Below are 72,089 nucleotides of genomic sequence, written 5' to 3' on the forward strand. Positions count from 1 at the left end.
ATCGATTTGAAGTTTATACTTTACTCAAATTTCCAACGCGACTGAGATCTAAGAAAACAACGCTTTTCCTTGAAAAGGGCGATACTAGCAGTGATACCATTCAAAGAAAATCAACAGTGAATATTTCCAGACTTGGTTTTATTTCATATTAAAGAACTTTTGTGCTTTTACATCCTAGATTACATGATTCAGTGATCGAAACCCAAAACTTCATAAAGTATTTGAAAATATTAAATTAAAATTTGTTTTTGCTATTGAAATTGACAAAATGATAGTATCGCCCCTTTGGTGATTGTTTACTTTCTCGGTCCCACCTATCAGCATTGAAGTATCGCCCTTACGGTTTTTTACAATAACTACCGTTCTACACCACCGATTTCGTCCGTGTTTTTTCAATAGCGATCATTGTTACTATTTACAGCTGGTATCAGCTTGATAATCCTAAAAAAATACGAAAAAAACGGTTTCGCCTCTAAACTGCTAGCAAAAAAAGTATTGCCCTGTTTGTTTGCATGGAGCGTGGAGGGCGAAACTTTAAATAAACAAACAAAAATACAGTTTCGCCAGTTGTATTTTTTGCTGTAGTTTAAGAAAGCAATATCGTAGAATCCAAATTTTTAGGTTAATTTGTTGCGTTTCAAAGCCCTTATTCGCATGTATGAAAAAAGCCATATGTTTACATTTGTAAGTATCGCCCTTTTCACAAAAAAGCGTTGAAATGAAATCGCAGCTTCTGATATCACGCTATCTGTGAAGTGCATGCGTGCATAGTTCCAAATTTTACTTCGACATCGACTTTTTCTAAAGGTGACTTCCCAGTAGTATCCTTGATTTGAATTATTATCGCTAATCCTAATGTCAAAGAACAAATAAAAACCTCTCGAAAACGAACCGTTTGGGAATATCATCATCATTACTGGAATTTTCATTTTCACGAAACTTTTCGATAACCTTTCGTCACTTGCGTTAATGCACTGGGTGCACAGTGCTCTGAAAATCTAGCGAAATCGTCTTAGGGCACCAGCGGGTATAATTCAGAGCTGCGCGGCGAATTTAATCTGTAAAGAATACTAAAAATTAATTTCTATTCCATAATTTTCAGTTCAGCAATTCGAGAGATCGTGCTCACCGCAAGCCATGAAAAATAGACTACGTTGTGAAACGATGGTCTCTATTTATTAAAAAATCACGGTTAAATAAAAAATTAAACTATTAAAAAATTTCAAATAGTTTATAATTTTCACAAACTTATAGGAAAAATGTATTAATAAGCTTTCGTAATATTGTGTAGGAAAAAAGCTGAAAATTTCAGTATTTTCTCTATCTGCAACATATAAACCCTCAAGTATACCAATTAATTAGTATACGAATTGGAATAGGTTCGCCAAATTTTGGAAGAAGTCTATAAAATAACCCCTTGAAAGCTACCTAAAAATTGTTGTAGTTCGATGCAATAAAAATCCCCAAAAATGAAATATATCTATTAATGTGAAACACAGTGAATAATACATACAATAAAGACCCATTTTTATCAATCTCATGGTGTATTTTAGGCTGACAAAATGGGGACATTGACTAAATCGGGCAATTTTTTTTCTTTATAATAAACTGAAGCTGTTAAAATATTCTTCCCGTAGCCAGAAATTCGGTTTGGTGGGGGTTTGGTGAAAATCGATCTTACTGTCCAAACGGCGTAATTTTTGAAGTTTTTAAAAATTATGCAGAATTAATTTTTCAGAAAATAGTAACAGAGTTCGTGTCTTTAGCGAATTTGTTGAGACTTTATTGTAGTCATGAATATTAACCTGAGAAAATTAACCATAAATACTTCTTGGACGATATACCGTCAAAATTATTTTATCAAATGATGCGCTGTTTAACGTTTGTAAAACTCATCGAAGATACTAAACCTCCGAAATTGGCGGTTTCAAAATGATTCTATCTTGACCTTAAATTACTGTTTTTAAACATTAGACCTATACGTATAATTGGTCATACAACAAAAATTAAATGCTCATCAAAATCGATCAGGAACTGCTAGAGTCGAATGGAAATCGTCATTTTTCATAAATTTCTCTCTACATTCGGAAAATGTTATCCTCGTTATTAATCATATTACGTTTCGTCTCAACTCGACGCATTCCCAAAATAAAAACGCTTTTAATCCACCTAACAGTGTGATGAGACATTTCTTATAACTCTTATCACTCTCTTCGGATATTATATCGTTTGAGAACATTTAGAACTTGATGCTTCGCGATGTTTTTCATAACACATACTACATGGGATAGTGGCAGGACTCAGAGAATCGCTCAAATCAGCATAGGACAACATCAGTGCTAGAAATCTCAAACCAAATCAATGGGAAAGCGAAAAAATGGCCAATAAAATAGACATACAAACGAATTATTGCTAATGCTCTGTTAATAAAATATCTAAATTCCTCAATAAATGCATTGTGGTGGGAAAACTGAATTTTCCTAAAGGGGTTATGTATATTGTACTGAGCCAAAAAAATCGATTTTTTTTAATCGATTTGAAGTTTATACTTTACTCAAATTTACAACGCGACTGAGAACTAAGAAATCAACGCTTTTTCTTGAAAAAAGCGGTAGTAGCAGTGATACCATTCAAAGAAAATCAACAGTGAATATTTCCAGACTTGGTTTTATTTCCTATTTAAGAACTATTGTGTTTTTTACATCCTAGATTGCATGATTCAGTGATCGAAACCCAAAACTTCATAAAGTATTTGAAATTATTAAATTAAAATTTGTGTTTGCTATTGAAATTGACAAAATGATAGTATATATAGAATATAGTCCCTTTGGCGTTGGTTAATTTTTCGGTCCCACCTATCGCCCTTACGTTTTTTTACAATACCAATTTTACAATTTGTGGGAGTTTGGTGAAAATCGATCTTACTGTCCAAACGGCATAATTCCGAAACCGTAATTTTTGAAGTTTTAAAATTATGCAGAATTAATTTTTCAGACAATAGTAACAGAGTTCGTGTCTTTAGCAAATTTGTTGAGACTTTATTGTAGTCATGAATATTAATCTGAGAAAATTCACCATAAATACTTCTTGGACGATATACCGTCAAAATTACTTTATCAAATGATGCGCTGTTCGTTTGTAAAACTCATCGAAGATACTAAACCTCCGAAATTGGCGGTTTCAAAATGATGCTATCTTGACCTTAAATTATTGTTTTGGAACATTTGACCTATACATATAATGGGTCATACAACAAAAATCAAATTCTCATCAAAATCGACCAGGACCTGCTAGAGTCGAATGGAAATCGTCATTTTTCATAAATTTCTCTCTACATTCGGAAAGTGTTATCCTCGTTATTAATCATATTACGTTTTCGTCTCAACTCGACGCATTCCCAAAATAAAAACCTATTTTGATCCACCTAGTGGTGCAATTGGGCTTTTCTCATTTGTCCAGACTACGATTCCATGGCTGGTTATGTTCAATACGATGGTGGAAATGAATATTACATGTTCAGTACGATTTGCACATACGTACAATCGATCGACAGCCACGATCTTCAGATACTATGTGATACTGAAACATCGCTTGACCGCCGCTGGTTTCAAGCGATGTTTCAGTATCACATAGTAAGATCCGGGAGGTCTGGGTCCTGCCGAAAATTTTCAACTTGTTAAGAAATTTTAAACTAGTTTTAATTTTAAAACAGCAACCCCTCACTGCATACTCCCTCCGGGCCGGTATGATTGACGATTTTTAGAGTGATTGCATAACCTTTCTATATAAGAAAGGCAAAAAAGTCCAAAAAAATCAATTTTTTTCAAACATTATTTTTTCGAGTTCATGCATTATAAAGTCATTTGGCATCAAAAATACAAATTTGATTTTGAAAATTTTTCATTTCAGTTTATATGGGAATTTGCTGTGTGATTGCACTCTTCAACTCCTAACTCCGGAACCGAAAGTCCAATCAATAAAAAAAATCAATTGCAGCCGATGGGAAGGTTGTACCTTTCATTTGAGACTAACTTTGTGCAAATCGATCCAGCCATCTCTGATTAACAGAGGTCAGGTTTTCATTTTCCGATATTTTTCAGATCGATCCGATGGTTATAAGTTAGAAAAATTGCAGTCAGAAGGTTCGTACAAATGAACATTTTTGCACTGATAAGTTATCAAGTTCCTTCCAGACAACTTGGAAGTGTTCGGTGATTATTTCTAGCGGTTGTAGATAGAAAAATTAAATACAAAATTCGTTTTATTGAAATAATGTTTGGCTTATTTCAATGGATTATTACTATATTGAACAATAAATAGGCGACAAAGAGTAATCCACAAACAACAAGCCATAACTTTTAAAGTATTCAAAATAGATATTTGAAGTCTTCAGTAAAGTTATTCGCAAAAGTAAGAGCTACAAATTTGCTGAAGACATCATTTCGATATAATCATTTCCAAGAAAATTTGTGAATATATCTCACTCATAGGGGGATTAATCAGCAAAAGCACAATACCAAAAGAAAGGGAATATTACCTCCATTAAATTCTCCAAAGATACTATTGACCTAAAATAAGCCGTTTTGGCGTTAATAATAGATTACATGTTTTGGTCATATTTCTGGCAATGGGAAATGATAAAAACGCTTTTAATCCACCTAACAGTGTGATGAGACATTTCTTATAACTCCTATCACTCTCTTCGGATATTATACCGTTTGAGAACATTTAGAACTTGATGCTTCGCGATGTTTTTGATAACACATACTACATGGGATAGTGGCAGGACTCAGAGAATCGCTCAAATCAGTATAGGACAACATCAGTGCTAGAAATCTCAAACCAAATCAATGGGAAAGCGAAAAAATGGCCCATAAAATACACATACCAACGAACTATTGTTAATGCTCTGTTAATAAAATATCTAAATTGTGGTGGGAAAACTGAATTTTCCTAAAGGGGTTATATATTGTACTGAGCCAAAAAAATCGAAATTTTTTTTAATCGATTTGAAGTTTATACTTTACTCAAATTTCCAACGCGACTGAGATCTAAGAAAACAACGCTTTTCCTTGAAAAGGGCGATACTAGCAGTGATACCATTCAAAGAAAATCAACAGTGAATATTTCCAGACTTGGTTTTATTTCATATTAAAGAACTTTTGTGCTTTTACATCCTAGATTACATGATTCAGTGATCGAAACCCAAAACTTCATAAAGTATTTGAAAATATTAAATTAAAATTTGTTTTTGCTATTGAAATTGACAAAATGATAGTATCGCCCCTTTGGTGATTGTTTACTTTCTCGGTCCCACCTATCAGCATTGAAGTATCGCCCTTACGGTTTTTTACAATAACTACCGTTCTACACCACCGATTTCGTCCGTGTTTTTTCAATAGCGATCATTGTTACTATTTACAGCTGGTATCAGCTTGATAATCCTAAAAAAATACGAAAAAAACGGTTTCGCCTCTAAACTGCTAGCAAAAAAAGTATTGCCCTGTTTGTTTGCATGGAGCGTGGAGGGCGAAACTTTAAATAAACAAACAAAAATACAGTTTCGCCAGTTGTATTTTTTGCTGTAGTTTAAGAAAGCAATATCGTAGAATCCAAATTTTTAGGTTAATTTGTTGCGTTTCAAAGCCCTTATTCGCATGTATGAAAAAAGCCATATGTTTACATTTGTAAGTATCGCCCTTTTCACAAAAAAGCGTTGAAATGAAATCGCAGCTTCTGATATCACGCTATCTGTGAAGTGCATGCGTGCATAGTTCCAAATTTTACTTCGACATCGACTTTTTCTAAAGGTGACTTCCCAGTAGTATCCTTGATTTGAATTATTATCGCTAATCCTAATGTCAAAGAACAAATAAAAACCTCTCGAAAACGAACCGTTTGGGAATATCATCATCATTACTGGAATTTTCATTTTCACGAAACTTTTCGATAACCTTTCGTCACTTGCGTTAATGCACTGGGTGCACAGTGCTCTGAAAATCTAGCGAAATCGTCTTAGGGCACCAGCGGGTATAATTCAGAGCTGCGCGGCGAATTTAATCTGTAAAGAATACTAAAAATTAATTTCTATTCCATAATTTTCAGTTCAGCAATTCGAGAGATCGTGCTCACCGCAAGCCATGAAAAATAGACTACGTTGTGAAACGATGGTCTCTATTTATTAAAAAATCACGGTTAAATAAAAAATTAAACTATTAAAAAATTTCAAATAGTTTATAATTTTCACAAACTTATAGGAAAAATGTATTAATAAGCTTTCGTAATATTGTGTAGGAAAAAAGCTGAAAATTTCAGTATTTTCTCTATCTGCAACATATAAACCCTCAAGTATACCAATTAATTAGTATACGAATTGGAATAGGTTCGCCAAATTTTGGAAGAAGTCTATAAAATAACCCCTTGAAAGCTACCTAAAAATTGTTGTAGTTCGATGCAATAAAAATCCCCAAAAATGAAATATATCTATTAATGTGAAACACAGTGAATAATACATACAATAAAGACCCATTTTTATCAATCTCATGGTGTATTTTAGGCTGACAAAATGGGGACATTGACTAAATCGGGCAATTTTTTTTCTTTATAATAAACTGAAGCTGTTAAAATATTCTTCCCGTAGCCAGAAATTCGGTTTGGTGGGGGTTTGGTGAAAATCGATCTTACTGTCCAAACGGCATAATTCCGAAACCGTAATTTTTGAAGTTTTTAAAAATTATGCAGAATTAATTTTTCAGAAAATAGTAACAGAGTTCGTGTCTTTAGCGAATTTGTTGAGACATTATTGTAGTCATGAATATTAACCTGAGAAAATTAACCATAAATACTTCTTGGACGATATACCGTCAAAATTATTTTATCAAATGATGCGCTGTTTAACGTTTGTAAAACTCATCGAAGATACTAAACCTCCGAAATTGGCGGTTTCAAAATGATTCTATCTTGACCTTAAATTACTGTTTTTAAACATTAGACCTATACGTATAATTGGTCATATAACAAAAATCGATCAGGAACTGTCATTTTTCATAAATTTCTCTCTACATTCGGAAAGTGTTATCCTCGTTATTAATCATATTACGTTTCGTCTCAACTCGACGCATTCCCAAAATAAAAACGCTTTTAATCCACCTAACAGTGTGATGAGACATTTCTTATAACTCTTATCACTCTCTTCGGATATTATATCGTTTGAGAACATTTAGAACTTGATGCTTCGCGATGTTTTTGATAACACATACTACATGGGATAGTGGCAGGACTCAGAGAATCGCTCAAATCAGCATAGGACAACAGCAGTGCTAGAAATCTCAAACCAAATCAATGGGAAAGCGAAAAAATGGCCAATAAAATAGACATACAAACGAATTATTGCTAATGCTCTGTTAATAAAATATCTAAATTCCTCAATAAATGCATTGTGGTGGGAAAACTGAATTTTTCTAAAGGGGTTATGTATATTGTACTGAGCCAAAAAAATCGATTTTTTTTAATCGATTTGAAGTTTATACTTTACTCAAATTTACAACGCGACTGAGAACTAAGAAATCAACGCTTTTTCTTGAAAAAAGCGGTAGTAGCAGTGATACCATTCAAAGAAAATCAACAGTGAATATTTCCAGACTTGGTTTTATTTCCTATTTAAGAACTATTGTGTTTTTTACATCCTAGATTGCATGATTCAGTGATCGAAACCCAAAACTTCATAAAGTATTTGAAATTATTAAATTAAAATTTGTGTTTGCTATTGAAATTGACAAAATGATAGTATATATAGAATATAGTCCCTTTGGCGTTGGTTAATTTTTCGGTCCCACCTATCGCCCTTACGTTTTTTTACAATACCAATTTTACAATTTGTGGGAGTTTGGTGAAAATCGATCTTACTGTCCAAACGGCATAATTCCGAAACCGTAATTTTTGAAGTTTTAAAATTATGCAGAATTAATTTTTCAGACAATAGTAACAGAGTTCGTGTCTTTAGCAAATTTGTTGAGACATTATTGTAGTCATGAATATTAATCTGAGAAAATTCACCATAAATACTTCTTGGACGATATACCGTCAAAATTACTTTATCAAATGATGCGCTGTTCGTTTGTAAAACTCATCGAAGATACTAAACCTCCGAAATTGGCGGTTTCAAAATGATGCTATCTTGACCTTAAATTATTGTTTTGGAACATTTGACCTATACATATAATGGGTCATACAACAAAAATCAAATTCTCATCAAAATCGACCAGGACCTGCTAGAGTCGAATGGAAATCGTCATTTTTCATAAATTTCTCTCTACATTCGGAAAGTGTTATCCTCGTTATTAATCATATTACGTTTTCGTCTCAACTCGACGCATTCCCAAAATAAAAACCTATTTTGATCCACCTAGTGGTGCAATTGGGCTTTTCTCATTTGTCCAGACTACGATTCCATGGCTGGTTATGTTCAATACGATGGTGGAAATGAATATTACATGTTCAGTACGATTTGCACATACGTACAATCGATCGACAGCCACGATCTTCAGATACTATGTGATACTGAAACATCGCTTGACCGCCGCTGGTTTCAAGCGATGTTTCAGTATCACATAGTAAGATCCGGGAGGTCTGGGTCCTGCCGAAAATTTTCAACTTGTTAAGAAATTTTAAACTAGTTTTAATTTTAAAACAGCAACCCCTCACTGCATACTCCCTCCGGGCCGGTATGATTGACGATTTTTAGAGTGATTGCATAACCTTTCTATATAAGAAAGGCAAAAAAGTCCAAAAAAATCAATTTTTTTCAAACATTATTTTTTCGAGTTCATGCATTATAAAGTCATTTGGCATCAAAAATACAAATTTGATTTTGAAAATTTTTCATTTCAGTTTATATGGGAATTTGCTGTGTGATTGCACTCTTCAACTCCTAACTCCGGAACCGAAAGTCCAATCAATAAAAAAAATCAATTGCAGCCGATGGGAAGGTTGTACCTTTCATTTGAGACTAACTTTGTGCAAATCGATCCAGCCATCTCTGATTAACAGAGGTCATATTTTTTTACACATACACACATACACACATACATACATACACACACATACATTTTCCTATCTCGACGAACTGAGTCGATTAGCATATGACACTCGGCCCTCCCGGTCGGGATTAGATTGACGAATTTTAGAGTAAATGAGAAAGGCAAAAACATTTTTAGCAAATGTTTCATAGACATTAAATCAATTTTAACTTCGCTTTCTATTAAATAAAGACCCTCATTACAGTACATCTCTACAAAAGCGAGCTCAATTTGAAAAGAAATCTGAGGATTATGATTGATTACAGAACTCTGGAATTTTCTATTGGAATGTTTTCAGGCAGGAATTTGATATTGATGCTATTAGGCAACTGTAAAATCAAGACCAATAGATCAATTACATATCAGGACCCCATTCCGACAATTTATCAAAAGTCCTCATGATGTTTACAACAACAGGTTATCAATATACGGATCAGATAATTGTTATTGTAATATTGAATTAAATCAGTCTGCATCAATAAATTTTAAATTGCAATCCAATATATTTTTTGGGTGTGGTAGGGAGGGAAGTTGTTAAACCCCAAAACCTTCTCTTGGCTACGCCGTTGCTTGGAGTTATTTACTTCACTTTCATTTTCCGATATGTTTCGATCGATCCGTTGGTTATAAGTTAGAAAAATTGCAGTCAGAAGGTTCGTACAAATGAACATTTTTGCACTGATAAGGTATCAAGTTCCTTCCAGACAACTTGGAAGTGTTCGGTGATTATTTCTAGCGGTTGTAGATAGAAAAATGAAATACAAAATTCTTTTTATCGTAATAAACAATAAATGGGCGACAAAAGGTAATCCACAAACAACAAGCCATAACTTTTAAAGTATTCAAAATAGATATTTTATGTCTTAAGTAAAGTTATTCGCAAAAATAAGAGCTACAAATTTGCTGAAGGCATCATTTCGATATAATCACTTCCAAGAAAATTTGTGAAAATATCTCACTCATAGGGAGATTAATCAGTAAAAGCACAATACCAAAAGAAAGGGCGTATTGCCTCCATTATATTCTCCGAAGATACTATTGACCTAAAATAAGCCGTTTTGGCGTTAATAATAGATTACATGTTTTTGGTCATATTTCTGGCAATGGGAAATGATAAAAATCTTTCGTCCGCATTCAATGTTAAATATCTCTTTTGATAACAGTCCGATTTCAACAATCTATATCTTGTTTGAAAGGTATTCGTTAAAGCTGTCTAAAAACATATAAAGTGTTAATCTATGTTGTCAATTTCGGCAGATAATTTAAAAAAACTGCAAAAAACACCATTTTTACACATTCAAACATTCATATCTTGGAAACTAAACATCAGAATCAAAAACAAATTAATAGCGTTCATACTGTTTTTTAGTTCTTTCATTTAAAATTGGTTTGGATAAGATCGGTTCAGCCATTGCTGAGAAACACGAATGAGAATTTGTCCGTTACATACACACACAGACACACACACACACACACACACACACACACACACACACACACACACACACACACACACACACACACACACACACACACACAGAGAGAGAGAGAGACATTGTCCCAAATCGTCGAGCTGAATCGATTGGTATATAAGACTCGGCCCTCCGGGCCTCGGAAAAAATCTTGAAAGTTTGAGCGAATAGACCTTTCTCGTCAAAAAAATTTATATGCAGAACAGCTTCCGTTTTCATTGCTGGATCGATTCTGAATACTGTCACGTTAATTTGGTGTCTCTAACTATTGAAAAAATCAAAAATTCTTCGAACTGCCCATTTTACACTGTATTCCCCTGTCCTGTTTTAGCTCGATTCTCTATACTTTTACACCATTTGGATGAACTTCGAGTGGGGAATATGAAATAAAGTTACGGCGGGTAGCTCATAACAAAGTTCCAGTAGCCTACCGCTCGCCGGCATCTATTTTAATCTGGCTATTCGCCGTTTTGTTTACTGGGTATGAACTCCAAGAGTTCATTCCAATTTGTCAAAAACATTGTTTTGACGTAGATGAACCCCAAAACAGTGTTGCAGAATATACCGATTCATCGATATCTAAACCGATTTTTACTTTCAATACCAATAAAGTTACTAAAATACCGATTAATTTTTTCTTACAAAAAAATAACGATTTTCATATAATGCGATCAATTAATATTACGTATGGCCCTTTTTAGAAAATGTCTTCACATTTCCACATCAAATCATCCGGAAATTGATTCAGCAATCTGCCAGGTTACTATTAAAATTTCAAATGAAGCTCAACAACCGATTCTGAAATCGATTGAGCTCGGTGGGTTTGATTACATAACATTAGAATGATCTATTATTTAGAACCAATAATTTGCAGGTAACTTTTGGTTAGCATACATCTTCACACCGATAAATACCTATTTTTTATTTAGAACTATACCGATATTAGATTTGTTCCAGTACCAGTAGAAAGTGGAAGTACTCCGGAGCAAACAGAGAGAAAATCGTTCCTATGTTCTCTTCTCTTTTTTCTTCTTCCGTTAGCAAGCTGGAGTAAAAAGCAAGTATTTTCTGCTTCTGTTTGCTCCGGAGCAACTTCTGTGTACTATAGAACAAACTTATTATACAAAACCATCTGACAACGCTGCTCTAAAGTGAAAAGTGCTCTTCAAACATCGATGACATCTTTTTTGTTTTTTCCTGTTTTCTCTACCTATCTGTTATGTTTTTCATCCTGCCAAGGAATCCAAAAACATCAGCTGTCTCCCGTTTCCCGAGAGTTCGCCGACCAGTTTTGCTTTCACACTGAAGAAAAAACTACAGTTTAACTACACCAGGCACAATCATCAGAATGAGATGCAGGAAAATATTTTCATTTTACCGTTCAGTATGAGAAACATTTTACAAATGATAATCGTGTATGCCCAAAAGGTATTTGTGCGGATCTGCGAATCCGGTTTTTGTGGAATAATTCAACCAAGGGTTATGATGTAGCAGCGGTGGAGAGTAAGTCCAATCATACGGCTTCATCCCACCCCAGCAGCAGATGAGCGCTGGCGAATGTTCTCAGCCACCTGGAGAAGGAGGTTCAGCGCGGAAGAAATGTTACTAGACATCGCCGATCTGGTGTCTGGACTTTTTTGATAATTTCATAGAGATTGGGTGTGCAGATGGGCAGTTGGAGTTCTGGGAGGAAACGACTGGTAACTTTAAGGTAAATTGTATGGAGTCACTTGTTTTTTATTACAACTATTGACGGACGTTTCATTGCAGGGTATATATGATGCCGAAAACATCCACAACAATGGGGTAACTAACATAAAGCTCGCCGGTGACAAAGTGATAGTCGCACGGTTGAGTGGACGAATCGATTCTCTGAGACTAGAAACGTACACGCAAGGTTGTCGTTGGGGTTTACGTCTGCATATGGGCGAAGTAAGTCCTATGTTTCAAACAATTTTTTAAACTCACGTAGGGCGCAGAACAGACAGATTTTATTTGTTATTTTGAAATACTGCATATTCTAAGTCATTTAATTTTCAGTCTGCAATAAGTATGTCATCAAGTGCCTTAATTCTTATTCTTTTCTAGCCCACGTACGCACCGGTTCGGCAGGAAGCATTAGTTTATTTCAGCAATCCGTCCACAGCGTTGCCAACTCAACATAACGCATCCGAGGAGGAGCTTCGATGTATTCTGGAGTTTCACCAGCAGGGTTACCGGTGACATGTTTGGCGGGCGGTACAGTCATGACTGGCAGCCAGGGCCACACTGTTAAAGTGTTCCGACTCGATAGCCACCTATTGCAGTTCACCCTAAACGGCCATTGCGGTCCTATCACATGTATTTTCATAGACCAGTGGCAGGCCGAGATAGGCGCATCTGGTCGCCAGGATGGTGTGCTATGTGTGTGGGGCTTGAACTAGAACAGCTCCTACAAGACAATGGTTACGAGAGTGTTCAGCAGGCCGTTGGTAAGGGAGTGGATAATTTTTATAGTGTCGATTGTTGATAATAGGGCCATTTAATGGCGCCGCAATTAAATATTGAAAGTTACTAAATACATTTTGATAATAAACAAGATTTCTATTTACATTGCTTTCAATCAGATAATTTATGTTAGAACTTGCTTTTCCTCTTCTATTTTCCCATTACCGCCTCCAGTGACCGCGTGGATGCTTTCGGTCACGGTAGAATCATTAATTTTTCCTTTTCGCCTGCTACCATTCCTTGACCTTTCGTGCAGCTTCTTGTGTCCCATCAAATGACTACGTTCAACGAATCTTTTTCCACATTATTCACAGCCATGGGGTCGTTCGCCAACATGCCTGCAATTATGCTGGGTCAAATGTGCTCCTGCCCGCAAAGGTCACATTTGTACGGGCGTTCGTTTGTATGGATTTGCTTGTGCCGAGTCATGTGAGAATATTTTTTAAACCCGCCACCAGACTTCACATCTGAATTCTCGATCTTTGCTGTGGATAAGTTTGTGCTGCGTAAGTTCTTTAGATTCAAGAAACTTTCTACCACAGATGTCGCAACTAAATATTTGATTCGCAAGATTCATATCGATGTGAACACGCTGGTGACGTTTCAAACTGCTGCTTTCTACGTAGCCTTTGCCGCAGATATCACACTTATACGGACGCTCGCCAGTATGCATGCGCATGTGGCGAGTGAGTTCAGCACTAGTTATGAATTCTTTACCACAAATATCGCACTTGTGCGATCTCTCACCTGCATGGATAAGTCTGTGTCGCGTGAGACTACTGTTTTCGGTAAACTTCCTACTGCAGATATCGCAAATGTAAGCCTGATCTTTATGGGTAAGCCGGTGCTGATCCAATTGCTCAGAAGTGAAAAATTCTCTGCCACATATCCGACAACGGTGGTGTCGTTCGCCGGTGTGTATCCGTTTGTGCCGGCTTAGATTTATACCCTTGGTGTATGTTTTACCGCAAATATCACAGGAGTACGGTCGCGTGCCGGCATGTACGCGCTTGTGAACTGCCAGCTTTCTCTTCTTGGGGAATGATTGGTCACACATTCCGCACTCATAGGTTTTATCGATGGTTGTTTGCAGTACGGTGGCATGTGTGAAATTGTCACCTGGACTTGTTGACTGTGTTGTCTGTCTAGAATGAAAATAGGGAAAAGTGCATTCGATATTAATATTTTTTTAAAAAAGCATTCTTATATATCAAAATCTCCGAAAAACGGGTTATGATCTCAAAAAAACTAACTTATTTTTGAAGCATATGAGTTCAATGAAGCGGAATAAGCATATAATAACAACTTACCGTTCACCTATCTCCACCTTACCGTCCTATCACATGTATTTTCATAGACCTGTGGCAGGCCGAGATGGGCGCATCTAGTTGCCATTGCCAGGATGGTGTGCTATGTGTGTGGGACACATTTAGGTTCACTAGTCGTATGGGACGACAATACTGGAGATGTAGCTCGGGAAGTCAGGCTTGACTGTTCCAATTCACAACTAAGTCCGAAGATTATGCTACCTGCCAGTGGTTCGGTAATTTGTGACTACGGAAATCAAATGTGAATCGTTCGTAATATCCATTACATGATCAAATGCGCTGATGGGTTAGGCTTTGGATTCGGCTATATTCCATCGTCATTGAAGCTAAATCATAGAATCATGTTAATTTGACAGACTGCAAGTGTTATTAGTAGCACAAACAGCTAGCAGCCCAGCTAGTATTGTTCTTTCTGCTTGCAACCAACCTGGTTATATTGATGTCAATGCTAAATTCGCTGTTACAGCTGTATGATTGCTATACTGTCCCATTTGTTATGGGATTCGCTATTAACATGGGACAGTTATGCTTAGAGCACCAGATTCTAAAAGCGACCAATTTTGGCCAATCACTGGAGACAAAATCACGCGTAACAATTAATAATAAATTAAATTATTGTTGAGTAATTTTTGTTGTACATGAATAAAACATATCTATTTTCTCGTTACCTATGGCTAAATAACCATTAGAAAGGTTATGAGTTTATGTTGTCGCATTTTATAATCACTTATACTACTTTCAAGCGATCGATTTTCAAGATGCGACTCGCACTTTAACCACCCCTTCACCGCGCCATCAAAATATAAATAAGTGTTTGCCTTGCCCGATACCGGGGCAGCCTGTCCTCTTGTGAATCGGAACCGCTTAACATTCCGATGAGGTTATGTCCAACGGTATTACCGATGGAGCCGATCGCTACACTATCAGCAGTAGCTGCGATTTAAGCAATTAATCCAGATGCCTGGTGGGGAGCTACCATTGGTGCAGCGACAGCCGAGTGTGACGCAGGCTGGACCATCGGCTAACTCGATTCAGGCGAGGTGGAGCGGCTGCAATTGGCGCGGACCTATGAAGTGATGTATATAATTTTAAGGACATTTGCAACGCAATTACGAGAGATCATCAAAATGTTTCGTGGCTAACGTTGTAATTCAGCAAAAAAAAACAAAAGTTAAATTGATCGCAACAAATAAAATCGCTTTCTTCAACGAATCGTGGACAAGAAAAATCCAAATGCCAAATTTAACGGAACATTGCCTAATGACGTCAAATAAAATTGAAAGCCTAGCGAGCTTGTTAATACAAGCTATTCGCATTTAAAAGCGAACCAAATCAAGTTTCTCATACTGTGGTCGAATACAAAAAATTCCAAGTCTATGTAAACAAGCTCTGCGAACTGTCAAAAAAGTGAGGTTAAACATTTTCATCCAATGTTCATACAGCGAGAGGTTCATTTTAGTTTGTTTACATTGCGCTAATGAATTTTGAACTGGGATTCACCACTTCGTTTACTGCGTTGCTAAGAACTTAAGTGAAAATATTCAAAGCAGTGCTGCCCAAACGCACATTTTAAGTCCCACCATTCTTGCTGAGGTGAAAAAAATATTCAACATTCTTGCATATTTCAAATTTTAAATAATCATTAAAAAATCATGATAGCTCCTAAAAATCTCATTTTTACGGAAATGTTCTTATAAATGTGTAATCTTTCGATTAAAAATAAGAAAAACAGGTGTTAGGTCGGACGAGAAAGGTCTATTCTATACATTTCTTTTATAAGAAATGTAAAACCTTTCGTCCGCATTTGATGTTAAATATCTCTTTTGATAATAGTTCGATTTAAACAATCTATAGCTTGTTCGAAAGGTATTCGTTGAAGCTATCTAAAAACATATAAATTGTTAATCTATATTGTCAATTTCGGCAGATAATTAAAAAAAACTGCAAAAAACGCCATTTTTACGCATTCAAACATTCATATCTTGGAAACTAAACATCAGAATCAAAAACAAATTAATAGCGTTCATACTGTTTTTTAGTTCTTTCATTTAAATTTGGTTTGGATAAGATCGGTTCAGCCATTGCTGAGAAACACGAATGAGAATTTGTCCGTTACATACATACACACACACACACACACACACACACACACACACACACACACACACACACACACACACAGACATTGTCCCAAATCGTCGAGCTGAGTCGATTGGTATGTAAGACTCGGCCCTCCGGGCCTCGGAAAAAATCTTGAAAGTTTGAGCGAATTCTATACATTTCTTTTATAAGAAATGTAAAAATAAAAATACAGAATTACTAAAACTCAAAAGCACTGAAATACAAAAAAAATGAAAAGCCCTTTTAGCACAAAATTCTCAAATTCAAAAGATCAAAAATTGAAGACATCAAAAATTCAGAAATTTGAATATTCGAAAATTCAAGAATTCGAAGATTTTTAAAATCCAAAAATTGAAAAAGAAATAAAAATTCAAAGATCCGGTAATTCAAAGGTTCAGAAATTCAAAAACTCGAAAAATCAATGATTAAAACATGCAAAAAATTGAAAATTCTTGTTTCAAAAATTCAATAACTTCAATATTCAATCATTAAAAATTCGAAAATTCGAAGAGCAAAGAATTCAAAAATTCTGTAATTCAGAAATTCAAATTAAAACATTCAAATATTAAAAAATATCAAGAATTCAGCAATTAAAAAATTCTTGTATTCTAAAATTAAAAACTTTTGCAATTCAACGCAACAACAACACAAAAATTTACAAACGCAAAAACACAAAAATACAACAAAATGCAAAAATTCAAAGGATCAATAAATTAAAAATTCAAGATAACAAAATACTAAATATTCAGAAATTGAAAAATTCATAAATTCGAGTATTTAAAAGTTCAAAAAGTCAAAGATTCAAAAATCCAAGAATATGAAAATTTTAGAAATTTCAATAACCAAAAATTCAATATTTCGAAAATGCAACCATTCAAAAATTCTAATGTTTAAAATTAAAAACCTCGAAAATTTATAAAAATCCGATTTTGAAAAATTCTTAAGTTCAAAAATTCAAATTTCAGAAAAAAAAAACAAAATATGTAAATCCAGAAATTCAAAAACACAATAATGCAAACATTCTAAAATACATAAATACTAAAATTCTAAGAACATAAAAATTTCAAAAATACAAGAATCCATAAACACAAAAAATATTAAAATACAGGGATACAAAAAGTAAAAAAAATACAAAAATATTCAAATACAGAAATACAACAATCCAACAATACTAAATTACTAAAATTCAAAAATGAAACAATACAGAAATACAAAAACCCATACAAAAATATAAATAAAAAAATAGAAAAACTCAAAAATACCGTAATACAAAAATACTGAAACACAAAAATACAAAAGCACAAAAATACGAAAAAGGAGAAAGACAACAGATAGATAAATACTACAATATAAAAAAATCAAAAATTCGAAAGTACGAAAATATTGTGTATTTACTCGAAAGCTGAAAGCAAATATGTATTTGGCTGAAAGTAAGCATTCGAATACAGGGGATGTGTGAATGGTGTCTGCTGTTTCGCGCTGTATGAGGTATTGAATCATTACAATTCACATATATGTCTGTAGAAAAAGCAATACTTTCAAAATGCTTACAATGAAATTTAATGTGAATATAATTTATTTCCTAAAATAATGCTTTTATTGATAATGCTCATAATTGCCGGTATTGTCCCCCCCGTGTGGTAGAAGTCAAACCAAAACAATCATCACTCACTGGCGGCTGTTTCATTCATTTCGTATAGTCTAATTCATGCGTGGTTGTGTTAGTGCGACAGTTGAGGTTAAATGTTGTTGGACCTTGGGGGTTGAGGTTAAGTTAGCTGAAGGATAACATAAAAATTTCAAAATTCGAAAATAAAAATTTCAGGAATTCACAACAATACAATACAATAAAAATTGAAATTTGAAATGATTCAGAAATGCACAAAAATACAAAATACAAAAATAAAAAATATGAAGAAACAATAATACAAAAACACAAAAATACAAAAATTCTATAATACAGACAAAAAAATCCAAAATTACAAAAATACAATAACAAAAATGCAATAATTCGGAAAGGTAGAAATACAGAAATACAAAATTTAAAAATACAAAAGTACGAAAACACAAAAATATAATAATACAAAAATAGGAAAACACAAAAATGCAATAAAACCTGTTTTAATCAAGCTAGTGGTGTAATTGTGTCTTTCTCATTTATCAAAGCTGGTTACGTTCAGTATAACATTGAGGAAATGGCTATAACATTCTTATTGCACTTGGTAAGTATATATGAGTGCACGACTGCTACGAACCTGATGAGCAACATGTCGACGCTGACACACTTGAGACAAACAAAAATATAATATTTAATTAGCTTAACAGCGTGAGTTCAATGTTGTCTTCACTTTAACATATTTTGAAATGCGCAGTGGTGGGAAAGGGTAGGGGCATAATTAGTGGGAGGGGAGGATGCGTTAGGAAAAACCTAACATATTTGGGGTGAAGGGAATGCGGGTGTGATGTTGGTCAAAGAGAGTGGGAGGGGGTGAAGGTAAGAGAGTTGGAAAGGGGTATGAGAGGGTGGAGGGGTAGATGGGGGGGGGGGGGGAGGTGCAACTTCATACTATGCCTTCCATTTGAGACTAGGTTAGTGAAAATTGGTTCAGTCATCACCGAAGTGGCTTTAGTTCTGAAATATGTCCGGAACCCGGGACTTCCGGAATTATCGATAGTGGACAATATATTCCAAGAATCTAGGCCAGCGAATCGAAGTATTTTGATGTTCATTTCAATAGATTTTTAAACTATGAGGTGTTACGATTGTACCGGTTTATATGAGAAATTCCTTTGTAACCGCAATAACCAAACTGTAACTCCGGAACCAAAAATCAGGACTGAATGAAATTCAATGGCAGTCAATGGAAGTATTATGTCTTTAATTTGAAATCAAGTTTGTAAAAATCGGTTAAGAGTTCGCTGGAAAATAGGGGGATATTAGCTAAGGAACTTGGCGAGCTCCCCGGGGGCATCAATAACTGTCATAGGTGACCAATGTGGTCAAAACTACTTTGATTGGTTATTGATATAGAACCGCAAATCCAAGTAATGTTGAACCTATTTGAATATGTATTATATCATTCGGGCATCATGGTGTTACCAGTTTATAAGGGAATTTGCTGTGTGACCGTACTCTTCAATTCGTAATTCCGGAACCGGAAGTCGGATCAACTAAAATTTATATAAAGCTTATGGGAGCATTATACCGTTTATTTGAAACTAATTTTATGTAAATCGGTTTAGCCATCTCTGAGAAAATTGAGTTAAATTATTTGACACACATATATATGCACACACGCAGACATTTCGCTATCTCGAACTGAATCGAGTGGTATAAGAGACTCGGCCCTGCTGGCCTCGTTTAATAGGTCACAATTCCGACCGATTGCATAACCTTTCTATATAAGAAAAGCAAAAAGGTGCGAAATCAGCAAAGTCCCAAAAAGTCTATTTTTCTCAAAAACATTTTTTTCGGTGTAAATAAAATCTCGACGTTTCATGAATTTTAAGGACATTAAAGGAAATACGAATTAAATTTCTGAAATTACATGGGGTCCCCCCTTCGAAATAAAAATGCAAAATATGAAGATGTAAAAATTCAAAAATACAACAATGCAGATAACTAAAACACAAAAATGCAAAAATATAAAAATACATAAATACAAAAATACAGAAATCCAAAAATTCTTGAACGCAAAAATACAACAATACAAAAATTTGAAAATACAAAAATACAAAAATGCAAAAATAGAAAAATATAAAAATATAAAAATGCAAGAATACAAAAATACAAATATACTAATATACAAAAATATAAAAATACCAAAATACAAAAATGCAAAAATACGAAAACACAAACATACAAAAATGTAGAAATACAAAAATACAAAAATGCGAGAATACCATAATACAAAATGGTAAAGTACACAAATACAAAAACACAATTATATGTTATTAAATACAAAAATATAAAAGATACGAAAATGCAAAAGTCCAAGAAAACAAAAAAATTAGAAATACAAAAATATGAATTGATAAAAAGTACAAAAATTCAAGAGATAAAAATTTAGAAAAAGCAAAATTTTCAAAAAAACCAAAAATTTAAAATCAAAGAGCTTAAAAATTCAAAAACTCTGAATACAAATATTCAAAAATACGCAAAAAAATTGAAAATTTCCAAAATTCAACAGCTCGAAATACCAGAAATTGAAGCTTTTAAAAATTTTAATACACAGAAAAATTTAAAGTGATGGATTCAAAAATTCCTTACATTATTATATTTTCAAATTTTCAAATTCTTGAATTTTTAAACTTTTAAATATTTTTTCTTAAATTTTTAAATTCCTGATAAAATGTTCACAAATTTTTAAATTTTTAAATGCTTAAATTTTCAAGATTTGAAGCGTTTAAATTTTTAAATTATTAAACTATTAACTTTTTAAATCTTTGAATTTTTTTTTAATGTTCACATTTTAAAATTTTTGAATTTTTAAATTTAAAATTTCTTAAATTATTAAATTTTTAAATATTGAAATTTATGAATTTTTAAAACGTTTAATTCTTAAATTTTTAAATTCTTATTTGAAATTTTTTTAATATTGAAATCTTTAAATTTCAAAATATTTTGATATTCAAATTTCTTAAATTTTTGTTTTTAAATCTCTACATTTTTGCATTCCTTAATATTGAAATCTTTTAATTATTAAATATTTAAATTTTTAATTTTTAGATGTTTAAACTATTAAATTTTTAAAAATTTTAGGTTTCTCAATCTTTAAATCTTAAAATTTTTAAATTTTCGAATATATAAATTTTGAGATTCTTGAATTTTTAAATTTTTAGTATCCTTAAACTTTTTAAATTAATTTTTTTTGTATTTTTGGATTTTTTTACTTTTCAATTTTTTAATATTTAAACTTGCAAATTTTTAAATTCATAAATTTTTTATTTTTTGATCTTCAAATTCTTTTCAATTTTGATTTTTCCTAACTTTTAAATCTTTGTTTTTGAAATTACCTTTAAATTCAAAAATTTCAAAAAATTTAAGTTTCGAAATTTTAAACATTAAAATCTTTAAATTTCTAAACCTTTAAATTTAAAAAAAAATTAATTTCAAAAGTTTGAATAGTTAAATTTTTACATTCATTTTAAAATTTTTGAATTCCCAATTTTTTTTTTAAATTTCTGCACCTGTAAATTTTTCCAATCCTCAAATTTTCGCGTCTCTAAATTTTTAGGTTTTCAAATTAATAAATTTTCAAATCTCAAAATTTTTGAATAGGTAAATTTTTAGATTCACATATTTTTAAATTTATGAAACTTAATATTTCCAAATTTTTAAGTTTATTGATTTTAAAATTTCCAAATTTTTAGATTCTTAAATTTTTTTGCCGAGTTTCTATGTACGCATTTGAGTAGAATATGTGAGTATGGAATTTAAGGAAGTCGCTATAATTGATATTGGTTCTGATAGTCATTTGCATCAGTACCTGGCAATGAGTATGTATTAGGTTTGGATTCTCCTTAATTATGTGATGCTACTTAACACTTACAAATACTTCATCACATGTGTGACAAATCTTCTTATCGTTTGATTTGTCTTGAAGCGGAGAGTACTATGCAATATTAGGAAGCTTTTTCTCCTGACAATTCTGATAAACTATTTCACAATTGTACATGAAACCATTCACATTGACTAGGACAAAGAAAATATTAGGTTTGTTGCAGTACACGAAAGTTGCTCCGGAGCAAAACATACTTACTCCTTTTTACTCCGGTTTGCTAGCAGAAGAAGAAAAAATTAAAGGGTTGTGTACAAGACACGACCACGATGACATTAAAAATGCGACCTTTTTTGTGAGCCATCCATATTATTCGTGGATACACCCTTTAATACCATCGACTTATTTAGCATTACACGCATGAAATTGCTCACTCGAGATAATTGCTGAATTTTTAAATCAAGTAATGAGAAAAAATATGACAATTAGCTAGTTTGATTTTATCCTAGACACATACAGTCATTTGTTATTGAACACGTGAATTCCTTGAAATAATGATTCTTACAAATAGCACCTCGCATCTATCTTTCAATGCACTGCCGCTATAAGCAGAACTATCCTATGTGCTATGGGATTCCATATACACATGGGACAATTATGCGTAGAGCGGCAGTGCATGTTATCAAATTAAATGTTTGAAGGCACGATTGTGAAATAGGTTTTCCGTCGTGATTGCATATGGCATGTTTTCAGAATCACATATGAAAAATCACATATATGTTTTCATATATTATTTTCATAGATTGATTAAAATTAACTTTGAAACGTACTATAAAAAATGAAAAATTCAAATAAACTCTTTTTGGTATTGTGGGGTCCTGAAAAGGACCATTGGTGGAATCCTGAAAAGGACTATTTGCGGGGTCCTAAAAAGAACCATTTGTGGAGCCCTGAAAAGGACAATTTTTGGTCTTGGCAAAGACCGATAAGATTGATGTCCAAAGAGCGATTTTCGGGTGGTAATGGTGGTGCTGATCCAAACGAGAAGGCGAGTCCCAGATAACGATTCGGTGCGTAATGCTGATGATTGCGGCCCTGTAAAGATATGAAAGAGACACATTAGTCAAACACGGTTAAAGCTCAATCAGCGACAAAATGGGGTATGCTGAAGTAGTTGCTTGGGCTGATTCCAATCGGTTTTTAACTAGATCGTTCAAGCTTAGCCGAAACTACGTTGCAATGTTGTCCGTTGGTATTGGATTACACGATGTGGTTTAATTGTTGTACCTAGTTAAGATAGAAATACGTTAATTAGAAATGATTCAGATAGCAATACGTTTACAAAATTACATGTAGAAATGGTTACAAACACCGAAGGCGTTCTTCCAGATGAATTTCATCAACCGCAGTCCTGAAACACGATTTGAAATAAAATATGTCACGAAATGTACAACTAGGTTTTCTTACATGAATTCCAGGAAAAGTACTCAGGGGCCAGCAAAGTGTGTGGCGTGGTTTACTAACGCAGCAGTCGTATTGTTACCTGGTTAAGCAAAATATATGTTACTCAACGTAAACTGAATTGTTTTACACACCTGTACTTGAATTGTCTTACATAGAATACGAGAGCCAATGAACCGATTGTTACACACGAAGTAAGTAACGTTACAATATGCGTTACATACTTCAATAGTCTTGGTGCCTAATTGAGAATAAAATTCGTTACGTAATGATAGCTAGATTTTTCCAAATGAAATACCTGTAGACCAACACCAAGCCAGGAATGTGCAAGCAATAGTGGCATTCTGCGATTGCAGTATTCTTACTAACTGGTGAAATATAAAACAAGTTACGAAATGAAAACTAGGGTTTCGTTGAATAATATACCTGCAAAAATGCACATGCTAGCCAATGATGATAGTGTTTGTGGTCTTCCTCAGCAACAGCAGTCTTACTACATGATTAGAATTAAAATTAGATCAAAATTATAACTCGATTTACTTTAATGAACTACCTGGAGAAATACACACGAAGCAAGTAACGTTCGAATATGTGTGACATACTTTATGACCAGCAATCCGGTATCTAATTGGGTATAAAGTTCGTTACGTAAGAAGAGCTACATTTTGTTAAATGAAGTACCTAGAGAAATACACGCGAAATCAGTAACGTACGACTGTTCATGTCAAACATCACAAACAGTAATGGTGCTACCTAGCTAGGAATGAAAATGTAGCGCGATGATTACACGATTGCTTTGATAAAATACCTGTAAAATATACACCAAGTCCAGCAACGCTTAAGTTTCTTCATACCTATTAAAGAATGAACACGTCACGAAATTATAACTAGATTTGCTTGAATAAAATACCTGTAGACAAACAGATTAATCCAGGAATACGCAAACAATCGTGGCATTTTGCGACAGCAGTATACCTACTACCTAGTGAAGTATAAAACACGTTACGAAATAAAAACTAGGGTTTCCTCCAAAGTCCCTATAAACAAGGTTCTAGCATGCGTCAAAACTGATAGTGGTAGTGAAAGTAGGCTGCCTATAAAACGTGGTATTGATGACGTACACGCTACTATTCGCCCTTAGAAACTGTCACACATACGAGCACAGAGTCAGTTTTCGTTTTGACGCATGCTAGGATCTTCCTATATAAGGACTTTGGATTTTCTCAAATGAAATACCTGTTGAAATGCACACGTTACCGAATGATGATAGTGTCCGTGGTCTTACTCAGTAACAGCAGTCTTACTACATGATTAGAATTAAAATAAGTAACAGAATTATAAAACGATTTACTTTAATATATTACCTGAAGAAATTCACACGAAGCTAGTAACGTTCGAATATGCGTGACACACATTAGAAGCAGCAGTCCGGTATCTAATTGGGTATAAAGTTCGTTACGTAGAGGTGGATTTTGTTAAACGAATTACCTAGAGAAATATACACGAAATCAGTAACGTGCGACTGTTCATGTCAAACATCCCAGCAGTAATGGTGCTACCTGGTTGGGAATGAAAATATAACGAGATGACAGCACGATTGCTTTGATAAAATACCTGGAAAAATATACACCAAGTCCAGCATCGTATAAATGTTCATGGTATACTACAGCAACAGCGGTTTTATAACCTGTAAAAACAATGGAACACGTCACAAAATTATAACTAAATTTTCTTAAATGAAAAACCTGTAAACAAACACATGAAACTAGGTATCTGCAAGCGATCGTGGCATTCTGCGATTGCAAAATCCGTACTACCTGCTCAAGTATAAAATACGTTACGAAATGAAAACAAGGGTTAAGGGAATAAGGGAAATACCTGCAGAAGTGCACACATTAGCAAATGACGAAAGTGTTCGTGGTTTACTTCAGCAGAAGCAGCCTTGCTACATTATTAGAAATAAAATACGTAACGAAATTATAACTCTATTTACTTCAATGAATTATCTGAAGAAAAATACACGAGGCTAGTAATGAGCGAATGTTCGTAACATACTTCAGTAGCAGCAGTAGGAGTGCCTAACTAGGAATAAAAATCGTTATGTAATGAATTCTAGGTTTTCTTAAATGAAATACCTGAAGAAATGCAAACATAAGTCAATGAAGATCAGTTTTTTGGCAGTAAGTAGGCAGCTACTTCGGGAGTAGAAGTCTTGCTAGGGTGGATGTACCAATAGTCGCATGCTTAAGGAAAACTTTTGATAAAAAATCGATTAATAGACCTATGGGCAATGTTAATACATTAAACGAAAGCTTTCAGTCCCTACTTCATAGGAAAAATATAAAGATGGCTTAGTAACCAATTTATGTATTCAAAACCGCTTGTACCACTATAGGAACACATGTACCAATAGTGGTGCAATCGCTAATTTCGGTTCCTATTGTTGCAAATCCCATTGCTTTCTTATGGGACTTGCAACTATAGGTACACTACATCAACTATAGGTGCAAGGGAGCTCAAAATTCTATGAAAATAATTTTTTTCAATAGTTATTTGAGCAAATTTCAAGGATAACAGTTTTATTGTCGCATAATTTTAGTGCGATGAATCGATAAAAAAATATTTGTTGATGGTTGGTATCTTAGTTAGGCGTATAACCCACTACTGCAACTATTGGTACACCTCAACTATAGGAGCACCCACCCTACCTGTATTATAATAAAATACATTACTATAAATAGGAACTGGCGTTTATAAGATGTAATACCTTGAGAATCACACATGAAGTTAATAACCTGCGAGTAGTCGTGGCATACAACACTAGCACTAGTAGTGCTACCTGGTGACGAATAAACATAAAATATATTTCGAAATAATTTGATTTTCTTAGATGAAGTACCCGCAGAAATGCACAGGCAAGCTAGTGACAAGCGGCTGTTTGTGGTCGACTTCGGTGACAATAGTCTAGACACCTAATTGGAAATACAAATCGTTAGGTAATGAAAGCTAGATTTTCTAAAAAGAAATACCTGAAGTAATGCACACGTAAACCATCGAAGATTAGGTGTTCGTAGCCTACTTCGAGAAGAGCAGTAGGAATACCTGGAGAAATGCACCCGATAACCAATATTGAGCGAGTGTTAATAGCATATGTTCAGCAGCAATAACAGCAGTAGTGCTAACCGTGAGGAAATAAAATAAGTGGCGAAGTGTGAACTAGAATTGATGAACTGAAATACCTTCAGAACTGCATACGGAAGCGGGTGTTGGTAACAGAAATTTCCACGTTGCGATGTTTGCTGGTTTTCCACTGTTAAGTTCTGCTATCTGATAAAGAACGAAATACGGTAAGAATTGATTACTGAGTTTCTTTCTTTCTTTCATTGTATACCATTTCAGTGCAAACATGATTATATTTCAATCACCGACAGCATAGGCCGGTGATATGAAAAGTATGCACAATATCGTTTGCATGTGGCCCGGATGTTCCTGGTGAAAGTCAAATCGAGGCAAGTACCACCTAGAGTTGTCGCTTGTGTGGGATCAGAAGCAAGATCAAATTTAAGACCTCTCTTCATGAAATCGACGAAATCTGTGTTTTCTGGCTTAGATACGTCGATGTTGAAATCGCCAGTTACGACAATGGGCATGTCTGTTCGGGTGTACATCATTAAGTTGCGCGTCAGAAAATATTTCCTCTGCTTGGTCGTCGAATCTGCCAATGATTAAAGTATGTTAGAGAAATATATACTATTCCATTCAATTAAATACCTGGAGAAATGTATACGGAAATTAGCAGTGTTCGAATGTCCATGACAATTATTTCAGCAGCACAAATGTCACCAACATCGTCTGCCAAACCCAGTTGCTCATCATAACTAGCACTTAGCTTATCAATGGTATGAGGTATTGCTATGGTAGGTATGGTGTCCTTCTGGTAAATTGCAATACCCGCTGCTCTCGCACCAACACGCTTTGACTGGATGATTCGCTTGAATCCGACGATTTCGACAAATGTTCCGTTGTCTAGCCATGTTTCGCTCAATGCCAATACATCAACGTTGGTTAGAATACGATCGGTAGCAATGTCTAACGAGTGCGCCTGAAGGCTTTGTACATTCATAGTCATAAGTGTACAAGCACACCCACTGTTCTGCATGACATCCATGATCTGTTCAGCAAGCGTCCGAAGTCGATGATTGTCCAACCGTTGTAACTCGCTTCGCAGTTCTAACATTTTCGGTGATTTGCTTCCTCTAGCATGGTGAAACATAAATGCGTTGGCGGAATTTGTCAGATAAAGACCATCGAGAGATGTAACTCGGGATAGGCCAACGTATACCAGCTGTTGGTCCTGACTTTTGTCGTAGTCGTATACGATTTCGCTGAAAGTTCCTCCTAGCGAATTGTGAACCGTTAATGGACTTGCGCTCACAATTGGGAACTGTATACGTTTACACTTGATGCTACTACTGAGCTTGATGTTTGCTGATCGTCTGGAAATGGGGGTCCAGTCGGGCTGCAAGATTCCGGGCTTAGAGTACACTAACGGTCTTGATTTTAGTCTCAAAACAGCACCAATTGTATCACTGTCAAATTTGATCCACAATTTGACGATTTCCTCATGAGCATCATCTTCGTCATACTCCACATATTTCAGCTCTCCAATCGCACCATTTACAAGCCCGTCTTCAACATCGACGTTCGTGGTCACCATGTATGGCATTCCTAGGACAAGGCGTACCATGTAAGGCAAACATCCGGTTTCTGCCACACTCATTTTGTACAGCTTGGTGCGGGAACTTGCCAGTTGTTCAGCATTTTTGTATCCGGCAAATGCATCTTCAGCTGTACAATCCAGTCCGGGCATCACATTTAACGATTCGCGATTATATCGTTCAACGTCAGCGTTTCGGTGGAAAAGGCGCACTGCACTGCGAACATTTATCTTGCACCACTCGGTAGTACGGAATCGACTCTCTATAGTCTCCTTTTCTACTGCGGTTAGTTGCTCTCCATTTCCAATCTTAGTAAGCACGGCAGAAAATTGCTCATCGGTTTGTCGCATCACCCTCACCAACGGGAAGAACTCAAGAGACTGCCACAAAACGGCACCGTGCATAGAATTTGTGCACGGTTTGTATACCGTGCACAAATTCTATGCACGGTGGAGACTTACGTCAACTACCGCCGTGCATTCACTGGCGGTAGTTGACGTAAGTCTCCACAAAAAATTATGGTAGAACCTCCGAAGGGATCGTCGTAATTACCGGTGATGTTTTGGAGACGAGTATGCACATTATTTAGCACATCTGCACCAATCATACTGACTTCATCCACGATGACTGCCTTAACATTAGCGAATGCGTTTCGGTACAGCTGAAGTGCTTCGAAGCTCAAACTGGCATTGTTTCTTCGAGACATCGTTATTCGAAATGCCGAATGAACAGTTGTGCCGTTGATTGCAACTGCTGCTTTTCCGGTCGAAGCACATGCCACGCATGCATTCTTTTGCGAGTTGTGCGCCTGGCTAAATCGATTGTATGTCTCCATCAGGATCCGAAGCGTGAACGTTTTACCACAACCTGCAGGACCGGTGAAGAAAATTTGTAGTGGTTTACTGCTGGCGTCGAAAGCGTGCAATCTGTCAATCACTTCCAACACCAAATCTCGCTGCTCGGCATTTGTTGTCCGCACCATGGCACAAAATTCCTGCTTACTCATGACATTTGTGCGCTGTTTAACTGCCGACAAAGAACCAATGGGCAGATGAGTGATATCGTCGTCATTTGGATGCATAGCAATCGTTCGAACAAACTCGTCGTGCCTCTCGCTGGCGATATTTTGCTGAGCGTCATCTTCAGCGCACAAGCGAAAATATTCTTGCACGGTGCGTTCCAGGTCTAAATCCCTCGAATACTCTTTGCACTTGCTCATAATATCTGTTTCACTGCGATCGTACAAAGTAAGAAACTTGTTGCCGTCGAGAATATCGCACAGTTCATTTCTGAACGGCACGAACAAAAGGACCATCTCTCGCTTATACTCCACCAACTCGTTCATACTATAAGAACACCATCGAATTACACGAGGTATGGAGCGAATCTTGTAGGTGTTAGCTTTTTTCTCCTTTGTATACCAAGCCGCGAAATCTGCTAGGCATACATCATCCAAACCTTCACGCGCTTCGTATTTCTGAACGATGTTGAGAGTCCCTACATCCGTTGAGTCCTCGTCCAAGCCTTCCTCATCCATTTGCTGAGTGCGCTTCCGGGATTTGATACGCTCGTGGGGCCACATTGTCGGAAGAAAGTCCACCTGTAATATTGTAATTGTGATTGGTTTTGAGAAAATTTTATAAAATGATTAATTAAAATTTACCTTCCGACTAGCTTCCGACATCGGCTGGCGAAGTAAGTACCAGGCGGCCTCTTGAGCAGACATTTCTACGGAATTAAGCATTTTAAGGCTGAGCTTCTTCAGCAGTGCCGTGTAATCCTGATCTGGATATTCTTCCTGGAGCTTGACCAAATCGCGGTGCAAGCTGCTTATGCCACGATTTGTTTTGTTGACATACTCCACGACATACGCAGCACATGAGAACACTTCCGGAATGAACTGGAGATCCATGTTAGAGCGAAGTATGTTAGATATCCACGGATTGAACGGGTTTGTCCATAATTCCGACAACGATCGTTTGAGCAAAACGGTTGGTCGATTTATCGATGCACGTATGACATCCAAATAGTACTCGTACGTTCAGTTGCAATCTTCGAGAAATTGATCCAGGGTGTCAAATTTTTTCGCCTCCAGTACATTTTGCATCGTCCCAGACCGTCTTTTCAACTGTTCACGCCGACCATCGCTAGCAGTAATCGGCAAAAGAACTCTTGTCTGATCCATTGGCCAGTATGGTATTTTAAAACGACATCGTTTATCGTTCCGTTTATAGCAGGTAAAAGTGTGTTTATGCACTTGATTACCGTAGCTCTCCGGCAAATCCGCATCTCTTACGGAGCACAAATGGTCGATGAGTTGAATCGTTGCGGGCATATTCTCTGAGACATCCTCTCCTGGATCGTTAGCCAACCAGAGTAGAATATGAGCATGTGGACTACCTCGATGTTGAAATTCGATTCTCTTGAAGTAATCCACCACTCGATACTGACCGAACGGACTGTACCTGGTCGACTGTAACAACTGCATGATAACATCAACCAGTTTGTTGAAGTATACACAGCATGTTACTGGGTCCTCGTTGACAAGAGTTGCTCGCTTTAGTGCCGTTAATTGCTGCATAATGTCTTGCACATCGTTATCCATGTATCTATCCGATAGCTTGTGCAGTGTTCGGAGCAATTGAGGCCATTTTGTTTCACTTGCACTCAATGTTAGAAACATAGTTGGTTTTCCTAATTGCCGGATCATTGCAAACAGGTCATGTTTGCGTTGCTGGCAGTATTGCACAGAGTTTGGAATCGACTTTAGAAATGACAGATTTCGATCGATACACTTTTCCAAAAACTCTTTGTCGCTCAACATAGCACGTGTAATGTTCGCGGTTGCCATGCATTTGAAAGTGCATTGTAGTCCCTCCGAAACGCGCAGACGGAGTATCTTCATCGCCACGTACAACAGATGTTGGGGCTTAGCTCCACGTCTATCACGACGTCTCAGTTCACTTGTGGCCATCATGAACGGTGTCACTCGAACCTCCGGATTGAAAGTCCTCGGATGTCCCAAATAAATATCTGGAAATGAAAGTTCTTCGGCGTGCTCATCATATATTATGGAAAGAGGCACTTTGTTCTGGGCCGGAGCTATTTCCAGACACTTGTCTTCATCCCATAATAGAGTATGCTGTTGCCCAATTAGCAATTCAACATCGTTGTTATTTTCAATAGTCTCCAGATCTATTGAAGCATTTTCATCTCCAGATGTGCTGCTCTCAGCTTCAGTGTCGATGGCATTCAGCTGCTCCTCACTGAATGATATATTGTATCGACGATACAGTGGAGTGGTCACTAAATATTGTAGCCAGCATTTGATGTTCGCTTTCTTCACAAAGCCAGAAAGGTAAGTTGACTTGTGAATTAGGTGTTTCTTTATTGCGACGTTGAACGCTCTGTCATCTTCTAACTGACGAGGTAATTCATTTACCATCTTGTCCACATCCACTGGAACGTTGATAACTTGGCCAATGATCCCATAATTTCCTACGATTTTATTTTGTGAATCTTTTTGAAAACCTAATAGGGTGGGTGCTCCTATAGTTGAGGTGTACCAATAGTTGCAGTAGTGAGTTATACGCCTAACTAAGATACCAACCATCAACAAATATTTTTTTATCGATTCATCGCACTAAAATTATGTGACAATAGAACTGTTATCCTTGAAATTTGCTCAAATAACGATTGAAAAAAAATATTTTCTTAGAATTTTGAGCTCCCTTGCACCTATAGTTGATGTAGTGTACCTATAGTTGCAAATCCCATAAGAAAGCAATGGGATTTACAACAATAGGAACCGAAATTAGCGATTGCACCACTATTGGTACATGTGTTCCTATAGTGGTACAAGCGGTTTTGAATACATAAATTGTTTACTAAGCCATCTTTATATTTTTCCTATGAAGTAGGGACTGAAAGCTTTCGTTTAATGTATTAACATTGCCCATAGGTCTATTAATTGATTTTTTATCAAAAGTTTTCCTTAAGCATGCGACTATTGGTACATCCACCCTACAACAACAAACACATACCTGCTGCGAATCGCAAGCGCCGGATTTGCATAAAAGGCAATCGTGGTGAAATATATCGTTCAGTAATCGGATCCAGAGGTGGGAGAGGTGGATTCGATGGATAATCCGGGTATCTAAAGCCATTTGACACGGCCAATATGGGTATTTTACCACGTTTTAGACTGCTATGGCAGGTCTGGCAAGCGGACAACCCTCTTATGTCGATATTGGTGGTATGTAAAACTTCGGCTTCAGCGCATGTGATAGGATTCAGGTCGTTCACAAACTACAGTCTGTCACATACACCGCACGGGAAACCGAAGTTGTTATTTGAGAACTTTCTTTCAAATTCTCGAACAGCTCCTTCGAAATTTGGATCAAATAGTTCTGAGAAACACATTTGCTATGAAGTTGAGAGTTTTACAATTTGTTCGAATTACTCACCCTGACTTGTTTGCACAGGTGAAGAAATGATACGGTTGACACTGGATTCTCGAGCAGAACTCAATAGATTATGCGCCTGAGCAACAGAACCGATGGTGGAATCTTGAGTAGCTGTAGGTGAATATAATTTTATACTAATTCTTGTTTCATTTTACTACAAAGTGATAACAGTACTCATGAGCCGTTATTACATAAATTATTACATTATTTTAGAAATTGAAGTGTTTTTGAGGATCTGGCCAGAATAGGCCATCTCTAAAATTTGAAGAATTTTTTGAATTAGAAATCCAGAGAATCGAAAGCAGTTATATATATATATATATATATATATATATATATATATATATATATATATATATATATATATATATATATATATATATATATATATATATATATATATATATATATATATATATATATATATATATATATATATATATATATATATATATATATATATATATATATATATATATATATATATATATATATATATATATATATATATATATATATCTATATATGTATATATATTATCATTCTATCATTCTATCACATTTGTTTGAATGATATGCGTCTCAAACCCAAACGTCATTCATCCGAACATCACGTGCACCCAAAAGACGTTCGCCTTAATCACATTCACCCGAAGAACATATGGAAATGAAACTACCCCACAGGAAATTTAAACTGATTTTATTGAACTGAAATACAATGTTCATTTGATTTACATTCAATCCTATGAAGCAATTATCACTAAAGCTATATCTGTTAAACAGTTATTCCTATCATCTGGTTTGTATGATTTATACTTTGTTCACACTACATGTTATAATAATTAGGATCAAGAAAAATGTCATCAAGATAGCGTTAAAACATGTTTTAACTCGTAGTGTAAACGTAGTATTAACAAGTGTCTCCAGTTTTAGGTCTCTTAGCTGCTGGTTCCGCTTGCAGTGTATGTAAAACGTCCCGAGCAAAGCCGACTATGGTTGTTGGCCATTTGACCAAAGCCCAGTGTATGTTCTATGCTTTGAAAGACATTTGGCATAAAGGTCGTTTCGAACAAGGTTCAATGGGTTTGTGGTACGAAAAAAAACTTTTGCACAATGTACATTCCCTACGATTTCAGTACAGATTCATGGAAATGTCGAAAAGAAGAAATGAAACTCCAAGTTAGAGTAAGCCGGGCAAATTAAATCTACAGTTTACTTGTGGGAGCTACTTGGTATATAGATTCAAAGAACTGCTCTTGTTTGAAAGGAATCAACCCCTAAGTTTGAATAAACCGGTCAAACGAGTCGATCGTTTACTTGCGAGAGCTATTTGATATACAGATTCAAAGAACTACTCATGTTTGAAAGAAGAATCAACCCTTAAGTTTGAGTAAACTGGGCAAACGAGTGGATCAACAGTTTGCTTGCGAACTTATTAGGCATGCAAATTTAAAGAACTGCTCAGTATTGAAGGAAAGAATCAACCCCACATCACAGCAATCCCAATCACTACCCAGAGTTGGAAACAGAAATGATGTAGAATGCATCAATGGTTGTGACGAAGGTATGCTCAAAACTGTTTTCTGGGCATCAAACTCCTTTTGAGATTTAGCTGTCGGTGCTTAAACGATTGAAATGATAATGATGATGATTATGACGTTTCTAATAGTTTTCTGATCTCATGTGGTTTCCGAACTCGCAACGGCGGCGTTGATAAGATCATGATGAAGATGGGTCTATGGGGATGTTTGATTTTTAATGACACAGATATGAGCAACACGGTTCGATATGCAATAGACCTTTCTTGTCAAAAATTTTTATGTGCTTAAATACTTAATTTTTCATCCTGAAATCGATTTTGACTATGATCGCAATGATTTTCTGCCTCCAACTACTGAAAAAATTGAAAAATCGTTCAACTGCCCATTTCACCCAATATTCTCATGTCTTATCTTACCTCGTTTCCCCATATTATTACACCAATTGAATGAATTTAGCGTGGGGAATACAACTTCACGCATTCCCTTTGTTACGATAATTCACTCAAATCTGTCAAAAAACAAGATACGGAAATAGAAAGGTTGGGATATTATCTGTCGTTTTGAGTGATTGGCTTTTTTTTCTAGCGAAATAAATTATAGTGGCCGGGTCCGCGAAACGTAAAATGAAAATCATTAAAGATTTATCATTACCCATCAGAACGAAATATGGCACCTAGTTTGTTTTGTTTACTCTTTCACATCTTTCTGTTCAGTTAATTGACATCACTCAAACGCGGATAAATGTGGACACCTTTCCTTTATATCATAGTGCAAAAGTTTAATGAAATTTTCGTTATTTTTTGTATTTCATCTCGGTTTGGGTCGTGAGACAGTTCGTTTGCGTATTTTTTCGTCGTCTTTAGCACAGGATTCCGTTTTCAGCAGAAATTAATTAATCATGGAGTCCTCCAGCGATCGCTTATTAACACAGTACTGGAAAACTGGAACCTCGACAAAATTTTATTCAATTCCGCTAGGAAAGAATAATGGTAAAATACATAATACAAGTACAAGGATTAAACACAATCAGCAAAAGCAGAGTAGGTTTATCAAAGCATTTTGTGATGCGTCATGGTTTAATTCTTTTGTATTCTTTGTAGATCGACCTAATAACACGAATGGACGTTCTCTCCTACCGGCATTAACAAAAACTATTGGCGTCCGACGTTGTAATAATGAAAGAATTCAATTACTTTATGTTGTATTTTGTTTCCTTTCGTACGCTACAAACTCACTGCAAAGTTTTGGAAGTTGGTAGATGCTGCACGCACCGAGCAGGGTACAGACTTGAAATTATTTATATAGTACTCTTGCTATGGGATTCCCTGGCTGGCCAGTTTGCTTGCGTTTTACTAGATGATATGCCGCCGTGGTATCAGACTCAAGTTAATCTGTTCGTAGATCTTATCACTGCTCTACTGATATTGATAATCAGGGCTGCCCCAAGACACTGTCACCCAACTGCCAACGATGATCTATTCTGCAATGGACCGGAGTTCAACTTCCAATCGGGGCGCGAATGCAGCGTTGTGTTCATCATTATTTTTCTGACTAGTGAGTTTCAATGGTGGTCAGTGGCATCTATGTTGCTCTGTATTTCCTGTTTGCTTCTTATTCAGACACCAAATTCTGGATGTCTTTGTTCGAATCGTAATGGGACTGTTCAATATGACAAGGGCATAGAGAAATTATCCACAGAGAAGTATAGGTGTATAAAGTTTTAAAAATAAATTAACTGCCATTTTTCAATATAGTAAAAATACCTCGTTTTAAAATCGCAATAGTAAATATTAATAGATTGAAAAGGTGTAAACTTTGACTGCCTTGGAAACCTGTGCTATTCACAATGGTCTTATTTCATAAACCTCTCTACCGATGGAATTAAACAGTTCTTATCGATTTTCGCCGCCTTCGGCCTTGCCGGAATCAATACTACAGTTCATACTTCTCAATGGAACATTCACTATATCGCCTGATCCAGAATCATAACCGACTCCTATTGACTATAGACAGTCTACAGATGGACAGCTCGGTACGATCTGTTTCAGTTTATCATGGTCTCTTTCGTAATCAGTGTTTGAAGTTTGCAGTGTCTGTTCCGATGGATCAACTTATGTATTAATCGGTAATGAACAATTTTGCATGATCGCCTTAGCATTCGGCAAAAATACCGCCCACCATTGCTTGATTCATCCTTGTTCGGCTGTCTTGGTAGCATTAGGTTTGTTTCAATACCTGGAAAAACTGGAAATACTTTGGAACATACTAGGAGAAAATCCTTTCTATAGGTTTGTTTCAGTACACAGAAGTTGCTCCGGAGCACTTCCAGTTTCTTCAGGTACTGGAACAAACCTTATATTCTTTTCAACTAGTTTCTCTCCTGGTACCAAACCGGAGTAAAAAGGAGCGATTTTTTTTTTGTCCGGAGCAACTAGGAGTAAGAAGCGTGTACTGGAGCCAATTTATTTGTTACAATCTGGACTGTAGGACTGTTCATCAAAAGCATTGAACAAAAAAGCTACGCAAGTGTTTAAGTGTCAAATTATCGCGAAATGTTCTTGGCGAATAGTTCTCCAATGCAACCTGCCACCGGCATAAACCGGGCTTCTCGCAGCACTTCAATCATCATGACGTCCTTCTTCAGTTTACTGCCGTAACCACATAGGCAGCATTTGTGATTGCTCAAACATCTCTAACGCTAACTAACTAGAGCAACCCATACAGACTGGGCTAACTGGGTTGGAGTTGGTTTTTACAACATCCACTTCGAACCCCGCCAAGTGCAAAAGTGGCCCTGGAACTGGTGACAAACATGCTAACTCTAGAGAAATAACATTTTAGCGCTTGGATTGCGGATAATACTACGTTCACACTACGATTTAAAACATGTTTTAACGCTATCTTGATGACATTTTTATTGTTGCTAATTATTATAACGTGTTTTAACTCTGTCGTGTGAACATAGTACACTCAGGTTTTTTTTTACGCGGGGGATACCAGCCGCGTAAATGAAAACCGCGTAAATGAAAACCGCGTAAATTTCAAAATCCGCGTAAATGAAAACCGCGTAAATTTCAAAATCCGCGTAAATGAAAACCGCGTAAATTTCAAAATCCGCGTAAATGAAAACCGCGTAAATTTCAAAATCCGCGTAAATGAAGACCACTTAAATTTAAAAATCCGCGATAAAGGGAACCTCATTGATGGATACCGCGTAAATTCCAAAATCCGCGTAAATGAAAACCGCGTAAATTTCAAAAACCGCGTAAATGAAAACCGCGTAAATTGCAAAATCCGCGTAAATGAAAACCGCGTAAATTTCAAAACCCGCGTAGATGAAAACCGCGTAAATTTCAAAATCCGCGTAAATGAAGACCCCTTAAATTTAAGAATCCGCGATAAAGGGAACCTCATTGATGGATACCGCGTAAATTCCAAAATCCGCGTAAATGAAAACCGCGTAAATTTCAAAATCCGCGTAAATGAAAACCAAGTAAATTTCAAAATCCGCGTAAAAAAACCGCGTAAAAAAATACCGCGCAAAAAAAACCGCGTAAAAAAAACTTGAGTGTATAACCATCATTTGGAGCCATTGATTCCAAGCAATCTAAATATCACCATATTTCGATGATTTGGAGATGTAGGGTCGCATTAGTTACTAGATTCTTAAACAGAAAATGAGGAGGATTATCATAAAGATCGACTTTTTCCGAATTACTTTGTTTATAAAATGAACGGGACTGTGAAGTTGATTTACCTGATTTCTTACCGATTCAGTTCAACGTAACAGTGAATTCCCGAAAATAAGCCCGGCAAAATAGCTAAAATCTATGAAGCGTTTCTTTAAATTTTAGATGCACCGTGACGCACAATTCCCCAAGGCAAAATCCCTAATGATTATAAATTTTGCAATTATTTGCACTCAGCTAGATCCGCCATGTTTTCTCATTTTTTCTCTGAGATTCACTTTTGTCACAGAAGTTGACAGCAGGAGGTTCATTTAATTTGTTTACGGTCGCAAATGAACATTGTATCGATATTAACCACTTCATTAGCAGTGTTGTCGATAATGCGAGCAAAAATATTGGAACCAGTGCTGCCGAAACGAACATTTAGAGTCTCACCTTTCTTGATTTGGTGAAAAAATTATTCAACATTCTTGCATTTTGGGAATTTTAAAAAATCGTGAAAAAATCAGGAAGGGTCCTACAAAGCTCATTTAAACGGTAATGTTATTAGAAATATGAAATCTGTCGATTAAAAATATAAAAAATGGGGGTTAGATCTGACAAGAAAGGTCTATTCTTCGTTTGCAAAACTCCTAAAATCGATTCAATATCCGACATTTATGAACTGACCAAGTAAGATGCATAAATACGATAATATACTTGATTTAGTTAATAGTAGCTGCCAACAAAAACCGGATCGAACAAATATATTTACAAAATATGTGTACATTTGAACGAATGATCGTTAAAACGCTGGCGCCGCCACACCAGCCTATTCCAACTACACTTCAAACGATTCTAGAATCGGTTCGGAATCCTGAATGGATTCCAGCTCAAACGCATCAACCGATTCTGACTCAATCGATTGTTGTATTTGAGCTGGAATCTATACTGAATCCATTCAGAAATCCGAACATGTTCCGGAATGGTTTGGCTGGATAGGGGTATAATCATGTCGGTCATTTTGAAATCTTTATATGGTCCGCTTCAGTTCAGTTGAATTCACCCACTAAACGAAATAACGACGCACCTGGTGGAGATATTCCAACTACCTTCGAAAATGCCTTTGCATTCTACACAAATTTAATGCTGTAACATATAGATTTTATCACTAATTGTCGGATTCAGGATGCTAGGATCGGCGAGTCGGCGCTTTTTCACTACCTACATAACACATATATACTATTCCTCTGAACAAAACTTTATTGCACTTACCTTAGCGAGTTCTATTTGTCAATTACACCTTAAATAATAACCCGAACATGAACGGCTGCATTGTTATAGATTGATACATTTGTTTATTGAATGTTCACCTTGCAGACACTTAGTAAACATATATTCTACATTCATAATTTTCTTTGTCATCCATCAGAGATGCCAGGTACTTTTTTCAAATGTCTGCAATAATAATTTTAAAAGTCTGGGAAGAACAAAAATGTCAGGAAAGCTAGTGTAATCAAAAGCCTTTTCATTCAAAAATCTGTAAATATCTGCAACCAAACTAAAAAATCTGCAAATATCTGCAACCAAACTAAAAAATCTGCAAACATCTGCGTCATCGAAGAAATCTGCAGCTTAAATTAAAAGTCTGCGAATTTGCAGACTTGTCTGCAAATCTGGCATCTCTGCTTGTATTCCAAAACAATTCTTATTATAGAGTAACAAGTAGAAAGGCGGGGGGGGGGGGGGGGGGCTGTTGCGATAGTGTCAGTCTGCACAGTCAATTTCCAATTGGATTTTTTTTTTGTTATATTTTCATTACAAAAAATTTGGCGAGTGACAGTAAACCTCCGGAGGCACCTCCAAGAAACAAGGTGCGATTATATGCAGTACAGGAAACCGAGCTGAATTCACAAGTAGGAGAATGAGATACTGATGGTGTTATTGACATGAAATATAGTCGGACAAATGTTGGATTAATGTCGCACAAGTTTGTACCGTTATATAATCTATGCTAGCTACCACTGTAACAAACTTTCACTAATTGGGGGAGAACTGCAACCCAATAGCTTTTAGGGGTTCATAGGATATTGATTTTGCTTATGCGGATTCATATTCTAAGAGTTTTGACAATGATATCGAAAATTCACATTTTGTTAAGCGGACCCAACACGAGACAGACATATTGTCAATAAATATATTGACAAGACTGCTTCAATCCATCAATCTCATTTAAATTCTACAGCATCAATATTTTCAAGGTGACCTTACACCATCAATATATTGATCAATATATAAAATATTATCAATATTTTTGCTCGTATAGGGTCCGCTTAAACACCACGCATAGCTTATATCACATAATTTGTACTTTCAAGCTTACCTTCGTGTGTCCCGATGGCTTCATTGCCAATAAAAGATCGAAAATCTTCACTAACGACTTCACTCGAAAGTGCTTGAACGGTAACTTCTTCCACAGATAAATTCCTAGGTCTTGATGGACCAGGAGCATCTCTGTCGACTTCTGCGACCACTTTCTTCCGTTTTCGACTTTCCGCCGAACGTTCGGCATCAGTTTTAGGAACTTTCTTTTCCTGTGTTTGCGCCTCTTTGAGACGTTTACGGTACCTCTTAGCGTTAATGTTATTCCAACGTGAGGACATTTTCTTTTCCGTTGATACTTTTCAACACAAACTAAAATTTTGCGAATCAGTAGGGAAAGGATTCATTGTCAAACAAGACTAACTTATGGTTTTGAAATCTTTGTTAGGGAAGAATTATTTCTAACTATGCAAAACATATTCATATTTTAACGAAAAGAACCATAATTTCGACCGAATTGCCCGCAAAATTATTAAACAATATTGTAAACCGCTCCTACAAAGACAATACGCAATGAATAAACACGCGTGCTATGGAATGAAAACTACTAAACCATTTCTTTATCACACTAAAAGAGAAATTCGGAACATATAGATGAATTTACCTTTCTGTAATTGCTTTCCATTCCGCCGATACCAATGATAGGAATTCAAATTTGTTCTTTATTGTTTGTTATAGCCCTTAAAAGGGCTTTCAATTTTACAAAAAATAACATGCAGAATTAAACAGTCAGCTGCTAATATTTGCCATCTCTTCCAGCCGCGCGCTACTTACATCAGATGAATATTTCGAAATGGAAAGAGACAACCTTCCCCTTCAACAGCTAATTTTGAAATACTGATAGTTTGAAACGTGACATCGGCTTTTATCACTTTCGCACTGTTGATGGAAGGACTGCCTTCTTGCAGAATAACGAAAAAATATTTGCAGATTCTTTTTGGTGCGACTTTCGCTAGTTGACAGAGTAGCCACATCCTCTGATTTTCCATAATTGCAGATTGTTTCCGACAATTTTAAATAAATTGCAGATTTTTACAAATTCCAGATTACTGATGTACGTTTGAGTAGCAAGTTATTCGATAATATTGCACATTTTGGTATTATGTTTTAATTTTAAACAAATTACAGATTGTTGCAAATTTCAGATTGTCAATGTACGCACAAGCAGTAAGTAATGAATATAAATAGCGGAATTAGATTATCGCTGTCAATGATAGAAAATATTCAAATTGATTCTTTATTTGTTACAGCCCTTAAAAGGGCTTTTAGTTGCAAGAAAATATGCAGTTCAATGCAAAGGATCCATTGATTAGTTTCACTGCAGCAATAACTTACTCCAGTACTGACTCCCGAAAAATTTTCATTTGGTTCAACAATATGAGGGTTTATGCCAACACTGCGGAAAATTTATAGCTTCTCCCGCTTATCACACCATCCGGACGTTACTGCCAAAACGTTATTGGTTCGAAATGCCAACAACAAATGGTATGAATCGAGCAAGCGGCACTTGTATATATACAAGTGCCGCTTGCTCGATTCATACCATTTGTTGTTGGCATTTCGAACCAATAACGTTTTGGCAGTAACGTCCGGATGGTGTGATAAGCGGGAGAAGCTATAAATTTACCGCAGTTTTGGCATAAACCCTCATATTGTTGAACCAAATGAAAATTTTTCGGGAGTCAGTACTGGAGTAAGTTATTGCTGCAGTGAAACTAATCAATGGATCCTTTGCATTGAACTGCATATTTTCTTGCAACTAAAACTATATATATAACCTTCTGATATTTGATAGTCACGTTGGTACGATTTATTGACGGCTTTGTCCGGGATAGATTGAATATTGTATGGGAGTTTTCACGTTTTTCGAGGCATGTTCATTTTTACGGATTTTTCAATAGTGTACTATTGAAATACAAAAACCATATTGTAATAAAACTAAATTTGAGTTGTTTCCGAATTGTTTAATGGTAAAAAGACGGAAATCCGTCCATAAATAACAGAGTTATTAGCGTTCAAAATAGTGACGCAAAAACGTGACATCGTTTGATTTTAGATTTTAGAATGACACCCAGCCCCAGATAGTGCAGTAAGACATTTTTAATGTCAAAAGAGAAAAGTAATTGTCTAGTTTACTGACTATAGTGATAGAGGTCCATTTTCAATGAGGTTTTTTGCCAATAGGGTGTATTTTAGCCTGAATAAACCGAATCCGAGAGCGGAAATGTGAAATTTTTAACCAATGTTCAATAAATTGAAAAAATAAGTTGTGATTAATAACACTCATAACAATAACAGTGCTTAAACAAGTGAGCTTATACAGTGGAGCTAGTGTGATGTGGTTTGGTCGCATACCCGAGGCGAAGGATCCGAAGAGGCGCAAAGCCACTGAGAATCCGCCGGACGAGGAATTGATTAACCCGTTGCTGGAATTGCAAGCAAACCTGTGATCCTCTCGTTTGACAGGTTTACTCAAACATAGGGGCTATAGTTAGTTGAAAGCTCGTACACCAGAAAGTGATGTGGCATAGCCACATTAGTCAGTATTCGGTTGACTAATGTGGCTACCCCACATCGTATTCTGGTGTATTGTCAGACTTCGCTGCCGCTCAGTCGGCTTTAAGTACGATTCACACGATACATCAGGCTTCCGTCACCGGTACGGAACGTCAAGATTAGTTACATGTAGTTAACTGGAAGCATTCACACACAACATCAACGGCACGGAACGTTTTGACGTACGGCACGTGTGAACGGACACAAAAGAAAAGTATTAAACTTATCCTGACGGAACGGTGACGTTCCGTTGACGTTGACGGAAGCTGATGTATCGTCTGAATCGTCCTTTAAACTACCTATAACCCTTATGTTTAAGTAAACCGGACAAACGAGATGATCACAGGTTTGCTTACAAATTCCAGCAACGGGTTAATCAATTTCTCGTTCGGCGGATCCTCAGCGGCTTTGCGCCGCTTCGGATCCTTCGCAACGGGTATGCGGCCAGGCCGCATCACACTAGCTCCGCTGTGTAAGCTCACTTGTTAAAAAACTGCTATTGTTAAAACTGTTATTAAGCACAACTTATTTTTTCAGTTTATTTAACTACGGTTGAAAATTTCACATTTACGCTCTCGGATTCGGTTTATTTAGATTGAAATACATTCTTTTGGCAAAAAACCTCATTAAAATTGGACATCTTTCACTTTCTAAACTAGATTTTCTCATTGTTTCCTAACACTTTCTACGCAATATTACTCACCGGACAAAAAGGCATGAAACGAGAAATTTCCACAATACATCGTGCAGCACCTCCAGCGGGGGTTGCTGATGTACGAAGCACCGCGGTGGAACAGTCCACCCTCCGGGTACTAGATCACAAATCCTCAAGGTGAATATTTGAGAGCAAAGAAAATGACAAACGAATGCAATAATCAGTGGATACAATTTAGTTTGCAACACTCCGTGAACTAGCAAGTGGTTACCGACTACTTTTTTCCAACCCGCAATCCACATAATCTTGGCACTACTGGCTACTTTACTATCAATATAATACTTCGCTCACCTTTGGAAGAAACAAGTATTTTCATGCAGAAGAATTTGACAACGACATCAACATCTTTGATCGAATATCACTATTTTGCACAACAGCAACTTTTCTTATTGAAAACACTTTTGATTGCGGAGATTCGGCTCGATCCGTAAATCTCTTGCACTAGCAGTATAATCCGCTCCCCCGAAATCAAAATTTCATTAGCCATCATGCCTCAGCAGAAAGTGGGATTTGTTGCTGATTTTAAAACACGTTTAGAACTGTGTTTTAAATACTTGCAAAATTTTCAGCACAGACACTGAGACCCGATAGACTGTAGAAAAATAAATTTGGATGCAGTAACGCTTTGTTGCTGATTTTAAAACACGTTTAGAACTGTGTTTTAAATACATGCAAAGTTTTCAGCACAGACACTTAGAACCGATAGACTGGGGAAAAATAAATTTGAATGCAGTAACGCTGAAGGAATGGCGAGACATGAATTTTAAACTGAACAGAACATCCGCTAAAACTGCTGCTGGGGACAGCAAGTTCTATTTTTTTTTTCTCTCTTCGTTTGATGGCTCAGACCAAAGAGAATAGGAAAAGAGACGAATAGTGTGAAGCCAAAAATACCTTATTGAGCAGACCAATCGTGCAATGTAAATAAACATTACTCATGCCTGAGTTGGAGGCGATAAGTATTGTAAATCTATCAAAAAAAATTGAATTTTCGTCAGAATTTAGTGCAATCGTGATTGTAAGGTGCATTCTAGAGTCTATGTATGAGTAAAAACAAGTTTTAGAATTATTTCATCTCTTTGTTTCGAAATGCACATCGTTTGATATACAAATTCAACGATCGACAAAAGGTTTGTTTTCAAAATATAGCAGGAGTCATTTATGTCGTTTTCGCTTGAGGCAGAAACTAACTCAGTTTCGGACCCAACTGCTGTCAAACCGTTTGTTTGAAGCCAGTTTCGAACCTAGGTTATGCGCCACTGAACTGAAAACCGGGTTGGGTTCTAACCTGAAAAATATTTCGGGTTCGCTCATACCACCACTGTTTGGCGAGAACCCAACTCAGTTCCATTAAAAACGTTCGTTTGAAGCAACTAACCTGGGTTAGTTTCCAGGTTCTCAATCAAAAACGACATTAAAGTGCTGCCTTTGGAAACGGTTGCCAAATTCTAGTGTTGAAATCATCGTAAAGGGAGTTTTGCCGTTTTGACTGATTTTCACTCTGCGTCTCTTTCACTATTCTCTTTGGCTCAGACCAAAGAGAATAGGGAAAGAGACGAATAGTGTGAAGCCAAAAATACCTTATTGAGCAGACCAATCGTGCAATGTAAATAAACATTACTCACGCCTGAGTTGGAGGAGATAAGTATTGTACATCTATCAAAAAAGAAATTTCAATTTTCGTCAGAATTTGGTTTAATCGTGATTGTGAGGTGTATTCTAGAGTATATGTATGAGTAAAAACAAGCTCTAGAATTATTTCATCTCTTTGTTTCGAAATGCGCATCGTTTGATAAACAAATCCAACGATCGACAAAAGGTTTGCTTTCAAAATATAATAGGAGTCATTTAAAGTGCTGCCTGTGGAAGCGGCTGCCAAAATTTTAGTGTTGAAATCATCATAAAGGTAGTGTTGCCGTTTTGACTGATTTTCACTCTTCGTCTCTTTCCCTATTCTCTTTGGCTCAGACCTTTTGATCCATAAAGCCAAGGATTGTGACATTTGTGGTGTTTTGAAATTAACCGAATGAGACGACCGGTAGAAAACTGAAGCCCCTCTAGTGTATTTACAGCTTTTATTTACATTATTCTTTTGTTTCGTTGTATATCTCGCATCTCAAACATATTTGTTGATTTTGCTTAAGTATTGGACTATTTGTTTGTACTCTCGGGGGTTATTATTTAATAAAATATTAATAATGGGTGTATTGTTGAATAGTACGGGTGTTTTTCTTCTGTGGGTTTCATAAAAAGGGCAATCATATAGTATGTGTGTTAAGTCTTCTGTATTTCCACAATGATCACAGCGGGAATTTGAGACAAGACCCCAAGTTACTAATTTGTCTTTGGTTATCACGTGTCCTGTACGAATTCGTCCTATTTGTACTATCTCTGTTGTTGTTAAGTTTAGTCCAATGAACCATGGTTTTTCGCTTACTCTGTGTGTTCGTAGTAGAATTTTCCTTTTTCCTCCGAAGTTGAATCGTATTGGTCTTGCCATTCTTTGTTTACTTCGTTCTTGAATATGTTGAATAAGTCTTTTAAAGTGTATCCTATCTGTTCCTCTACGTTTCTAGTAGTACCCATTTTGGCAGCGTGATCCGCTCGATGGTTTCCTGTCAGTCCTACACGGAGAAAAAGAAAAATTCTAAGTAGCATATTATTTATCACAATTTTACCATTAATTGCTTTTAAACATTGACATGCATATTATGTATGCAACGCAAGAATAAGTTTTATGCATTGCCATGCATTTTATGATTTTATTATTTTCCGTGCATAAAACGCTACTAGCGTTACTCTTAGGACTTAACCATTTTTCATTTACTTTATACGTTTGCTCGCAAAAGATCTCTAGCGTCTAACAATTTGATTTTGATTTCTTTTGTGCATTTTTCATATTTCTGCGAGTTTTAGTTTTTCCTAGAGTTTTTCAATGCGCTGATATTCGTCCAGGTATTGTTGTTTTATATTATAAAATGGGTTAAAGTAGACCCGAAGCGTCCGCGTGCGGGAATTTGAGCCTCAAGAAATTCGATCCGGTAATTTACGCTTCAGGTAAGCTATACGTACCGAAAATTAATAGATCTACTGTAAAGAATGGAGCTGTAAATGTGAGGACATGTTCCCTCACAGATGACTCAATATGAAAATTAAAACATTGTACATATTTGTATTTGGTTTAGTGTTCATTAAGAAAGCCCGCTGTTTCTGATACTGATTTTTTTTCTTTTTACACAGGAACCTGTTGATGTCTGTTGTCGTGACAATTGTGCGTAGATAAGATTATCGTATAAAATCTGTGTAATAAACATCGGAATCTAATATTTATGATAGGCAATTTTGTTAAATATTCTACCAATTTTGTTGAAATGTATCGCTTAGTATGTAACTATTCCGTTGAAGCATATTTTCAATTATCATTCAAATTATTGGCAGCATTAAAATGAAATTGAGAGAATATTTGATAAAATTGTTTGCTTTTTTCATTTTATTCCAATTTTTAAGTTCAAATATTTAGAAAAAACAAACATGCAAAAACAAATCTGTCGTTGATTAAGCGTATTTTATGCATTGTTAGAATAAAATTGCAATAAGCATTCCCAAAATAAAAATAGATTATGCTATGATAGCATATTACCAATTTATGCATTCCAATGGGTGAATAGACCGAATATGGTTCTTGCATAAAATGTATGCTATTTAGTATTTTTCTTTTGAAGTAGAACACTTCTAACGTTTCAATATAGGGGTCCCGTTTCAAAGTTTCTGCTGAAATATTTTCCCAGTCTTCAAATGCAAATAACTTCTGTTGTACTGATCGAAATTGCTATATTTGATCGGAAATATGTGCACGTATATTCTATTTGATTCCTTAAAATGTACCATTACTATAAATAACGAAAATAATGTATTTTGTGAAAGTGGAAATTACCAGCGCTGATTGGTCCGTATACTTCAATCAAGCAGCGAGCGTTGCTAGGACTGCCTCTTTGTTATCCAACGAACGCGACGCACGTATAAAAGCAGCACATAAGAAAAAATCGTCAGTTTGCTTTCTGACCTCGTAGTAGTTGTTACGTTCCGTCAGCTCGAAGCAATATGTTCCATGACTGTCGCTAGGCATCATTTCAATGATTTACAGACGCGATAGTTTTATACATACAAACATCACAGACCACAGAAAAAAACAGAACGCTCCTTTTTTTCGGAGCTAAATGAACAAATTTCAAGTGTTCGCTGGCGATGTGGTTGGGTGCGAGAGACCACGCTCTCTTTCTCTTTCAATTATGTGTGGCGTTCTCAAATAAATTCACCACGGCGCGCGCTATAGAGTGCACTGCGGAGGGTGTACATTGGACCGGCAACAATTTTTCGGAACACTGTTAAATCAAACGATTTGAAGGAGATTATGTTGGTTTGTTGAATACTGAGTTTCTGCTGATGGTTTGATACTTGTGGCAACCTGGGAAAACGTTTTACGTATAATTGTATATGTTGCTACACAGTATATCTCGGCCTACAATCAATGGAATGCGTGAAAAATGACCAATATAAAAACACAAATGCGCTGAAAACAGTGAAATTCTCGTGTTTGAGCGCAACGAATACTCGAATCGAGGGCCCCTATTGGGCGCCACCATTTGACTCAATGCGTTGAACAAAGATGACAGACACTGCTCTAACCAACAGCTTCAATTGAGTAGGGTAATAATAGAAACCTGGCGAAATCACCCTACTATCCACTTGAAAAATAATTACCCACCGGAAACTTGGGAACAAAACAGTTGAATTTTGCTACACATGTGTCTCGGACGGACGTTTGAAAGTTTCGAAATAGGACCGAAATTTCATTTGCGTAAACGCATCGCAAGTAATGTACGTGCATTTAAATAAATAACAGAAATGCCTAATACCTGATTTTAATTCAACCATGCAGAAAATAGTAAAAATTACAGCATTCGAATTACCAGCCTAAGTGTATTCTACTTCACTCCGGTTATGTCTCTGACATTACCTACCCATCTTTTTCTCCGTGTACATGCACTGGTATCCACTGAATGTGTATTGTTTTGAATTTTGATTTATGTATTTCATTTACTAATTTTATTATAAGGCTATTTTCGGTTTTAAAGGGGTTTAAGAGTAAAGTACAAGCGTTTTTAGAATCAATGAATATTACCAGTTTATCTATGTTCTTCTTATTAAACTACCGCATTTATTATGGCTACTATTTCTGCACTTAGAATTGTGAATCCAGTTTTTAATTTGCTGCTATGTGATTGTTTTTCTTGATTATCGTAGTATCCACATCCGACTGAAGTGTTTATAATTGATCCGTCTGTATGTATATGGTATAGGTTTTTATATTTATTGTGAATTAACTATAGAACTATTTGTTTTTGTGTATTTATGCTTAAGTTTTTTTGACGTAGGACTTACGTCTTTCTTTACTATACTGGGTGTCATTTCAATACTTTCAAAACGGAAGCGTTACGTACACTTTGAACCTTAATAACTTTCCTTCTACTAAACAAATTACTAATCTTGTTTCATAAATCGAAAGGAAAACGTTCAACGCTTGCTACTAATACCTTATTTGCTGTGTAAAACTTGTTTAAATGGTTCAAAACCGACTTTTAATGCGAATCAACGTAAATGCTGAAACCTATAAATATGAGTGTCACAACTTTTCTCAAAGCCAGACGTGTGTAAGACACAGACCAGAACACACCTACGTGTGTCGCCTACCGAGAAGCTGCATTCAGACCACCAATCAAAACACAGCTACTGCTGTATCGTTACCGACCAGGAGCTGTCGTCGCCCTGCGTGAAATACATCGCTTTCAGAAGTCGACTGAGCTACTAATTCACAAGCTGCTCTTCCAGCGTCTGGTCCATGAGATTGCGCAGGATTTCAAAACAGATGGACGCTAAAATAGCTCAGCCGTAATGGCCCTCCAAGAAGCCAGCGAGGCCTATCTGGTTGGTTTGTTCGAGGATGCCAATCTGTGCGCTATCCACACCAAGCGAGCGATCATATGCCGAAAGACATCCAACTGGCTCGTTGCATCCGGACCTAAATTCGGTGTATCCCCAGAATAAAACAACAGTACCTTTTCAGTACCGACCAATCATATTTTAGTAAGAATTTTAGCAGAAATTTCCCCCAAAAGTGTTCTCAGGTCGATAAATGTGTATGTGTATTTTCTTGGAAAGTATTTTTTCCAGCAAACAACTTATCGACCTTGTATCGATCAACAGTAGCATGTGAAAAACTCGCATTGAAAAGTATTGAGGAAAAGTTTTCGACTGATTTCAAATATTTAAGATGGGCTTGCAATAAAGGTGATCACAGCACCAAATCGGAGAGTGAACTTTTGTTCTGCAGAGTGGTGGAGCATGGGTTAAATTAAATCGTCAATAAAAATTGTCATTCAATCAAAAAATAGAGTTTTTTGGGTCTCGTATTACAAATAGAAAATAGCAAGCATGGGGGCAGGACATATATAAAAGAAACTTTTCACATTCCAGCTGTACGTTAATTTAGACTAGCGGAGAACATCAAAGTAATTCTATATATGACGAAAAAAGTCGCCCTGATAAGGGAGGATTGTTCATAGTTTCGACCAGAAATGCAATTTTGGTTTCGAAGGCCTTCCTTTCTTTCTTCTTCACCGATGCCATTCGCAATAAGCACAGTACATCGTCCACTAAAAGGGCGGGCCAACGAACGAACGAAAAGCGGCCCTTACACGTTCAATATTTTTGTCAATACTAGAGAGTATTGACAAAAGTATTGTACGTGTAATGGAAAATTTTTTATTGACGATGTGGATTTCAAACGGGACTGAAATATTGTAACAATACCGTCAATACTGGTATTGACAAAAATATTGAACGTGTAAGGGCCGCTAAACGCGATAAACATAAAAAGGATGGGCCTTCGTTTCGCTACGGTCGAGTATAAAAGATAGGTACAGCCGATTTTTTCATCAGTTTCAGTTCGCACCTAGCAGCAGCAGCGTCACGTCGTCATCGTCACTATGGCACCGAAAGCTAGCGGTAAGGCAAGGCGCAGAAGAACATCGTGAAAGGAGGAGGCTTCATGAAAAGCTTCGTAAAGGATATCTTCAACGAGGTCTCTCGTCTACGGCAAAGTACAGACTAGACTGCCGTTCGTTTGAAGTTGCCGGATGAGCTGGCCAAACATGCCGTATCGGAAGATACCAATGTCGTTATCAAGTATGCCAGCTCGAAATAAGTCGTCGCCGGTTAACACCCACACCCCACCACCGGCCCTTTTCAGGGCCACCAAAACAAATCCTGGTAAAGAAATGAATTGAAAGATATATTTACTTTGCTGTTTGTTTGCTTCATTAGAGCTAATATCTGTGACATAACCGGGGTTTCGGGACTACACTTCGGAGTTGTTTTAAATCTTGCCAGGCAAGATTTTTTACCAGTTGTATAATTGAACATTTAATTGAAAGTTGTATTTTTGATTCTCTCGTAGGAACTCAAATTTTTCTCACGTGAACATGCACTTCCCTAACACGGCTGTCAATGCGGAGCCAATCGTTCTGCATGTTTGCTAAGTAGAGCAGCCGACGTACTTTTGCAGGTTGGATCGGAAGTGTAGACTTCTGTGTCATGTAGCACTTTCTTTCTGCACAGTTTTGTTGAAATAATTTTACAAAATTAGGGAAAAGTTTCTTCTCAAGTAGAAGGCATCAACGGGGGCAATGAAGAGAATTTTCCGCTTTTAGCTAATCGAGTTGTCCTTGAAATCGCTTAATATTTCCAGAGCGAAATATGGCAATGAATTTTCGCTCTGTTTCTATTATCATCCTGTCGAATTGAAGCCGTTCATTAGTGTAGCGTCTGTCAGTGAAAGTGCGATATTGAACGATACCATTCGATCCGATTTTTCGCTGCGCTCAGATACTTTTTACCACCCACAGACCATTTTCATTATTATATAGATTCTCAGAAACGAACCAAATATGATGATGCCAATGTACACGCATTTCATCGATTGAATACTGCGTAAAAATAGTACGGTACGCTTCTTAAAAGTGGGCTTTTTATCCTAATTTTGCCCAGAGTTGTAATGTTATCGTAAATAATTTCAGAGTTCAATCAAAGATTGTTTTGTTAAAGCTTGGTGGCATATTTTACTGGTTTGTTGGATTTGTTTCGACGTATGTTCCTGTTATGTCGTCCTTTGCTAATGCAATTTGACATCAGCGAAATGTATAAGGTTTCTTTTTGAACTGCCGAAGCTAAAGTTTGACAGATAGTAGTCTTTTATTTTTTTCAAACAACTTAACCATCTGCTGCTCAATTTCGTCGTTTAAGGTTAAGGTGAAATGTTGTAAAATTTACAATACACTATTTTATGTCGTAACTCCCACTAAAACCTTTTCCAAACACTCCCACCAATCATACGTCTGTTTGCTGAAATCATTATATAAATTGATATTTGAGTTGAAAGTTGAAAATTTGAGGAAACGAGTAAAATTAGGGGTAGGTATTGCTTGTGGATCTAAAAACTGGATTCTAACCGCACTGCGCACTCACCATTCCTCTTTCAAATTCTTCTGATAGACTGGTTAGTTCGACTGGTCTGTCTATGAAAATACCATCTCTAACTCTTAAAATACATGTGTTTTGACAACTCGCACTTTGAAAGTGTAAAGTCCAGGTTGATGGTAAGTGTGCAATAATGTACGGAACATAACAAGGGTGTTGACGTAGGACAAAATGTATGTGCAAATTTTCTGCATAACCTTAAAAAATCTTGACTCATACTCTTGCCATGCTGCTCTTACTATAGTAAACAAAATTTAAATTTCGAATTGTAGAGTCCTCAAAATTCATACGCCCTTTGCATTCGTTAGGAGTGGTAGCTTGATAGGTTGGCAACGCTGATGACAGGCCGGCTAGTAGAGATCCGTGTAGAGTTTTCGGTAGAGAGAAGACAAGCGAGAAGAGTGAGTGAACAGTGTGTTGAGCATCAGGAGGAACATAAACGGACTTGTAAATAAGAAAACGATATTTTGATTTGGATTCCGAAACCAGACTTTACATTTGGCGACGAGGATCCAAATTAAAATGTTTTTATAGTTCGTGTTTTGAAGATCAGTCGGAAAAAAAATTAGGTTATAGCTGGCGGAAGCTTGGAAAAAGTGATTGTGAAAAGAAAAGGGGTACAGTTTCTGCCCTCGATTCACAGTGAAAGGTAAGCAGTGAGGTTATGTGTAAAATTGGAAGCTTTTGAAAAGCTTCGGAAATAGCATAAGTGGCTATCGTCGTTATTGTTGTTATGTCGCTATCTATTCTGAAATGGCCTTCAAGCAATAGGCGGGTTGAAGTTGGAAAAAGAAAGAGGATTGATTTTGTTGAGTAGAGGTAGCAGCGTTTTTTAAATGTGTTGGTGCGGTAATCGATGTTTCTGGATTGATGTGCGATGGGTTGTGTACCAGAGTGAAGTAATGTGTTTTTTTCTCTAAAAAGTAGACATATATGGTTGTGTACCACATGAAGGAATTTTGGTTATGTACCATGAAAGGCGAAAGAGGAGGTGGTTGTGTATCCGAAAAAACAGGTCCTGGTTGTGTACCACAAGGCGGAAAAAAAAGAATCATTGGTTGTGTACCAAATATAATTCTCGAAAGTGTTGTGTATACTATTTAAGCAGCGAAGGCTGTGAACCAGGTTATATAAAGGCAATGGCTGCCGTTTGGAATGGGTGTGTACCACTGAAGAAAACATTTTGATTATGCATTGTGACAGCGTACCAAATAATATAAACAGTGAAGTACAACAACAGAGATGATTAGCACCTTTTATTTAGTATATGTTCAGAACTTCAAGGTAAGCAAAAAAAATAAATGGAAAAAAATTCACAGTATTCCTATCATGGATAAAAGCTTTTCTCCTGTGTAAGTCAAATTTTGGTTCGGAGGCGAAATACAATTTAAACAAATTCAAAACAATATAGTATCACATCAAAGATGGAAATGAATAACAACAATAATGACGATGAATGGATTTATGATAAATGTACATTACAAAAAAATAAATAAATTGCATAATATTTTGTTTATATAAAATTTCAAATATAGGATGAGTGTACCAAGTCGTATCAAACCCTTCGATGTAAATATCGAAACTAGTAAACTACCATCGGAATGGGAAGTATGGAAACTGGATCTGGAATCGTTTTTCATGGCACAGCATATTGACACACAGTCGGAAAGGCGAGCACAGTTAGCATATTTAGGTGGGCCGGGGCTTCAGGAACTATTGCGTCATCTACCAGGTGTCAACCAAGTTCCCCATGTAACATTGAATCCTCCTTTTTACGATGTTGCTATCAGATGTCTCGACGAATATTTCGAACCTTTTCGTCGTAAGACATATGAACGTCACGTGTTCCATCAGATTACGCAATTTTCGGGTGAGCGGTTTGCAGATTTTGTAATGCGACTCCGCAAACAGATAGCAAGATGCGGTTATGATGTAAACGTGGTTGACGAACTTATCGCAGACAGAATTGCGCAAGGCTGTGCGTCAGATGATTTGCGTACTAAACTTCTCCAGAAAGATAGAAGTCTCGAGGAAATTGTTGCTTTGGGAACAAGCATGGCTGAATCAGCCGAGCATTCCAAAAAGTTTTGACATTAAAAATGTCTTACTCCACTATCTGGGGCTAGGTGTCATTCTAAAATCTAAACTATTTCCCATGTAACGAAACTATGTAAGGTTTGCACGCTTATAACTCCGATATTACTAGATGGATTTTAATCATTCATACACCAACCGATTCAGAAACACCTAACTTAAATATTGGTAATAATTTAATATCTCCCCAATAAAAATAGACTTTTGGAAATTGGTAAAATTAAAAAGTACACGAAAAACGGGAAAAATACCATTCGTGACGCAGATTTCTCAGACACAGCCGTCAAAAGAGGGCAGCTTAGTTGCTCAATGAAACACGAAAAGTCATAAATAGAAGCAACGCATGTCCGTTTAAATCAGTCGTTGCTCTTATCCCACACGAGCAACGTCGTCTCCGGGCGATGCAATAAGCGCTATCGATTTTCGGTAACGTTGGCATTTGCACACACTCGCACCTAAGTGACTAAACCATATACGGTTAGTTTATAAATAGAGGTGACGCGTACCCGTTTGAATCAGTTTTTGTTCTTATGTCGAACGGGTAAGATCATGGCTGCAGCGTCTGGGCACTACAATAAGCGGTAGACGCTACCCACATTACCACGGCAGATGGCTGGCTAACGGGAGGCGCGATGCCCCACCTGCCAACACCAATCGCCTCAATACATGCTGGCAAGTGACGGGCAAACGAAATGCAGGCTCAGATGCAACAACCAGGCGGATGGCTGCGTTCTTTGCTATGAATATTAGCCCCGCCATTCGCATGCCTTTTGCCTGCCGTTCGCAAGCCATCCGGTCGCCAGCATGCCTGCCGGCGGGTGGTACCTTCGGGTGGGGCATCCCGCCTCCCATAGAGTAATAAATAATTCAAAGTTGTTCTAAATCGATGAAACGTGTATAAACTGTATGTAAACGACAAACTTTGACGTTTAAAGACAGATCATAATCCTTTCATCGATTTAGAAATATTATTCAGGAAAAATTAAAAATGTTTTACAAAGTACATTTACTATTAGGTAATCTAAAAAAAAGTTTTTAAAGTTTTGTATTTCGGGATTTTGTAATGTGTGGATAATTTTGCATAATTTATTGTTTCGGAATTTTTGACTGTTCAGTTTTTGAATTTACTAGTTATTGAATTGTATGATTTCTCAGTTGCACTTATTCACACTAGTAACAGTGATACAATGCTCTGCCAAGTGATGTTATGCAGCAAAGTTAGTGTGATGCAGCTTGGCCATACAGCTGAGGCCAAGTTTCCGCTGGAGAAGGTTTTAGTAAATCATCCGTCGGAAGTGCAAGCAAATCTGTTATCCAATCGTTTGTCTGGTTAAATCAAACATACTGGCTATGATTAGTTTTAAGCCGACTAAGCGGCAGTGAAGTCGAATAGTGTACAGAAATGCAATGTAACGTTGTTACCGCTGTAGTATATTAATATTTTGTGTAAATAATATGCGTAGGCACAATCACAGTTAGAGCTTCCATTTCCCGACGGTTTTCAGATTCGGGAAATAAATAATAAATTTCCCGGGAAATCCCGGGATCCCGGAAATACAGAAGAAATATAAAAACGTGAATGATTTTCTTAAAAAAAAGAATAAATTGAAAAGTTTTCAAACCCGTTTGATTGCATGTATATCTGTCCTAAAAGCAGTTGTCAGAAAAAGGCGATTTGGCGTCCTACACATCATTCAATCATTTGATAACTCGTCAATAAGTTTACGCAACATCAACTTCTTTTGATTTTTGTTGGTTATATGTATAATCTAAATTTTGGTAATCACGGATACGATTGGGACGATATACTAAACGCGGCTGCTGGAGTTACTGCCCAAAATTGGAATTCGTTGTTCTGATACGATGGGTCAATTCAATGCAAAGCACCTTCTTTGGTAATCTTGAATGAAAAGATTAAGCTGCTTCAGGGTATTGTGCAGTTATTTCCGATCAAATGAGAAAATGTGATATATGGAATCTACTTCTGTCACAGTAGGATCAGCATCATTCCGAATTAAGTGTGAATCAAAATCAAGCAGATGATGGACGAACTGTGCAGCGATGGATGAAGCCTACCATCGATTTCCTGTTACGGGCGAGTATCTGGATTGCTTGATCTTATCTCTTCAAAAATCCTGCCTGCATCGTTGAAAGCGACATTCGGTGGTATAACAAATTAGACGAAATATGCATTTGATGAACCGATCAAATATTTCTACAGACGTTCTAGAAACATTCTTTATTTTGAATAGCGTTTGCGTTAAGCATGATATCACTACAAACCATCCCAAGTTTTAAAACAAACACTCATCGATTTTTTTTTAAGAAATTACCGCCATTTCAATTACTACTTTGATTGCATTCATTCAAGATCTTTCATTCAAGATCTAACTATTAAAATAAACTATTAAAAGAACTGTTAAAAAATCTGATCAATCGGCTCATCGGTTGCAGAGATGTCGTGCGCATCACTAACCGGCAAATTAATCCATTTTTGCATGAAAATATCAACATTTTTAGTAGTATTTTGAGTAAGGCTTGGACTATACCTAAAAATCATGAAAACATATCAGCGAGCCTAAAGATATATAGTCCAAAGATCTGCAAATCAGTTGGAAAAGCACAATCTGAATTCACTGCTCACTCCAAATGTTTGTCGATAAAAATATTTCCTACAGAATTTCTTTCGCAGAACCTAAGCCTTTTGAAATAAATTAAAAATCTTTTTTCCCGGGATTCCCGAATCCCGGGAATGAGACAACACAATTTCCCGGGAATCGGGAATCCCGGGAAATCCAAAAATCCCGGGATTCCCGGGAAATAAATGGATGGAAGCTCTAATCACAGTGCGTTTTGTGGATACCAAGTGACTGCAGATCAAATCGATACCGCTCAGTCGGCTTAAAATTAGCTATAATACCTACCCGGTCAAACCATTCGCAATTTGATTCGGAATCCGAAATGAATTCAATATGGAATCCAGTTGAAAGGCAACAACCGATTCCGAAACCTACTGAGTCAGAATAGGTTATTGCATTTGAGCTGAGTCGAAATTCATATTGAATTCATTCAAGATTCCGAACCGGTTTCGGAATCGGTTTGACTGAACATATTTGAGTAAACCGAAGGCCTTAGTATAAAGGTGCGCAAAGAGTGTACAGAGAATGAAGCCAAAAAAGTCTACTTATTGAGCAAAATATCTACAGAGGTATCAAAGACGGATTCCTATTGTGCTCGATAGGTAGACTTTTTTTTTGACTTAACTCTTTGTGTAATTGTTCTCAATAAACAAACCGGACAAACAAGTGAATCACAGGTTGGTTTTGCACATCCGCCGGCGGGTTTGACAACACCTCGTCAGGCGGATCCTCAGCGGCTTCGTGCCGCTTGGCATCCTTCGCCTCGACTATGTGGTCCAGCCGCACAACGCTAGCTTTACTGCATAACATCACTTGGCAGAGCACTATGTCACTGTTACTAGTGTTATTAAGCACAACTGAGGAATGATAAATTCAATAATTTATAAATTCAAAAACTGAACGAAATTCTAAAACAGGATAAATTATGTATTATAAAAATCAGAAATACTAAACTTTGAGAGCGCAAAATTTATATTTTTTTTGAAAATTAAAAATTGAAGATATCAAAAATTGAGGAATTTTAAAATTCAAAAATTCAAGAAATCAAAGATTTAAAAATTCAAAAATTAAAAAAAATAAAAGTTCAGAGTTTCGGAGATTCAAAGATTCAGAAATACAAAAACTCAAAAAATCAATGATTAAAAAATACAAAAATTTGAAAGTTCAATAATTCCAATATTCAATCATTAAAAAATTTAAAAATTCGAAGAGCAAAGAATTCAAAAATTCTATGATTCAAAAATTCAAATTCAAATATGAAAAAATTGGAATTCAGCGATTAAAAAATTCTTGAATTCTAAAACTAAAAATTTCAGCAATTCAACACAACAATAATACAAAAATTCACAAAAGCGAAAATACAAAAATACAACAATAAAAAATACAATATATATATATATATATATATATATATATATATATATATATATATATATATATATATATATATATATATATATATATATATATATATATATATATATATATATATATATATATATATATATATATATATATATATAAATGCAAAAATTCAAAGGATCAATAAAATATTGAAATATTCAGAAATTGAAAAATTCATAAATTCGAATATTTCAATTACCAAAACTTCAATAATTCGAAAATTCAACCATTCAAGAATTCTAACGATCAAAGATTAAGAAATTCGAAAATTTAAAAAATCTGAGATTGAAAAATTCTAAAGTTTAAAAATTCAAATTTCATAAATTCAACAGTACAATAATACAAAATAAAAAAACGCGACGTACAAAAATAAAGAAGTTCAAAAACACAAGAATGCAAAAATACTAAAACACAGAAATACTAAAATTCTAAAAATACAGAAATAAAGACAAAAACACAAACATTCAAGACCACAACGCTAGCTTTACTGCATAACATCACTTGGCAGAGCACTATGTCACTGTTACTAGTGTTATTAAGCACAACTGAGGAATGATAAATTCAATAATTTATAAATTCAAAAACTGAACGAAATTCTAAAACAGGATAAATTATGTATTATAAAAATCAGAAATACTAAACTTTGAGAGCGCAAAATTTATATTTTTTTTGAAAATTAAAAATTGAAGATATCAAAAATTGAGGAATTTTAAAATTCAAAAATTCAAGAAATCAAAGATTTAAAAATTCAAAAATTAAAAAAAATAAAAGTTCAGAGTTTCGGAGATTCAAAGATTCAGAAATACAAAAACTCAAAAAATCAATGATTAAAAAATACAAAAATTTGAAAGTTCAATAATTCCAATATTCAATCATTAAAAAATTTAAAAATTCGAAGAGCAAAGAATTCAAAAATTCTATGATTCAAAAATTCAAATTCAAATATGAAAAAATTGGAATTCAGCGATTAAAAAATTCTTGAATTCTAAAACTAAAAATTTCAGCAATTCAACACAACAATAATACAAAAATTCACAAACGCGAAAATACAAAAATACAACAATAAAAAATACAATATATATATATATATATATATATATATATATATATATATATATATATATATATATATATATATATATATATATATATATAAATGCAAAAATTCAAAGGATCAATAAAATATTGAAATATTCAGAAATTGAAAAATTCATAAATTCGAATATTTCAATTACCAAAACTTCAATAATTCGAAAATTCAACCATTCAAGAATTCTAACGATCAAAGATTAAGAAATTCGAAAATTTAAAAAATCTGAGATTGAAAAATTCTAAAGTTTAATTCAAATTTCATAAATTCAACAGTACAATAATACAAAATAAAAAAACGCGACGTACAGAAATAAAGAAGTTCAAAAACACAAGAATGCAAAAATACTAAAACACAGAAATACTAAAATTCTAAAAATACAGAAATAAAGACAAAAACACAAACATTCAAGACTATAAAAATACAAAATTTTTAAAAATACAAGAATTCATAAACACAAAAATAAAAAAAAAATACCGGGATACAAAAATACAAGAATACAAAAATTCAATAATACAATAAATACAAAAAAAAACAAAATCACAAAAATACAAAACCACAATAACATAAAAATACTAAATCACAAAATACAAAAAAAAACAAAATACAAAAACAAAAGTATAAAAAAAGGAAAAACAAATATACAAAAATACAAATTATTGCAATCAAAAATACCAGAATACAAAAATACTCAAACACACAAATACAAGAGCACAAAAATACAAAAAATCAAAAAGACGAAAATATGAAAATACAAAAACGCAAAAAATCCAAGAATACAAAAATACCCAAATACAGAAATGAAACACAAAACGAAAAAATACAAAAATATAAATATATACAAATACAAAACTACAAATACGAAAATTCAAAAATACAAAATACAACACAAAAATACAAAAAAAACAAGGATAGAAAAATATAAAAATACAAGAATACTAAAACACAAAAATTCAAAAATCCAACAATACAAATATACAAAACCATAAAAATATAAAAACACAAAAATACCAAAATACAAAAATATTGAAACACAAAAATACATGTGCACAAAAATACAATATTACAAAAATGCAGGAATGCAAAAATACAGAATACAAAAATATAAGGAGAGAAAAAAAATTAAAGGGTTGTGTACACACGACCACGGTGACGTTAAAAATATAGCTTGTCTCAAGAGCGTGCCAAATAATTCGCGAATAAATTTGAATCTATCAAAACTATCGACTCATTACAGGGCTGGAGACTATCGCGAGGCAATTTCGCATTTTCGCGAGCTTTTCAATTTTACCGATTTTCAAAAGACTACCTCTATTGCAGAGATATTAAATTATTATCAATATTTAAGTTAGGCGTTTCTGAACAGGTTAGTGCATAAATGATAAAAATCCATCTAGTAATAGTGGAGTTATAAGCTTGCAAACCTTACATAGTTTCGTTACATTGGGATATTGTAGATTTTAGAATGACACCTAGCCCCAGATAGTGGAGTAAGACATCTTTAATGTCAAAACACAAGAATGATGAAACACAAAAAATCAAAAGCTTAGCTTAGCTTAGTTGACCGCCCGTGAGTTTCCCGTGATTGATCAAAGCCTGTTGAAATTGCATATTGCACCAATTGTATGATACTTGGGAGTAGTACATCATACTCAACGTGCAACCTAAAGAGACTAACGGCCCTATTCTGCGCGGCGTGTGATGTGAGACGACTAATCTCACCTCACTCTAAGTGACTTTTCTCACTCAATTCTGAAGAGTCACTTCGGGTGACGTGAGACGCCCATTTAACCGCAATGGAGAATCTCACCTCACTCGAGTCGACTCTCAGAATCGGACGAAAAAAGTCACGTAAAGTGAGGTGAGTTTAGTCACCTCACGTCACAGGCCGCGCAGAATAAGGCCGTAAGATTATAATATGATCAATAACGTAGATGGCGACGCCCATGCAGGTCAATTTTTGGGATGGGAAGGAATGTTAGTTCAATCCTTGTGATTATTATGACCGAGGAATTCTCTGCATTATCCACAAATGTCACAGGAGAGGAAATGAATCAGGATATATCTTGGTCGATATTGTGATTTGTTTTGCACGCTTTGTTTTTTTCATTTCAAATTAAAGTTTTCAAGTGCGCGAACTCCAGTAGAAATAAAAATGCTGTTCGAATACGCATTCTAATAATTATTTTTCCGCGGGGCGTTACATATAAGGATAAAGTCATAGATTTTGTAAAATGTACGCGCGAGACACAGACTCAGAGATACACAAGACACCAGGCCATTATAAAATATGATTGGGGTATCTATTCATCCATTTTTGCGACGAGAAAAAAATAATACATACTCCGAAGATCCGGCTATCTACAGTGGGTTATTAGTGTTAACGCGTGCTTGATTTCTTTTTTCAAATATGTTTACGGAAGAAAAACTAGCAAAAGAGAAAAAATATTAATCGAGGCTTGTATACGAGCCGACCCTTCAACAGAAAACCAAGAAATAATTTTGAGCTGCCCAAAATAACCATTAACTGTACCGAAAGATTCTCTCTGCATGACGGACAACTAACAGTTTCACGCGCGCGTCGTTTGCCCCCTTTCCCTGTCAGCATACGATCACAGATTCTAGCCGATCTTCACCAATGCCACTCCCGCTCGAATAGAAACTGAGACAGGCTCCAATCCAAATACAAAAATACTGCAACACAAAAATACAAAAAAATCAATAATGCTAAAATACAAGAATACAAAAATAATCAAATGCAGAAATACAGCAATCCAACAATACAAAAATACCAAACTACAAATATACAAAAATACGAAGGTACTAAAATACGAAAACACAAAAATTTTAAAATACAAAAAGGCTATAATTGAAAAAATACAAAAACGCAAAGATACAAAATCACAAAAATATAACAACACTAATACTACGTTCACACTACAGAGTTAAAACATGTTATAATAATTAGCAACAAGAAAAATGTCGTCAAGATAGCGTTAAAACACGTTTTAACTCGTAGTGTGAACATAGTATAAATCACAAAAATACCAAAATACAATAAACACAGGAGTAAAAAAATACGAAAATACAAATATTCGAAAATACAACAATACAAAAATGCAAAAATACGAAATTACTAAAATACAAAAATACCAGAATACAAAATACAGAAAACTGAAACACAAAAATACAAGATCACAAAACAACAAAAATATGAAAATACAAAAATTCAATAATACCAAAATACGACAATACAAAAAACCAAGAATAAAAAAAGCAAAAATACTTAAATACAGAAATTCAACAATCCAATAATTTAATGAAGCAATAATAACAAAATACCAAAATACAAAACTACGAATACAAAAATACAAAAGTTCAAAAATACAAGAATAGAAAAATACAACACAAACATACAAAAATACAATAAAAAAAAACAAGAATAGAATAATACAAAAATACAAGAATACTAAAACAATGAGAACAGACGTCCATCTTCACCATTCAACTTGTGTAAAAATCCCTAACGTCTTTGAAGGTAGTTGGGATATTTCCACCACGTGCGCTACTATCGTCATGTTTTTTTGCTGGCTGAGTTCGACTGATTTGACAGCGGTTATACCTCTACCCGGTCAAATCATTCCAGAGCCGGTTCGGGTTTCAAGAGTATGGATTCCAGCTCAAATGCATCAACCGATTGAGTGGAATTCGGTTGTTCCCTTTGAGCTGGAATCCATACTGAATCCATTCAGGATGTCGTACCGGTTCCGGAATAGGTTTGACGGGTATTTGGGATAAGCTGGTATGGTGGCGCTAGTGTTTTAACGCATAATAATTCAAACATTTACACACGTTTTATTAATATATTTGTTCGATCATGGATATCTGTTCTCTGTGACTAAAACATAAAAACACGAAATTCAAAAATACATGACTACAAAAATACAAAGATTCAATAACACAAAAATACAAAACACAAAAATATAAAAATACAAAAACACAAAAATACAAACATACAAAAATACCGAAACACATAAATACAAGAGCGCAAAAATACGGAGATATATAATGCAATAATACAAAAATGCAGGAATATAAAAATACAGAATACAAAAATGCAAGGAGAGAAAAATACAAAAATACAAGAATACTGAAACACCAAAATACAAGAACACAAAGATACAAAAACATAAAAAAATATAAAAATACAAAACCACAAAAATTCAAATATACAAAAATACAAAAATTCATAAATGCAAAAGTTCAAAGGATCAATAAATAAAAAATCAAGAGATGAAAATATCAAATATTCAGAAATTCCAAATTCATAAATTAAAATATTTAAGAATTCAAAAAGTCGGATTCAATATTTCAAAAATTCAAGAATTTTAAAATTTTAGGAATTTCAAAAATTCGATAATTCAAAATTTCAAACATTCAATAATTCAAAAAATCAAATTTTGAAAATTTTTAAAATTCACGCAAATATACACACACGATGACATTTTGCTATCTCGACGAACTGAATCGAATGGTATAATAGACTCGGCCCTGCCGACCTCGGTTAATAGGTCGAAATTCCGATCGATTGCATAACCTTTCTATATAAGAAAAGCAAAAAGGTGCTGTTCGTGGATACGAAATTCACGCCATCTATATGTGAAGGCATCCTCGATCACACTCCTTCTTCGTCGATCAACTATGTCAGGACCCTGGTTTCATCGAGAAGTTAGAGCTGTGGCAACCCGAATCTGTCATCATTGAATTGATATAAAAAGGCGACAAAAATGTCATTTTTCCCTCTTTGCTCAACAGTCAGAAACATCGACAAGTGTCAAAATTCAAGGTTCAGAAGGGAGAGTAAAAAATGTGAATTCTAGTACCATTAAGAAATATAAATTCTAGTTAGTTTAAATTAAACGGTGCGTTTAGTAACGGTCGCGAAATTTGAATTACGGAAGGGAAATCCGTCGCTGGGATTAATTGAAGATTCCGTTGTCCATGAACAATACGTACCAGCTACGAGGCATTCCAAATCCGGAAACTCCTGGGTCTTGTTATACCTGGAAATAAGTGGCTGCTGATACTCACCTGCTCTCGCTGCGTTTATCAAATGGTCCTTCGAGCCGGATTACGGTGAACTTCGTTAGTCCGGCAACCCACGTTTAATTAACGAATCGGCCGCCATTTTCTTCTGGAAGACCACCACCACGTGTTCCACGACAAGGATCGAGCCCCGATTGGAAGCTTTCCACCCAGCTGTTAAGTTCCGGTGCACGCCGTCGACGAGGAACGATCGTCCGTGCTGCATTTTTATTATTACAAGGCATTCTATTTGCCTAAACTAGGTAATTACCTCTCCATAACCATTACCGTTTCCCGTTTGAGCTACGCGGTCTTTGTATTACAGTTCCTTCCATCATGTCCAACGACCGTCGCATCAAGTCGCTCAAGCTGCGTCTACGCAGCATATTAACATCTTTCAATCTCATCAAGTCATTCGTTGACGAATTCGAGGAGGAAGCCCATGCAACAGAAGTTCCAGTTCGGCTGGAAAATCTCGTCACCCTATGGGCAGACTTCAACAAATTACAAGGCGAGCTGGAAACACTCGACGAGTGCTGTTGAGCAACAGTTGAAACAACGTTCAGAGGTCGAAACTCACTATTACCGAGTAAAGGGTTTCTTACTCTCGGTCAATAAAGTCCCAGTTACACCGTGTGCGCCGTCTACTAATCAATCAGCTACGTATGTCCCTTCATCAAGTTCGCATATTCGTTTGCCTGATGTGAAGTTACCAATATTCAACGGGAATCTCGAGCACTGGCTAAACTTCCACGACTTGTACGTCTCTCTGGTCCACTCGTCGCAGGAATTATCAAATATTCAAAAATTCTATTATTTGCGATCCTCTTTGTCTGGGGATGCCTTGAAATTGATTCAAACCATCGCGATTAGTGCCACTAATTACTCCGTAGCGTGGAATCTATTGGTAGAGCACTTTCAGGACACGGCACGCCTGAAGCAGTCCTACATTGATGCGCTTTTTGAGTTTCCGTCAATTAGGCGAGAATCTGCGACTGAACTACACTCGCTGGTTGAGCGTTTCGAGGCCAACGTGCGAGTTCTGCAGCAGTTGGGAGAGAAAACGGAATTCTGGGATGTTCTCTTAATTCGCATGCTTAGCATCCGCCTAGATCCAACAACGAGGCGAGATTGGGAGGAATATTCGTCTGCTCAAGATACGATTTCATTTCATGACCTCACGTCGTTTCTTCAAAGAAGAGTAACAGTACTACAAAATCTGCAAGGAAAATGTACGGAAGTTCCCCCGCCATCGGTACCCAAGAAGCAACCTCAACGTCAATTTGCCAGCCACGGGGCAACTCAAACCAATTATCGAAAGTGTTTAGTATGCTCCGAGAATCATCCGCTCTACCAATGTGCCACCTTCTCGAAGATGAGCCCAGATGACAAAGAAAGAGAAGTTCGGCGTCATCAGCTTTGTCGAAATTGTCTGAGGAAGGGACATTTCGGCAAGGATTGTCCGTGTGTTAGCTCCTGCCGCAAGTGCAGAGGTCGTCATCATACGCAGCTCTGCATTACTGATTCTTCATCGTCTGGAAACGTGAAAACTTCAGAACATTCTGCTCCGAAAGTATCTCAGTCCTTACCGCCCAACGACCAACCCACCACTTCCTTATCAGCGACAGTACCCGAAACTCGGAGCTACGCGTCCACAAGACAGCAGAATACACGTGTCCTACTTGCCACCGCTGTGGTACTCGTAGTCGATGATCATGGTTCGCAGCATGTAGCCAGAGCACTGCTCGACTCGGGCAGTGAATGTTGCTTCATGACAGAATCATTCGCCCAACTCGTGAAAGCAAAGCGGAAGAAATTCTTTGTTCCAATAGCGGGAATAGGTCAATCTACCACCCACGCAAAACACAAATTATTTTCCACTATACGTTCAAGAATTAGCAGCTATTCCGCCACTGTTGAATTCCTAATTCTATCGAAGGTTACAGTAGACATACCATATGCATCGGTCGACATTTCATCATGGAATTTTCCGCCAGAAATTCAGTTAGCGGATCCATCGTTTCACGATAAAAACTCCGTCGATCTCGTCATCGGGGCTGAAGTTTTCTTTGACTTATTTAAAGTAACGGGAAGAATAGCTCTCGGCGACAATCTTCCCACTCTTGTGAACTCTGAACTAGGCTGGGTAGTTTCCGGAAGAACGAGCACCTGCCTACCGACTACTCCAGTAACTGCTCACGTTGCCACCGTCACAGACCTGCATACGCTTATGGAGAAGTTCTGGGTACTTGAAGATGATCGGTCCTCTCATTGTCACTCGGTAGAAGAAGCTACATGCGAAGAGCACTTCCGTCAGACTGTGTCTCGTACAACAGAAGGACGATATGTTGTCCGCCTACCGATTAAAACAGATGTCATCACCAATATATGCGACAATCGCCGAGTGGCTCTACGGCGTTTCCATTTGCTGGAAGCACGCCTGGCTCGAAATGAAGAATTAAGACAGCAATACACCGAATTTTTGGACGAGTATCTCAAATTAGGGCACATGCAACAGATTCAAGAAGATGATCAACCATCGTCATGTTACCATCTTCCACACCACGCTATCATACGAGAAGACAGCGCTTCAACTAAAGTCCGTGTCGTTTTTGATGCTTCCTGTAAAACTCCTAACGGACCATCCCTGAACGAAGCTCTAATGGTCGGTCCAATCGTGCAACAAGATTTGAGATCCATAATCATGCGTTCCAGAAAGCATCGTGTCATGCTTATCGCCGATATTCGTCAAATGTATCGCCAAGTACTCATGGACGAACGGTATACACCACTACAACGCATCGTCTGGAGGCCCACACCAGATGTTCCTATCAACACGTACGAGTTAAAAACAATTACCTATGGCACCGCCAGTGCACCCTTTCTCGCAACAAGAACGCTGCTGCAATTGGCAAATGACGAACGGGCTGCATTTGCTGAAGCTGCTGAGGTACTAATCCACGACTTCTACGTGGATGACCTGTTCTCCGGCTGTAACACAGTAGCTGAAACTATCGCCTTGCGTCGCCAGCTGGATACTTTATTGGCAAAGGGTGGTTTCGAGCTGCGCAAGTGGGCCTCTAATGAGGAAGAAGTTCTTAATGACATCCCGCAGAACAATCGCGCACTGCAATCCTCGGTAGATTTCAACCGCGACCAATGCATAAAAACCCTTGGACTTCACTGGGAACCATCATCGGACATGCTGAGATACAAGGTAAAACTTCCACCACCAGAAACAAACGCGACGCTCACCAAAAGAATCGCACTCTCGCACATTGCGCAACTTTTCGATCCGCTTGGTTTGGTGGGGCCGGTAGTGACAACAGCAAAGCTCTTCATGCAAACATTATGGACGTTAAAGGACCAAGAAGGAAAGGTATGGGGCTGGGACAAAGAACTACCCATTGCAATCAAAGAACGCTGGCAAGCCTACCACTCGCAGCTGCCACTTCTCAATGAACTTCGCATCGATCGGTGCATCATGCTTCTTAACCCAGTGACGACACAATTACACATCTTTTCTGACGCATCAGAACTCGCATACGGCGCATGTGTTTATGTGCGTACCACCAATTCGTCAGGAGCAGTAAACGTAGCACTATTAACAGCTAAATCAAAAGTGGCACCCCTAAAGAAACAGAGTATCCCACGTTTGGAACTGTGTGGCGCACTTATCGCAGCTGAGTTGTATGAAAAGGTGTCTAAATCGCTTCAACTGGTCGCAGACACATACTTTTGGGTTGACTCCACGACTGTACTCAGTTGGCTCAAATCCCCACCCTCCACTTGGACAACATTTGTGGCCAACAGAGTGTCTAAAATCCAACTTGCCACTGAACATTGTACTTGGAACCATGTGTCCGGGCAACAGAACCCTGCCGACAGCATATCTCGAGGGGCTTCGGCAGAATCTCTTCTGAACAACACTCTTTGGTGGTCAGGTTCTCATTGGTTGCAATCCGACGATAGTTTATGGCCAGCACAACTGTATAAACAAAACATGAGCTCCGGTATCATGCCAGAGACTCGAAAAACACTCGCTCTTGCAATTCCTGCATCTACTGAAAAAAGTTTCATCGACGAATATGTGGATAAATTTTCAAACTACCAACGTATGTTGCGAGTAACCGCATATTGCCGTCGGTTTATATTGAACAATCGCTTGGAAACAATCAATCACCCGAAGGCACTTGTTATCAGCTCAGAGGAAATGCTATCTGCCGAAACAAAGCTCATCGGATTAGTGCAAAAACAAGTTTACAGTGAAGAATGGAAACGACTTCACGCTGCACAACCGGTTTCATCGAAATCTCAGTTGAAATGGTTCCATCCTATCATTGCCTCTGATCAGTTGATCCGTATTGGAGGTCGGCTCCAACATTCTCAACAAACTTTCGACAATAAACACCAGATATTGCTGCCTTCTAAACACCCTTTCTCATTACTGTTGGTTCGACACTATCACGAAACAAACCTACATGCAGCACCACAACTTCTATTAACCCTTTTGCGGCTACGATACTGGATTACGGGGGCCAGAAATCTCGCAAGAAGTGTAATTCATCGCTGTGTAATTTGTTTTAGAGCACGACCAAAGTTAGTGGAACAATTTATGGCGGACCTTCCAGCATCACGCGTTACTGAAACTAGACCTTTCTCCGTTGCTGGCGTGGATTACTGGGGACCTGTATTGCTTCAACCAACCCATCGCAGAGCAGCACCTACAAAGGCATATGTCGCTGTCTTCATTTGCTTCTGTACGAAGGCTGTTCATCTTGAGCTTGTAGCAGACCTCACGACAGCGAAATTTCTACAAGCTCTACGTCGATTTGTCTCCCGACGTGGCCTATGTTCCGATCTGCATAGCGATAACGGTCGAAACTTTGTAGGTGCTGCAAACGAACTTCGACAGCTGGTTCGTGCCAAGGACCACCAGCAAGCCATCGCCCAGGAATGTTCCTCAACAGGCATACGATGGCATTTTAATCCACCGAAGGCATCGCACTTCGGAGGGCTGTGGGAAGCAGCAATTTATTCCGCACAGAAACACTTCGTTAGAGTCCTCGGAACGCATAATCTTCCTTTCGACGAAATGGAAACTCTTTTGGCACAAATTGAATGTTGTTTAAACTCCAGACCTATAGTTCCATTAAGTGATGACCCGACTGATTATGAGCCGCTAACTCCCGGTCACTTTCTGACTGGATCAGCACTGAAGGCGGTACCGGACATTGACTTCAACTCAGTACCGTACAACCGTTTACGCAAGTGGCAACAGACGCAGAAAATTTTCCAAAACATTTGGAATAGATGGAAAACCGAATATTTAACGTCACTACAACGTCGCACAAAGTGGTGCGACCCACCGGTACAATTAACACCCAATCAACTCGTCATATTGCGAGATGAAGCTACTGCTCCAATGCAATGGATTACCGCACGTATCACCGAGCTTCACCCAGGACCAGATGGAGTAACACGAGTGGTCACGGTTCAAACACCGACAGGCCGCTTCACTCGACCAGTTTCGAAAATCTGCATCCTTCCCATCGCACCACCGGACCTGGCATCGACCGAAACAGCAGCATTGCAAGAGTCATCGACTCAACCAATCATCGCAGAATATCATCCCATCGTTGTTCCAGCCAAACAATAAAATTACAAGGCACTCGTGGGAATGGACAAGGTAAGGACCTGTCCAATCCTTTAATATGTTTGAAGCCCGCTACCGGGTCTTTTCTTTTACCATTTAAGCAAAATCGCGATCAACAAGTTGCAGACTGCATCAATCAAGATATCGTGTGTGAATTAAAGTGTAAACAAGTATGGCGTCTTCATCGATTTTATGCAGAGGGAGCACACTTTTACTTCATCGATAGTCATCAGAAATGCTATTTCTGGAGGGGCAGCATGTTCGTGGATACGAAATTCACGCCATCTATATGTGAAGGCATCCTCGATCACATTCCTTCTTCGTCGATCAACTATGTCAGGACCCTGGTTTCATCGAGAAGTTAGAGCTGTGGCAACCCGAATCTGTCATCATTAAATTGATATAAAAAGGCGACAAAAATGTCATTTTTCCCTCTTTGCTCAACAGTCAGAAAACATCGACAAGTGTCAAAATTCAAGGTTCAGAAGGGAGAGTAAAAAATGTGAATTCTAGTACCATTAAGAAATATAAATTCTAGTTAGTTTAAATTAAACGGTGCGTTTAGTAACGGTCGCGAAATTTGAATTACGGAAGGGAAATCCGTCGCTGGGATTAATTGAAGATTCCGTTGTCCATGAACAATACGTACCAGCTACGAGGCATTCCAAATCCGGAAACTCCTGGGTCTTGTTATACCTGGAAATAAGTGGCTGCTGATACTCACCTGCTCTCGCTGCGTTTATCAGGTGCGAAATCAGCAAAGTCTATTTTTCTCAAAAACATTTTTTTCGGTGTAACATAAAATTTCGACGGTTCATGAATTTTAAGGACATTAAGAGAAATACGAATTCGATTTCTAAAATTTTATGGGGTCCCCCCTAGGGGCAGATCACTCTAACAATGTATAACAAATTTGCATCAAATTAGAAAAAATGCATTTAATTTCCATTTTTGCATCAACTTTGCACTCCCTCGCAGAAAAGTTTATTTAACAAACGTCCTACGCTGATCTACCTCGTTCGACGTTTTGTTGAATTGAGTTCTTTGCGACCGGTCTCACGAACACTAATGAAGTTTCCTGGTTAAAAACAATCCCATTTACTTTTGCCGTCTTTGTTTACTATTTTCCACCAGCTTGTGATGTAGTATTTGTGTCATGTGACGTGTACGTACATGAGCCGTAGAAAAGTCTATGTAGGGCTAGTTTTTTTTTTCCATACGTTTATTTGACACGGCATTTGCAAAAGCTTTTTACGCCAGTTTCTTTTTTTACATAGCACGTTACAGAAATCCTTAAGACTAATTTTAACTATACTAGTACTTTGTCTAAAACTAACACTGAAATCACTTTATTGTTTGCTTTTTTCCTTACATTGTTGTATTTCATACTGATCTAGTATTTTCGGGTGTATTTATTTACTTTTTTTCTGTTATTGTCTAAATTTAAAAACTAAATATTCTAGGACACTTTAATTGGTGAATGATTAGCCTTGGATGAGAGTATGAGGAGACGAATTTAATTAAATTTTGACAGACGCTGTTTTTAGAAAATGATAGATAAGTTCCATGTATAGAGGATCGCGATACGCCAGGATGTCTCTAACAGGAACATGGATTGGTCTTCCTCGGACTTGTAAAGAATCTACTAATTGTGATCTGGCTTCACGATATTCAGTGCAGGACCAAACAACATGCTCAATGTCATGGTAACCTTCTCCACAAGCACAATGATTACCCTCAGCGAGCCCAATACGACGGAGATGCGCATCTAAAGTATAATGATTGGACATGAGCCTAGACATCACACGGATGAAGTCCCGACTTACATCCAATCCTTTGAACCATGCCTTCGTTGATACTTTAGGGATAATTGAGTGTAGCCATCGTCCCATATCTCCATTGTCCCAAGATGTTTGCCAACTAGCAAGTGTCCTCTGTCGAGAAGCGCTATAAAATTCATTGTAAGCGATGGGTCTTTCATATATTTCACCATCTAGTGCACCAATCTTGGCTAAATTATCAGCTTTCTCATTG

At 36.5% G+C, this 72,089-nt stretch overlaps 3 protein-coding genes and 2 long non-coding RNA genes across 5 annotated transcripts; 1 reads left to right on the forward strand and 4 right to left on the reverse strand.

Moving 5' to 3' along the window:
- Nucleotides 1-23,260: 23,260 nt before the first annotated feature.
- LOC131680445 (uncharacterized) lies at nt 23,261-24,074 on the reverse strand. Its single transcript, XM_058961160.1, has 7 exons — nt 24,001-24,074; nt 23,874-23,940; nt 23,746-23,815; nt 23,582-23,688; nt 23,511-23,529; nt 23,337-23,397; nt 23,261-23,273 (listed from the first exon to the last, which is right to left on the reverse strand). The coding sequence occupies exons 1-7, from the start codon at nt 24,045-24,047 to the stop codon at nt 23,261-23,263; spliced, it is 384 nt and encodes a 127-aa protein (XP_058817143.1). The 5' UTR covers nt 24,048-24,074.
- Nucleotides 24,075-24,187: 113 nt separating this feature from the next.
- On the reverse strand, nt 24,188-24,935 carry LOC131683290 (uncharacterized). The gene is made up of 4 exons (XR_009304480.1): nt 24,812-24,935; nt 24,684-24,750; nt 24,358-24,429; nt 24,188-24,301 (listed from the first exon to the last, which is right to left on the reverse strand). It is a non-coding gene; the product is annotated as an uncharacterized LOC131683290 (long non-coding RNA).
- LOC131683291 (uncharacterized) lies at nt 24,933-39,520 on the reverse strand. The gene is made up of 3 exons (XR_009304481.1): nt 39,115-39,520; nt 25,062-25,134; nt 24,933-25,006 (listed from the first exon to the last, which is right to left on the reverse strand). It is a non-coding gene; the product is annotated as an uncharacterized LOC131683291 (long non-coding RNA).
- On the reverse strand, nt 26,858-28,244 carry LOC131683287 (uncharacterized). The gene is made up of 2 exons (XM_058965122.1): nt 27,219-28,244; nt 26,858-27,162 (listed from the first exon to the last, which is right to left on the reverse strand). The coding sequence occupies exons 1-2, from the start codon at nt 28,225-28,227 to the stop codon at nt 26,858-26,860; spliced, it is 1,314 nt and encodes a 437-aa protein (XP_058821105.1). The 5' UTR covers nt 28,228-28,244.
- A 25,215-nt stretch (nt 39,521-64,735) lies between the features above and the next one.
- On the forward strand, nt 64,736-70,058 carry LOC131680446 (uncharacterized). The gene is made up of 3 exons (XM_058961161.1): nt 64,736-64,910; nt 65,293-67,701; nt 69,292-70,058. The coding sequence occupies exons 1-3, from the start codon at nt 64,736-64,738 to the stop codon at nt 70,056-70,058; spliced, it is 3,351 nt and encodes a 1,116-aa protein (XP_058817144.1).
- Nucleotides 70,059-72,089: the final 2,031 nt, after the last annotated feature.

This window comes from Topomyia yanbarensis, chromosome 2 (assembly GCF_030247195.1).
Source record: "Topomyia yanbarensis strain Yona2022 chromosome 2, ASM3024719v1, whole genome shotgun sequence".
Taxonomy (NCBI): Eukaryota; Metazoa; Arthropoda; class Insecta; order Diptera; family Culicidae; genus Topomyia; species Topomyia yanbarensis.

What these genes read in the sequence shown, in the direction of transcription:
- LOC131680445 (XM_058961160.1), bottom strand. Translation starts at nt 24,047, where the DNA reads ATGTCACACATATTCGAACGTTACTTGCTTCGTGTGTATTTCTCCAG. An exon ending in TAGCATGTGCATTTTTGCAG is followed by an intron (nt 23,816 to 23,873) that starts GTATATTATTCA and finishes ATATTTCACCAG; the next exon opens with TTAGTAAGAATACTGCAATC. An exon ending in GGCTTGGTGTTGGTCTACAG is followed by an intron (nt 23,689 to 23,745) that starts GTATTTCATTTG and finishes ATTCTCAATTAG; the next exon opens with GCACCAAGACTATTGAAGTA.
- LOC131683287 (XM_058965122.1), bottom strand. Translation starts at nt 28,227, where the DNA reads ATGAGTGTGGCAGAAACCGGATGTTTGCCTTACATGGTACGCCTTGTC. An exon ending in TTCCGTATACATTTCTCCAG is followed by an intron (nt 27,163 to 27,218) that starts GTATTTAATTGA and finishes AATCATTGGCAG; the next exon opens with ATTCGACGACCAAGCAGAGG.
- LOC131680446 (XM_058961161.1), top strand. Translation starts at nt 64,736, where the DNA reads ATGTCCAACGACCGTCGCATCAAGTCGCTCAAGCTGCGTCTACGCAGC. An exon ending in AGACTTCAACAAATTACAAG is followed by an intron (nt 64,911 to 65,292) that starts GCGAGCTGGAAA and finishes ATTACTCCGTAG; the next exon opens with CGTGGAATCTATTGGTAGAG. An exon ending in GCAACTTTTCGATCCGCTTG is followed by an intron (nt 67,702 to 69,291) that starts GTTTGGTGGGGC and finishes GAAACTTTGTAG; the next exon opens with GTGCTGCAAACGAACTTCGA.